Source organism: Procambarus clarkii, chromosome 31 (genome assembly GCF_040958095.1).
Source record: "Procambarus clarkii isolate CNS0578487 chromosome 31, FALCON_Pclarkii_2.0, whole genome shotgun sequence".
Classification (NCBI taxonomy): Eukaryota; Metazoa; Arthropoda; class Malacostraca; order Decapoda; family Cambaridae; genus Procambarus; species Procambarus clarkii.
This window is the reverse complement of record NC_091180.1, coordinates 37,506,898-37,578,986: the sequence shown is the minus strand read 5'-3', so window position 1 is coordinate 37,578,986 and position 72,089 is coordinate 37,506,898.

Here is a 72,089-nt window from a genome sequence, read left to right as displayed (position 1 = left end):
GTGGTGTAGTAGTAGTGGTGTACTAGTTGTGGTGTAGTAGTTGTGGTGTGGTAGAAGTTGTGTACTAATAGTGGTGTACTAGTTGTGGTGTGGTAGAAGTGGTGTACTAGTTGTGGTGTGGTAGAAGTGGTGTACTAGTTGTGGTGTGGTAGTAGTGGTGTACTAGCTGTGGTGTGATAGTATTGGTGTACTAGTTGTGGTGAGGTAGTAGTGGTGTATTAGTTGTGGTGTACTAGTTGTGGTGTGGTAGAAGTGTTGTACTAATTGTGGTGTGCTAGTATTGGTGTACTAGTTGTGTTGTACTAGTTGTGGTGTGGTAGTAGTGGTGTACTAGTTGTGGTGTGGTAGAAGTGGTGTGCTAGTAGTTGTGTGGTAGTAGTGGTGGACTAGTTGAGGTGTGGTAGAAGTGGTGTCCTAGTTGTGGTGTGGTAGTAATTTTGTACTAGTTGTGGTGTACTAGTTGTGGTGTGGTAGAAGTGGTGAACTTATAGTGGTGTGGTAGTAGTGGTGTACTAGTTGTGGTGTAGTAGAAGAGGTGTACTAGTTGTGGTGTGGTAGTAGTGGTGTACTAGTTGTGGTGTACTAGTTGTGGTGTGGTAGTAGTCGTGTACTAGTTGTGGTGTGGTAGTAATGGTGTACTAGTAGTGGTGTGGTAGTAGTGGTGTACTAGTTGTGGCGTACTAGTTGTGGTGTGGTAGTAGTCGTGTACTAGTTGTGGTGTGGTAGTAGTGGTGTACTAGTGGTGGTGTGGTAGAAGTGGTGTACTAGTAGTGGTGCACTAGCAGTGGTGTACTAGTTGTGGTGTGATAGTATTGGTGTACTAGTTGTGGTGTACTAGTTGTTGTGTAATAGATGTGGTGTACTAGTTGTGGTGTGGTAGAAGTGGTGAACTAGTTGTGGTGTTATAGTAGTGGTGTGCTAGTAGTGGTGTGGTAGTAGTGGTGTACTAGTTGTGGTGTGGTAGTAGTGGTGTACTGGTTGTGGTGTTGTAGAAGTGTTGTACTAGTTGTGGTGTGGTAGTAGAGGTGTACTAGTTGTGTTGCACTATTTGTTGAGAGTAAAAGTGGTGTACTAGCTGTAGTGTGGTAGTAGTGGTGTACTAGTTGTGGAACGATAGTATTGGTGTACTTGTTGTGGTGTTGTACTAGTGGTGTATTTGTTATGGTGTACTAGTTGTGATGTGGTAGAAGTGGTGTACTTATAGTGGTGTACTAGTTGTGGTGTGATAGTATTGATGTACTAGTTGTGGTGTGGTAGTAGTAGTGTACTAGTTGTGGTGTGGTAGTAGTGGTGTACTAGTAGTGGTGTACTAGCTGTGATGTGGTAGAAGTGGTGTACTTGTAGTGGTGTACTAGTTGTGGTGTGGTAGTAGTGGTGGACTAGTTGTGGTGTACTAGTTGTGGTGTGGTAGAAGTAGTGTACCAGTAGTGGTGTGGTAGTAGTGGTGTGGTAGTAGTGGTGTATTTGTGCTGGTGTTGTAGTAGTGGTGTACAAGTTGTGGTGTGGTAGTAGTGGTGTACTAGTTGTGGTGTGGTAGTAGTATTGTGGTAGTAGTGGCGTACTGGTTTTAGTGTGGTAGTAGTGGTGTACTAGTGGTGGTGTAGTAGTAGTCGTGTACTAGTTGTGGTGTACTAGTAGTGTTGTACTAGTTGTGGTGTGGTAGTAGTGGTGTACTAGTTGTGGTGTGGTAGTAGTGGTGTACTAGTGGTGGTGTGGTAGTAGTGGTGTTCTAATGGTGGTGTGGTAGTAGTGGTGTCCTAGTTGTGGTGAGGTAATAGTGGTGTACTAGTGGTGGTGTAATAGTAGTAGTGTACTAGTGGTAGTGTGGTAGTATTGGTGTACTAGTAGTGGTGTGGTAGTAGTAGTGTACTATTTGTGATGTGGTAGTAGTGGTGTACTAGTTGTGGTGTACTAGTAGTAATGTACTAGTTGTGGTGTGCTAGTATTGGTGTACTAGTTGTGGTTTATTAGTTGTGGTGTACTAGTTGTGGTGTACTAGTTGTGGTGTTGTAGAAGTGGTGTACTAATAGTGGTGTACTAGTTGTGGTGTGGTAGAAGTGGTGTACTAGTTGTGGTGTGGTAGAAGTGTTGTACTAGTTGTGGAGTGGTAGTAGTGGTGAACTAGTTGTGCTGCACTAATTGTGGTGGGTAGAAGTGGTGTACTATTTGTAGTTTGGTAATATTGGTGTACTAGTTGTGGTGTGGTAGTAGTGGTGTAGTTGTTGTGATGTCCTAGTTGTGGTGTGGTAGTAGTGGTGTACTAGTTGTGGTGTGGTAGTAGTGGTGTACTAGTTGTGGTGTGGTAGTAGTGGTGTACTAGTTGTGGTGTACTAGTTGTAGTGTGGTATATGTGGTGTACTAGTTGTGGTGTGGTAGTTGTGGAGCACTAGTTGTGGTGTAGTAGTTGTGGTGTGGTAGAAGTGGTGTACTAATAGTGGTAGTAGTGGTGTACCAATTGTGATGTGGTAGAAGTGGTGTACTAGTTGTTGTGTGGTAGTTGTGTTGTACTAGTTGTGGTGTGGTAGAAGTGGTGAACTAGTTGTGGTGTGTTAGTAGTAGTGTACTAGTTGTGAAGTGGTAGAAGTGGTGTGCTAGTAGTGGTGTAGTAGTAGTGGTAGTAGTGCTGTGTTAGTAGTAGTGGTGTACTAGTTGTGGTGTGATAGTAGTGGTGTACTAGTTGCGGTGTAGTAGTTGTGGTGTGGTAGAAGTGGTGTACTAATAGTGGTGTGGTAGTAGTGGTGTACTAGTTGTGGTGTGGTAGAAGTGGTGTATTAGTTGAGGTGTGGTAGTAGTGGTGTACTAGTTGTGGTGTGGTAGAAGTGGTGTACTAGTTGTGGTGTGGTAGTAGTGGTGTACTAGTTGTGGTGTGGTAGAAGTGGTGTACTAGTTGTGGTGTACTAGTTCGTGGTGTGGTAGAAGTGGTGTACTTGTTGTGTACTAGTCGTGGTGTGGTAGAAGTGGTGTACTAGTTGTGATGTGGTAGTAGTGGTGTACTAGTTGTGGTGTAGTAGTTGTGGTGTGGTAGAAGTGGTGTACTAATAATGGTGTGGTAGTAGTGGTGTACTAGTTGTGGTGTGATAGTATTAGTGTACTAGTTGTGGTGTACTAGTTGTGGTGTACTAGTTGTAGTGTGGTAGAAGTGGTGTGTTAGTAGTTGTGTGGTAGTAGTGGTGTACTAGTTGTGGTGTGGTATAAGTGGTGTCCTAGTTGTGGTGTGGTAGATATGGTGTACTAGTGGTGGTGTGGTAGTAGTGGTGAACTAGTTGTGTTGCAATAATTGTGGTAGGTAAAAGTGGTGTACTATTTGTAGTTTGGTAGTATTGGTGAACTAGTTGTGGTGTGGTAGTAGTGGTGTAGTATTTGTAATGTACTAGTTGTGGTGTGGTAGTAGTGGTGTACTAGTAGTGGTGTACTAGTTGTGGTGTGATAGTATTGGTGTACTAGTTGTGGTGTGATAGTAGTTGTGTACTATTTGTGGTGTACTAGTTGTGAAGTGGTAGAAGGGGTTTGCTAGTAGTGGTGTGGTAGTAGTGGTGAACTAGTTGTGGTGTAGTAGAAGTGGTGTACTGGTTGTGGTGTTATAGTAGTTGTGGACTAGTTGTAGTGTACTAGTTGTAGTGTGGTAGAGGTGGTGCACTAGTTGTGGTGTGATAGTTGTGGTGTACTAGTTGTGGTGTAGTAGTTGTGGTGTGGTAGAAGTGGTGTGCTAATAGTGTTGTGGTAGTAGTGGTGTACTAATTGTGGTGTTGTAGAAGTGGTGTACTAGTTGTGGTGTGATAGTAGTGGTGTACTAGTTGTGGTGTGGTTGAAGTGGTGAACTAGTTGTGGTGTGATAGTAGTGGTTTACTAGTTTTGGTGTGCTAGTTGTTGTGTGGTAGTTGTGTTGCACTAGTTGTGGTGTGGTAGTAGTGGTGTACTAGTTGTGAAGTGGTAGAAGTGGTGTGGTAGTAGTGGTGTACTAGTTGTGGTATGGTAGTAGTGGTGTACTAGTTGTGGAGAAGTAGTTGTGGTGTGGTAGAAGTGGTGTACTAGTTGTGGTGTGAGAGTAGTAGTTTACTAGTTCTGGTGTGCTAGTTGTTGTGTGGTAGATGGGGTGCACTAGTTGTTGTGTGGTAGTAGTTGTGTACTAGTTGTTAAGTGGTAGAAGTGGTGTGCTAGTAGTGGTGTGGTAGTAGTGTTGTACTAGTTGTGGTGTAGTAGTAGTGGTGTACTAGTTGTGGTGTAGTAGTTGTGGTGTGGTAGAAGTTGTGTACTAATAGTGGTGTACTAGTTGTAGTGTGGTAGAAGTGGTGTACTAGTTGTGGTGTGGTAGAAGTGGTGTACTAGTTGTGGTGTGGTAGTAGTGGTGTACTAGCTGTGGTGTGATAGTATTGGTGTACTAGTTGTGGTGAGGTAGTAGTGGTGTATTAGTTGTGGTGTACTAGTTGTGGTGTGGTAGAAGTGTTGTACTAATTGTGGTGTGCTAGTATTGGTGTACTAGTTGTGTTGTACTAGTTGTGGTGTGGTAGTAGTGGTGTACTAGTTGTGGTGTGGTAGAAGTGGTGTGCTAGTAGTTGTGTGGTAGTAGTGGTGGACTAGTTGAGGTGTGGTAGAAGTGGTGTCCTAGTTGTGGTGTGGTAGTAATTTTGTACTAGTTGTGGTGTACTAGTTGTGGTGTGGTAGAAGTGGTGAACTTATAGTGGTGTGGTAGTAGTGGTGTACTAGTTGTGGTGTAGTAGAAGAGGTGTACTAGTTGTGGTGTGGTAGTAGTGGTGTACTAGTTGTGGTGTACTAGTTGTGGTGTGGTAGTAGTCGTGTACTAGTTGTGGTGTGGTAGTAATGGTGTACTAGTAGTGGTGTGGTAGTAGTGGTGTACTAGTTGTGGCGTACTAGTTGTGGTGTGGTAGTAGTCGTGTACTAGTTGTGGTGTGGTAGTAGTGGTGTACTAGTAGTGGTGTACTAGTTGTGGTGTACTAGTTGTTGTGTGATAGTAGTGGTGTACTAGTTGTGGTGTGATAGTTGTTGTGTAATAGATGTGGTGTACTAGTTGTGGTGTGGTAGAAGTGGTGAACTAGTTGTGGTGTGGTAGTAGTGGTGTGCTAGTAGTGGTGTGGTAGTAGTGGTGTACTAGTTGTGGTGTGGTAGTGGTGGTGTACTGGTTGTGGTGTTGTAGAAGTGTTGTACTAGTTGTGGTGTGGTAGTAGAGGTGTACTAGTTGTGTTGCACTATTTGTGGAGAGTAAAAGTGGTGTACTAGCTGTAGTGTGGTAGTAGTGGTGTACTAGTTGTGGAACGATAGTATTGGTGTACTTGTTGTGGTGTTGTACTAGTGGTGTATTAGTTGTGGTGTACTAGTTGTGATGTGGTAGAAGTGGTGTACTTGTAGTGGTGTACTAGTTGTGGTGTGATAGTATTGATGTACTAGTTGTGGTGTGGTAGTAGTAGTGTACTAGTTGTGGTGTGGTAGTAGTGGTGTACTAGTAGTGGTGTACTAGCTGTGATGTGGTAGAAGTGGTGTACTTGTAGTGGTGTACTAGTTGTGGTGTGGTAGTAGTGGTGGACTAGTTGTGGTGTACTAGTTGTGGTGTGGTAGAAGTAGTGTACTAGTAGTGGTGTGGTAGTAGTGGTGTACTTGTGCTGGTGTTGTAGTAGTGGTGTACAAGTTGTGGTGTGGTAGTAGTGGTGTGGTAGTAGTGGTGTACTAGTTGTGGTGTGGTAGTAGTATTGTGGTAGTAGTGGCGTACTGGTTTTAGTGTGGTAGTAGCGGTGTACTAGTGGTGGTGTAGTAGTAGTCGTGTACTAGTTGTGGTGTACTAGAAGTGGTGTACTAGTTGTGGTGTGGTTGTAGTGGTGTACTAGTTTTGGTGTGGTAGTAGTGGTGTACTAGTGGTGGTGTGGTAGTAGTGGTGTTCTAATGGTGGTGTGGTAGTAGTGGTGTCCTAGTTGTGGTGTGGTAATAGTGGTGTACTAGTGGTGGTGTAATAGTAGTAGTGTACTAGTGGTAGTGTGGTAGTATTGGTGTACTAGTAGTGGTGTGGTAGTAGTAGTGTACTTTTTGTGATGTGGTAGTAGTGGTGTACTAGTTGTGGTGTACTAGTAGTAATGTACTAGTTGTGGTGTGCTAGTATTGGTGTACTAGTTGTGGTTTATTAGTTGTGGTGTACTAGTTGTGGTGTGGTAGTAGTGGTGTACTAGTTGTGGTGTAAAAGTCGTCATGTACTAGCTGTGGTGTGGTAGTATCGGTGTACTAGTTGTGGTGTGGTAGTAGTGGTGTACTAGTTGTGGTGTGGTAGTAGTGGTGTACTAGTTGTGGTGTGGTAGTAGTGGTGTACTAGTTGTGGTGTACTAGTTGTAGTGTGGTATATGTGGTGTACTAGTTGTGGTGTGGTAGTTGTGGAGCACTAGTTGTGGTGTAGTAGTTGTGGTGTGGTAGAAGTGGTGTACTAATAGTGGTGTGGTAGTAGTGGTGTACCAATTGTGATGTGGTAGAAGTGGTGTACTAGTTGTTGTGTGGTAGTTGTGTTGTACTAGTTGTGGTGTGGTAGAAGTGGTGAACTAGTTGTGGTGTGTTAGTAGTAGTGTACTAGTTGTGAAGTGGTAGAAGTGGTGTGTTAGTAGTGGTGTAGTAGTAGTGGTAGTAGTGGTGTGGTAGTAGTGGTGTACTAGTTGTGGGATACAAATGAGGTGGTAGAGGTACTGGGATTAAAAATAGAGAAAATAAATTTAGTTATTATACTAATATACAAACCACCAGATGCAACGGCTGAGGAATTCACAGAACAGATAAGCAAAATAGAGAATAGCCTTGATAATTTGGAGAACCCGATACCTGATATTATCTTCCTAGGTGACTTCAACTTGCCTAGTCTCAGGTGGAAAATATCAAACAATAATATTATACCAGGAAATCTATCAGGACCTAACCAACCACAGATTAGAGAACTACTTAGATTCTGTGACAAATTTTCACTCAATCAGCAGATATCGGAGCCAACGAGAAATGAAAATATTCTAGATCTGGTCTTTACGAACAATGAAGACATTATCAGAGACATTACGATATCAGATACCACATATTCAGATCACAAGCTCATTGAAGTGCAAACGACCATCAATACTCAGAATAGACCTAAAACGTTGATAAACCGAGAGGGGCTATTCAGTAAATTCAATTTTAATAATAAAAGGATAGACTGGGAGATAATAAACAGGGAACTTACAAACATTCCATGGGGAACTGTTCTATGTAATACAAGTCCTACAGAAGGAATAGAAAAACTGACTTCAGAAGCGTATCAAGTCTGTCTGAAACATGTTCCTTTGAGGAAAGCCAGAAAGAGATCTAACGTAGAAAGAGAACGCAGACGACACTATAAACACAGGAAAAAAATAACGGAACTGCTTATGCAGACACGAATTTCCCGTCAAAGAAGGAATAATTTAAAAAGGGAGATTGAAGAAATCGAGCGGAAATTGAAACACTCATATGAAACTGAAGAAAGGCAGTTAGAACAGAAAGCCATTCAGGAAATAAAGAAAAATCCAAAATATTTCTTCTCATATGCGAAATCAAAAGCAAAAACCACTGCCAGTATTGGACCTATTCGTACAAGTGAAGGTTCATACACGGAGGATGACAAAGAAATTAGTGAAATCCTAAAAAAGCAGTATGAGGACATGTTTAGCACTCCAATAAACAACATGAAGGTGGAAGATCCAGACAATTTCTTTATGCGGGATATTCAAACCCCTGTAAATATAACTGATATAAACACGAGCGCACTAAATTTTGAAAAAGAAATTGAAAACATGCCCATGCACTCGGCCCCAGGTCCAGACTCATGGAATTCAATATTTATAAAGAAATGCAAAGTGCCGGTAGCACAGGCACTCAGTATAGTGTGGAGGAAGAGCTTGGACACGGGGGAGATACCAGATGCACTTAAAGTAGCAGACATAGCCCCTCTACACAAGGGAGGGAGCAAAGCATTGGCAAAAAATTATAGACCAGTTGCATTAACATCGCACATCATAAAAGTATTTGAGAGAGTGATTAGGAGTCAGGTCACCAATTTCATGGAGACCAATGACCTTCACAACCCAGGCCAACATGGATTTCGAGCGGGAAGATCGTGCCTCTCACAGCTACTTGAGCACTACGACAAAGTCACTGAGGCATTAGAAGAGAAACAGAATGCTGATGTGATATACACGGACTTCGCAAAGGCTTTCGATAAATGTGACCATGGCGTGATAGCACAGAAAATGAAGTCAATGGGAATAACCGGTAAAGTAGGACGCTGGATACTCAGTTTTCTGTCAAACAGGACTCAGCGAGTAACTGTCAACCATATAAAATCTAGTCCAAGTGCAGTGAAAAGCTCTGTACCTCAGGGTACAGTCCTTGCACCGCTGCTTTTCCTTATTCTCATATCAGATATAGACAAAAATACAAGTCACAGCTTCGTATCATCCTTTGCAGATGACACAAAAATCAGTATGAAAATTACCTCGGCTGAGGACATTGAAAAACTTCAAGCTGATATTAATAAAGTTTTCGACTGGGCATCAGAAAATAACATGATGTTTAACAGTGATAAATTCCAGGTACTCAGGTACGGTAAAAATGAGGACCTTAAACATAATACAGAGTACAAAACACAATCAAATGTACCCATAGTAGGAAAACAGCATGTAAAGGATTTGGGAATAATAATGTCTGATGACCTAACGTTTAAGGAGCATAACCAAGCAAATATTGCGACAGCCAGAAAAATGATCGGATGGATTACGAGAACTTTCAAATCCAGGGATCCCATCACAATGGTTGTACTCTTCAAGTCACTTGTGTTGTCCCGTCTTGAGTACTGTTCAGTACTCACTTCCCCCTTCAGAGCAGGAGAGATTGCTGAAATAGAGGGAATACAGAGAATATATACGGCACGCATAGATGCAATAAAGCACCTAAATTATTGGGATCGTCTCAAAGCCCTCCAAATGTACTCACTAGAAAGAAGACGAGAGAGATATCAAATAATATACACCTGGAAGATACTGGAGAGCCAAGTACCAATCTACACAGTAAAATAACAACGTACTGGAGTAAACGATATGGAAGAAAATGTAGAATAGAACCAGTGAAGAGCAGAGGTGCCATAGGCACAATCAGAGAACACTGTATAAACATCAGAGGTCCGCGGTTGTTCAACGTCCTCCCAGCAAGCATAAGAAATATTGCCGGAACAACCGTGGACATTTTCAAGAGGAAACTAGATTTATTCCTCCAAGGAGTGCCGGACCAACCGGGCTGTGGTGGGCATGTGGGCCTGCGGGCCGCTCCAAGCAAACAGCCTGGTGGACCAAACTCTCACAAGTCAAGCCTGGCCTCGGGCCGGGCTTGGGGAGTAGAAGAACTCCCAGAACCCCATCAACCAGGTATCAACACCACTACTACCACATCACAACTAGTACACATCACAACTAGTACACCACTACTAATGTACACCTTCTACAACTAGTACACCGCAACTAGTACACCACTACTACCACATCACAACTAGTACACCAACACTATCACAACACAACTAGTACACCACTACTACCACACCACAACTAGTACACCACTTCTACCACACCACAACTAGTACACCACTACTACCACATTACAAATAGTACACCACTTCTACCAAACCACAACTAGTACACCACTACTACCACACCACTACTAGCACACAACAACTAGTACACAACTACTACCACACCACAACTATAACACCACTTCTTCCACACTACACCTAGTACACCACTACTACCACACCACTACTAGTACACCACTTCTACCACACCACAACTACTACACCACAACTAGTAAACCACAACTACCACACCACAACTAGTTCACCACCTCTACCACAATACAACTAGTACACCACAACTAGTACACCACTACTGCCACACCACAACTAGTACACCACTTCAACCATACCATAACTACTACACCACTACTACCACACCACTACTAGCAAACCACTTCTACCACTTCACAACTAGTACACCACAACTAGTACACTACTACTATCACACCACAACTAGCACACCACTACTACCACACCACAACTAGTACACCACTTTTACCACACCACAACTAGTACACCACTACTACCACACCACAACTAGAACACCAATTCTACCATACAACAACTAGTACACCACTTCTAACACACTACAACTAGTACACCACAACTAGTACACCATAACTATGACACCACTTCTACCACACCTCAACTAGTACACCACTACTACCACACAACTACTAGCACACCACTTCTACCACAACTAGTACACCACAACTAGTACACCACTACTACCACACCACAACTAATACACCAACACTATCACACCACAACTAGTACACCACTACTACCACACCACAACTAGTACACCACTTCTACCACACCACAACTAGTACACCACTACTACCACATTACAACTAGTACACCACTTCTACCACACCACAACTAGTACACCACTACTACAACACCACTACTAGCACACCACTTCTACTACTTCACAACTATTACACCACAACTAGTACACCAACACTATCACACCACAACTAGTACACCACTACTACCACACCACAACTAGTACACCACTTCTACCACACCACAACTAGTACAACACTTCTACCACACCACAACTAGTACACCACTACTTACATACCACAGCTAGTACACCACTACTACCACACCACAACTGGTACACCACTACTACTACCACACCACAACTAGTACACAAACACTACCACACCACAACTAGTACACAGCTACTACCACACCACAGCTAGTACATGCCGACTTTTACACCACAACTAGTACACCACTACTACCACACCACATCTAGTACACCACAACTAATAAACCAGAACTAGTACACCACTGCTACCACACCACAACTAGTATATTACTACTAGTACACCACAACTAGTACACCACTACTATCACACCACAACTAGGACACCACTACTACCACACCACAACTAGTACACCACTACTAGTACACCACTACTAGTACACCACTACTAGTACACCACTACTACCACACCATCACTAGTACACCACTACTACCACACCACTACCACACTACTACTACCACACTACTACTACCACACTACTACTACCACACCACAACTAGTACACCACTACTACCACACCATTACTACCACACTACTACTACCACACCACAACTAGTACACCACTACTACCACACCATTACTACCACACTACAACTTGTACACCACTTTTACCACACCACAACTAGTACACCACATCTAGTCCACCACTACTACCACACCACAACTAGGACACCACTTCTATCACACCACAACTAGTACACCACTACTATCACACCATAACTAGTACACCACTTCTACCACACCACAAGTAGTACACCACTACTCGTACACCACTACTACCACACAACTACTAGTACACCACTTTTACCACACCACAACTAGTACACCACAACTAGTCCACCACTACTACCACACCACAACTAGGACACCACTTCTACCACACCTCAACTAGTACACCACTACTACCACATAACTACTAGCACACCACTTCTACCACACCTCAACTAGTACACCACTACTACCCCACCACAACTAGTGCACCACTTCTACCTCACCACAATTAGTACACCACTACTACCACACCACTATTAGTACACCACTACTAATGTACACATTCTACAACTAGTACACCACAACTAGTACACCACTACTACCACATCACAACTAGTACACATCACAACTAGTACACCACTACTAATGTACACCTTCTACAACTAGTACACCGCAACTAGTACACCACTACTACCACATCACAACTAGTACACCAACACTATCACACCACAACTAGTACACCACTACTACCACACCACAACTAGTACACCACTTCTACCACACCACAATTAGTACACCCCTACTACCACATTACAACTAGTACACCACTTCTACCAAACCACAACTAGTACCCAACTACTACCACACCACTACTAGCACACCACAACTAGTACACAACTACTACCACACCACAACTATAACACCACTTCTACCACACCACACCTAGTACACCACTACTACCACACAACTACTAACACACCACTTTTACCACACTACAACTAGTACACTACAACTAGTACACCAATACTATCACATCACAACTAGTACACCACTACTACCACACCACTACTAGCACACCACTTCTACTACTTCACAACTATTACACCACAACTAGTACACCAACACTATCACACCACAACTAGTACACCACTACTACCACACCACAACTAGTACACCACTTCTACCACACCACAACTAGTACAACACTTCTACCACACCACAACTAGTACACCACTACTTACATACCACAGCTAGTACACCACTACTACCACACCACAACTGGTACACCACTACTACCACACTACTACTACCACACCACAACTAGTACACAAACACTACCAACCACAACTAGTACACAGCTACTACCACACCACAGCTAGTACATGCCGACTTTTACACCACAACTAGTACACCACTACTACCACACCACAACTAGTACACCACAACTAATAAACCAAAACTAGTACACCACTGCTACCACACCACAACTAGTATATTACTACTAGTACACCACAACTAGTACCCCACTACTATCACACCACAACTAGGACACCACTACTACCACACCACAACTAGTACACCACTACTAGTACACCACTACTAGTACACCACTACTAGTACACCACTACTACCACACCATCACTAGTACACCACTACTACCACACCAAAACCAGTACACCACTACTACCACACTACTACTACCACACTACTACTACCACACCAAAACTAGTACACCACTACTACCACACCATTACTACCACACTACAACTTGTACACCACAACTACAACACCAGCACAAGTACACCACTACTACCACACCACTACTAGTACACCACTTTTACCACACCACAACTAGTACACCACATCTAGTCCACCACTACTACCACACCACAACTAGGACACCACTTCTATCACACCACAACTAGTACACCACTACTATCACACCATAACTAGTACACCACTTCTACCACACCACAAGTAGTACACCACTACTCGTACACCACTACTACTAGTACACCACTTTTACCACACCACAACTAGTACACCACAACTAGTCCACCACTACTACCACACCACAACTAGGACACCACTTCTACCACACCTCAACTAGTACACCACTACTACCACATAACTACTAGCACACCACTTCTACCACACCTCAACTAGTACACCACTACTACCCCACCACAACTAGTGCACCACTTCTACCTCACCACAATTAGTACACCACTACTACCACACCACTATTAGTACACCACTACTAATGTACACATTCTACAACTAGTACACCACAACTAGTACACCACTACTACCACATCACAACTAGTACACATCACAACTAGTACACCACTACTAATGTACACCTTCTACAACTAGTACACCGCAACTAGTACACCACTACTACCACATCACAACTAGTACACCAACACTATCACACCACAACTAGTACACCACTACTACCACACCACAACTAGTACACCACTTCTACCACACCACAATTAGTACACCCCTACTACCACATTACAACTAGTACACCACTTCTATCAAACCACAACTAGTACCCAACTACTACCACACCACTACTAGCACACTACAACTAGTACACAACTACTACCACACCACAACTATAACACCACTTCTACCACACCACACCTAGTACACCACTACGACCACACAACTACTAACACACCACTTTTACCACACTTCAACTAGTACACTACACACTAGTACACCAATACTATCACACCACAACTAGTACACCACTACTACCACACTACAACTAGTACACCACTTCTACAACACCACAACTAGTACACCAATACTATCAAAACACAACTAGTATACCACTACTACCACACCACAACTAGTACACCACTTCTACCACACTACAACTATTACACCACTACTACCTCACCACAACTAGTACACCACTTCTACCACACCACTATCAGTACACCACTTTTATCACACCACAGCTACTACACCACAACTAGTACACCACTACTACTACACCACAACTAGTACAACACTACTACCACACTATTTCTAGCACACCACTTCTACCACTTCACAACTAGTACACCACTACTACCACACCACAACTAGTGCACCACATCTACCACACAACAACTAGCACACCAGAACTAGTAAACCACTACTATCACACCACAACTAGTACACCACTTCTACCACACCACAACTACTACACCACAATTAGTACACCACTACTACCACACCACAAATAGTACACTACTACTACCACACCACTACTAGCACACCACTTCTACCACTTCACAACTAGTACACCACTACTACACACCACAACTAGTGCACCACATCTACCACACAACAACTAGCACACCAGAACTAGTAAACCACTACTATCACACCACAACTAGTACACCACCTCTACCACACTACAACTAGTACACTACAACTAGTACACCACTACTACTACACCACAACTAGTACACCACTTCTACCACTTCACAACTAGTACACCACAACTAGTACACTACTACTATCACACCACAACTAGTACACCAATACTATCACACCACAACTAGTACACCACAACTAGTAGACCACTACTACCACACCACAACTAGTACATCATAACTACTACACCACTACTACCACACCACAACTAGTACACCAATACTACCAAACTACGAATAGTACACCACTTCTACCAACCACAATTAGTGCAACACAACTAGTTCACCACTACTACCACACCACCACTAGTACACTACTACTACCACACCACAACTAGGACACCACTTCTACCACACCACAACTAGTACACCACTTCTACCACACCACAACAAGTACACCACAAGTTTTACACCACTTCTACCACACCACAACTAGTACACCACTTCTACCACACCACAACTAGTACACCACTACTACCACACCACAACTAGTGCACCACATCTACCACACAACAACTAGCACACCAGAACTAGTAAACCACTACTATCACACCACAACTAGTACACCACTTCTACCACACCACAAGTACTACACCACAATTAGTACACCACTACTACCACACCACAAATAGTACACTACTACTACCACACCACTACTAGCACACCACTTCTACCACTTCACAACTAGTACACCACTACTACACACCACAACTAGTGCACCACATCTACCACACAACAACTAGCACACCAGAACTAGTAAACCACTACTATCACACCACAACTAGTACACCACCTCTACCACACTACAACTAGTACACTACAACTAGTACACCACTACTACTACACCACAACTAGTACACCACTTCTACCACTTCACAACTAGTACACCACAACTAGTACACTACTACTATCACACCACAACTAGTACACCAATACTATCACACCACAACTAGTACACCACAACTAGTAGACCACTACTACCACACCACAACTAGTACATCATAACTACTACACCACTACTACCACACCACAACTAGTACACCAATACTACCAAACTACGAATAGTACACCACTTCTACCAACCACAATTAGTGCAACACAACTAGTTCACCACTACTACCACACCACCACTAGTACACTACTACTACCACACCACAACTAGGACACCACTTCTACCACACCACAACTAGTACACCACTTCTACCACACCACAACAAGTACACCACAAGTTTTACACCACTTCTACCACACCACAACTAGTACACCACTTCTACCACACCACAACTAGTACACCACACCTAGTACACCACAACTAGTACACCACTACTACCACAACACAACTAGTACACCACAACTAATACACCACTTCTACCACACCACAACTAGTACACCACTACTACCACACAACTACTAGCACACCACTTCTACCACACGACAACTAGTACACCACAACTAGTACACCACTACTACCACACCACAACTAGTACAACAATACTATCACACCACAACTAGTACACCACTACTACCACACCACAACTAGTACACCACTTCTACCTCACGGCAACTACTACACCACAACTAGTACACCACTACTACCACACCACAACTAGTACAACACTACTACCACACCACTACTAGCACACTACTTCTACCACTTCACAACTAGAACACCACTACTACCACACCACAACTAGTGCACCACATCCACCACACAACAACTAGCACACCAAAACTAGTAAAGCACTACTATCACTCCACAACTAGTTCATCACTTCTACCACACCACAATTAGTACACCACAACTACCACACCACAACTATTACAACTCTACTAGTACACCACTACTAGTACACCACTACTGCCACACCACCACTAGTACACCACTACTACCACACCACAACTACTACACCACAACAACCACAGCACAACTAGTACACCACCTCTACCACACTACAACTAGTACACCACAACTAGTACACCACTACTACCACACCACTATTAGTACACCACTTCTACCACACCACAACTAGTACACTACTACTACCACACCTCTACTAGCAAACCACTTCTACCACTTCACAACTAGTACACTACTACTATCACACCACAACTAATACACCAATACTATCACACAACAAATAGTACACCACTACTACCACACCACAACTAGAACATCACAACTACTACACCACTACTACCACACCACAACTAGTACACCAATACTACCTAACTACAAATAGTACACCACTTCTACCCACCACAATTATTGCAACACAATTAGTTCACCACTACTACCACACCAAAACTAGTACAACACTTCTACCACACCACATCTAGTACACCACTACTAACACACCACAACTAGTACACCACTACTACCACACCACAACTGGTACACCACTAATACCACAATACAACGTCCACACCACAACTAGTACACCACTTCTACTACACCACAACTAGTACACCGCTATTACCACACCACAGCTAGTACATGACGACTTTTACACCACAACTAGTACACCACTACTACCACACCACAACAAGTACACTACAACTAATAAACCACAACTAGTACACCACTACTACAACACCACAACTAGTACATTACTACTAGAACACCACAACTAGTACATCACTACTACCACATCACAAATAGTACACTACTACTACCACACCGCTACTAGTACACCACTAATACCACACCGCCACTAGTACACTACTACTACCACACCACCACCTAGTACACACTACTACCACACCACAACTAGAACACCACTACTACCACACCACCATTAGAACACCACTACTACCACACCACCACTAGTACACCACTACTACCACACCACCACTAGTACACCACTACTACCACACCAAAACCAGTACACCACTACTACCACAATACTACTACCACACCACAACTAGTACACCACTACTACCACACTACTACTACCACAGCACAACTTGTACACCACTACTACAACACCAGCACAAGTACAGCACTACTACCACACCACTACTAGTACACAACTTCTACCACACCACAACTAGTACACCACAACTAGTCCACCACTACTACCACACCACAACTAGTACACCACTACTAGTACAACACTTCTACCACACCACAACTATAACACCACTTCTACCACACCACACCTAGTACACCACTACTACCACACAACTACTAACACACCACTTTTACCACACTACAACTAGTACACTACAACTAGTACACCAATACTATCACACCACAACTAGTACACCACTACTACCACACGACAACTAGTACACCACTTCTACAACACCACAACTAGTACACCAATACTAGCACACCACAACTAGTACACCACTTCTACCAAACCACAACTAGTACACTACTACTACCGCACCACTATTATTACACCTCTTCTACCACACCACAACTACTACACCACAACTAGTACACCCCAACTACCACACCACAACTAGTACACCACTTCTACCACACCACAACTAGTACACCAATACTATCAAAACACAACTAGTATACCACTACTACCACACCACAACTAGTACACCATTTCTACCACACCACAACTAGTACACCACTACAACCACACCACAACTAGTACACCACTTCTACCACACCACAACTAGTACACCACTACTACTTCACCACAACTAGTACACCACTTCTACCACACCACTATTAGCACACCACTTCTATCACACCACAGCTACTACACCACAACTAGTACACCACAACTACTACACCACAACTAGTACAACACTACTACCACACCACTTCTAGCACACCACTTCTACCACTTCACAACTAGTACACCACTACTACCACACCACAACTAGTGCAGCACCACATCTACCACACAACAACTAGCACACCAGAACTAGTAAACCACTACTATCACACCACAACTAGTACACCACTTCTACTACACCACAACTACTACACCACAATTAGTACACCACTACTACCACACCACAAATAGTACACCACTACTACCACACCACTACTAGCACACCACTTCTACCACTTCACAACTAGTACACCACTACTACCACACCACAACTAGTGCACCACATCTACCACACAACAACCAGCACACCAGAACTAGTAAACCACTACTATCACACCACAACTAGTACACCACCTCTACCACACTACAACTAGTACACTACAACTAGTACACTACAACTAGTACACCACTACTACCACACCACAACTAGTACACAACTTCTACCTCTTCACAACTAGTACACCACAACTAGTACACTACTACTATCACACCACAACTAGTACACCAATACTATCACACCACAACTAGTACACCACTACTAGTAGACCACTACTACTAAACCACAACTAGTACATCATAACTACTACACCAGTACTACCACACCACAACTAGTACACCAATACTACCAAACTACGAATAGTACACCACTTCTACCAACCACAATTAGTGCAACACAACTAGTTCACCACTACTACCACACCACCACTAGTACACTACTACTACCACACCACAACTAGGAAACCACTTCTACCACACCACAACTAATACACCACTTCTACCACACCACAACTAGTACACCACAAGTTTTACACCACTTCTACCACACCACAACTAGTACACCACTTCTACCACACCACAACTAGTACACCACAACTAGTACACCACAACTAGTACACCACAACTAGTACACCAGTACTACCAAACTACAACTAGTACACCACAACTAATACACCACTTCTACCACACCACAACTAGTACACCACTACTACCACACAACTAGTAGCACACCACTTCTACCACACGACAACTAGTACACCACAACTAGTACACCACTACTACCACACCATTACTACCACACTACAACTTGTACACCACAACTACAACACCAGCACAAGTACACCACTACTACCACACCACTACTAGTACACCACTTTTACCACACCACAACTAATACACCACTACTATCACACCATAACTAGTACACCACTTCTACCACACCACAAGAAGTACACCACTACTCGTACACCACTACTACCACACTACTACTAGTACACCACTTTTACCACACCACAACTAGTACACCACAACTAGTCCACCACTACTACCACACCACAACTAGGACACCACTTCTACCACACCTCAACTAGTACACTACTACTACCACATAACTACTAGCACACCACTTCTACTACACCTCAACTAGTACACCACTACTACCCCACCACAACTAGTGCACCACTTCTACCTCACCACAATTAGTACACCACTACTACCACACCACTATTAGTACACCACTACTAATGTACACATTCTACAACTAGTACACCACAACTAGTGCACCACTACTACCACATCACAAATAGTACACATCACAACTAGTACACCACTACTAATGTACACCTTCTACAACTAGTACACCGCAACTAGTACACCACTACTACCACATCACAACTAGTACACCAACACTATCACACCACAACTAGTACACCACTACTACCACACCACAACTAGTACACCACTTCTACCACACCACAATTAGTACACCCCTACTACCACATTACAACTAGTACACCACTTCTACCAAACCACAACTAGTACCCAACTACTACCACACCACTACTAGCACACCACAACTAGTACACAACTAGTACCACACCACAACTATAACACCACTTCTACCACACCACACCTAGTACACCACTACTACCACACAACTACTAACACACCACTTTTACCACACTACAACTAGTACACTACAACTAGTACACCAATACTATCACACCACAACTAGTACACCACTACTACCACACTACAACTAGTACACCACTTCTACAACACCACAACTAGTACACCAATACTATCAAAACACAACTACTACACCAGTACTACCACACCACAACTAGTACACCAATACTACCAAACTACGAATAGTACACCACTTCTACCCACCACAATTAGTGCAACACAACTAGTTCACCACTACTACCACACCACCACTAGTACACTACTACTACCACACCACAACTAGGAAACCACTTCTACCACACCACAACTAATACACCACTTCTACCACACCACAACTAGTACACCACAAGTTTTACACCACTTCTACCACACCACAACTAGTACACCACTTCTACCACACCACAACTAGTACACCACAACTAGTACACCACAACTAGTACACCACAACTAGTACACCAGTACTACCAAACTACAACTAGTACACCACAACTAATACACCACTTCTACCACACCACAACTAGTACACCACTACTACCACACAACTAGTAGCACACCACTTCTACCACACGACAACTAGTACACCACAACTAGTACACCACTACTACCACACCATTACTACCACACTACAACTTGTACACCACAACTACAACACCAGCACAAGTACACCACTACTACCACACCACTACTAGTACACCACTTTTACCACACCACAACTAATACACCACTACTATCACACCATAACTAGTACACCACTTCTACCACACCACAAGAAGTACACCACTACTCGTACACCACTACTACCACACTACTACTAGTACACCACTTTTACCACACCACAACTAGTACACCACAACTAGTCCACCACTACTACCACACCACAACTAGGACACCACTTCTACCACACCTCAACTAGTACACTACTACTACCACATAACTACTAGCACACCACTTCTACTACACCTCAACTAGTACACCACTACTACCCCACCACAACTAGTGCACCACTTCTACCTCACCACAATTAGTACACCACTACTACCACACCACTATTAGTACACCACTACTAATGTACACATTCTACAACTAGTACACCACAACTAGTGCACCACTACTACCACATCACAAATAGTACACATCACAACTAGTACACCACTACTAATGTACACCTTCTACAACTAGTACACCGCAACTAGTACACCACTACTACCACATCACAACTAGTACACCAACACTATCACACCACAACTAGTACACCACTACTACCACACCACAACTAGTACACCACTTCTACCACACCACAATTAGTACACCCCTACTACCACATTACAACTAGTACACCACTTCTACCAAACCACAACTAGTACCCAACTACTACCACACCACTACTAGCACACCACAACTAGTACACAACTAGTACCACACCACAACTATAACACCACTTCTACCACACCACACCTAGTACACCACTACTACCACACAACTACTAACACACCACTTTTACCACACTACAACTAGTACACTACTACTAGTACACCAATACTATCACACCACAACTAGTACACCACTACTACCACACTACAACTAGTACACCACTTCTACAACACCACAACTAGTACACCAATACTATCAAAACACAACTAGTATACCACTACTACCACACCACAACTAGTACACCACTTCTACCACACCACTATCAGTACACCACTTTTATCACACCACAGCTACTACACCACAACTAGTAAACCACTACTACTACACCACAACTAGTACAACACTACTACCACACTACTTCTAGCACACCACTTCTACCACTTCACAACTAGTACACCACTACTACCACACCACAACTAGTGCACCACATCTACCACACAACAACTAGCACACCAGAACTAGTAAACCACTACTATCACACCACAACTAGTACACCACTTCTACCACACCACAACTACTACACCACAATTAGTACACCACTACTACCACACCACAAATAGTACACCACTACTACCACACCACTACTAGCACACCACTTCTACCACTTCACAACTAGTACACCACTACTACACACCACAACTAGTGCACCACATCTACCACACAACAACTAGCACACCAGAACTAGTAAACCACTACTATCACACCACAACTAGTACACCACCTCTACCACACTACAACTAGTACACTACAACTAGTACACCACTACTACTACACCACAACTAGTACACCACTTCTACCACTTCACAACTACTACACCACAACTAGTACACTACTACTATCACACCACAACTAGTACACCAATACTATCACACCACAACTAGTACACCACAACTAGTAGACCACTACTACCACACCACAACTAGTACATCATAACTACTACACCACTACTACCACACCACAACTAGTACACCAATACTACCAAACTACGAATAGTACACCACTTCTACCAACCACAATTAGTGCAACACAACTAGTTCACCACTACTACCACACCACCACTAGTACACTACTACTACCACACCACAACTAGGACACCACTTCTACCACACCACAACTAGTACACCACTTCTACCACACCACAACTAGTACACCACAAGTTTTACACCACTTCTACCACACCACAACTAGTACACCACTTCTACCACACCACAACTAGTACACCACAACTAGTACACCACAACTAGTACACCACAACTAGTACACCACTACTACCACAACACAACTAGTACACCACAACTAATACACCACTTCTACCACACCACAACTAGTACACCACTACTACCACACAACTACTAGCACACCACTTCTACCACACGACAACTAGTACACCACAACTAGTACACCACTACTACCACACCACAACTAGTACAACAATACTATCACACCACAACTATTACACCACTACTACCACACCACAACTAGTACACCACTTCTACCTCACCGCAACTACTACACCACAACTAGTACACCACTACTACTACACCACAACTAGTACAACACTACTACAACACCACTACTAGCACACTACTTCTACCACTTCACAACTAGAACACCACTACTACCACACCACAACTAGTGCACCACATCCACCACACAACAACTAGCACACCAAAACTAGTAAAGCACTACTATCACTCCACAACTAGTTCATCACTTCTACCACACCACAATTAGTACACCACAACTACCACACCACAACTAGTACAACTCTACTAGTACACCACTACTAGTACACCACTACTACCACACCACCACTAGTACACCACTACTACCACACCACAACTACTACACCACAACAACCACAGCACAACTAGTACACCACCTCTACCACACTACAACTAGTACACCACAACTAGTACACCACTACTACCACACCACTATTAGTACACCACTTCTACCACACCACAACTACTACACCACAACAACCACACCACAACTAGTACACCACCTCTACCACACTACAACTAGTTCACCACAACTAGTACACCACTACTACCACACCATAACTAGTACACCACTTCTACCACACCACAACTAGTACACCACTACTACCACACCTCTACTAGCAAACCACTTCTACCACTTCACAACTAGTACACTACTACTATCACACCACAACTAATACACCAATACTATCACACCACAAATAGTACACCACTACTACCACACCACAACTACAACATCACAACTACTACACCACTACTACCACACCACAACTAGTACACCAATACTACCTAACTACAAATAGTACACCACTTCTACCCACCACAATTATTGCAACACAATTAGTTCACCACTACTACCACACCAAAACTAGTTCAACACTTCTACCACACCACATCTAGTACACCACTACTAACACACCACAACTAGTACACCACTACTACCACACCACAACTGGTACACCACTAATACCACAATACAACGTCCACACCACAACTAGTACACCACTTCTACTACACCACAACTAGTACACCGCTACTACCACACCACAGCTAGTACATGACGACTTTTACACCACAACTAGTACACCACTACTACCACACCACAACAAGTACACTACAACTAATAAACCACAACTAGTACACCACTACTACAACACCACAACTAGTACATTACTACTAGAACACCACAACTAGTACATCACTACTACCACATCACAAATAGTACACTACTACTACCACACCGCTACTAGTACACCACTAATACCACACCGCCACTAGTACACTACTACTACCACACCACCACTAGTACACACTACTACCACACCACAACTAGAACACCACTACTACCACACCACCATTAGAACACCACTACTACCACACCACCACTAGTACACCACTACTACCACACCACAACTAGTACACCACAGTAGTAGGGTGGAAGCCACACAGGCCCCTTTTTTTCAGGCCAGAGGACCCCTGTGCGGTGTAAGACGCACAGGCCCCTTTTTTTCAGGCCAGAGGACCCCTGTGCGGTGTAAGACGCACAGGCCCTTTTTTTTTTAGGTGAATTTGGGGAGTCACAGATTTGGAATTAAGGATTTCTTAAGAGTGAGTAATTTCCGAGATTTTAGAAGTATGGAATTCTTATGATGAAAATAATTTCCGAGACTTAGAAGTTTGTTAAGGGCTTATGGGAGAAATTCAAGTAACGTATGTAGCGCTTTAGGGTTTCCAGGAGAACTCTACGGACATATTTTACATGTTTTCAACTTACAAATATCGTCTATGTAAACCATAGTTTTCATATAAATTTAGAAAATCACCTGTGTAAGTCAGGGTTTTCAGGTATCATACCTCACACCCCCTCCCTCCCCCCCTTACCTCGCAATCTCTCGCGTCACCTTTATTTACCTTAGGCCCTGCCAGCCAGACGCTTCTTGTAGGTCGCCTCTTATCATATCTTATCTTATCTTCTCCATAATATCTGGGCCGTTCCTCTCTCTCTCTCTCCTCCTATTTCCTTATAGCTATTTTCAGAGTTTCAAATAATCATAGAAGTTTATTTTTATGTTTATGACCGAATTTGTAAAAGGACCATTTTCAGAGAATATTGTCTTAGATGTTTTGTTAAGGAAAACAGACAACTTATCCATAACATTTAGTTTTATATCCATTTACGGCTATTTCACCTGTAAAGACCAAAATTAGTCAGAGACAGTTTTAAGCTCATATTTCATCAGAGTCCAATTATCAACAGAAATTCGCCAGAGTCTACTTTGAGAGCAAAATTAGTCAGAGACAGTTTTAAGCTCATATTTCATCAGAGTCCAATTATCAACAGAAATTCGCCAGAGTCTACTTTGAGAGCAAAATTAGTCAGAGCCCAGTTTTAAGCTCATATTTCATCAGAGTCCAATTATCAACAGAAATTCGCCAGAGTCTACTTTGAGAGCAAAATTAGTCAGAGACAGTTTTAAGCTCATATTTCATCAGAGTCCAATTATCAACAGAAATTCGCCAGAGTCTACTTTGAGAGCAAATTAGTCAGAGACAGTTTTAAGCTCAAATTTCATCAGAGTCCAGTTTATACCGAAAATTCGCCAGAGTCTACTTTGTGCCAAAATATTCAGAGTCCAGTTCATGATCGAAATTAATCAGAGTCCAATTAAAGACCCAAATTTGACAGAGACCACATTTTCGCTACTAGCAGTCCAATCCCCGTGAAATTTTAAACAGTCATATTTCAGACGTAGTAAATAAGATCAAGTCAGTTACTGAGCTCCAGCTCTCGTCCCCACCTTAGTTCTCTTTCGTATCTTTGTAAAATAACCCATCAATTTCCCTGAACTTTTTACCATCTGTATTTCAGACATAGCAAATATGAAGTAAACAAATATAAAACTCTAGCTCTTGTCCTCTGTCCAAGTTCACTCATGTAAATTCATTACTCTCAGTCCAAATCCCCCTGAGATTTAAACACCCAACTACATTTTCAGACATAGTAAATAAAAAACCAGTTCAGTTATCAAGTTTCAACTCTTGTGCCCCAGCTTAGTTCATTTTGTACAAGTTTTTTATTTTCCAACTAAATCACCCTGAGATTTAAAATCACCTTATTTTCTAACGTAGTAAAATTAATCTGGACATTAGCCAAGTTCCATTTCCTCAGCCTTAGATCATCAGACATAAATATATTCAATCAAGTCCATCTCCAGCCTAACTCTTATCCGAGTACACACATAACCCCAACCTGTGTAATTATCTTTCACCCCCTCCCACCTTCCTCCATCTCATCTCATCTCACCTTACCCTTTCCCTCCATTACCTTCTCATCCCCAACTTATCCAAACCTTCAATAATCTTACTGTATTTGCATATTTTCTCTATATTCACTGTGTTCTTCGTATTCTCATCCGTGTTCACTCCATGCTCTTCAAATGTTCACAGTCCCATTCAGTTCATATTTTCACAAGTATCTCCATTTTTTCTGTAATCTTTCTCTTAGTCTCATTACTTTCTCTACAAATTCTAGTCATATTTTCTATGTTTTCATGTACATCATATGTTCTCTTTACAACTTTTATACTCATTATTCATGCTAACTTCCATATTTTTGTGTTCTTCGTCAATATTCATGTTCCTCTACAAGTTCATGTTCCTCACAAGATCACTTCGTTTTTCACCTTCACTTACATGTTTTCTACATTCTTTGTCATATTCTCCATGTTTTTCACAAGTCCATTGTTCATTCTTTGTATTCCCTATTCTCCTTATCATGTTTTCATGTTCTCTGTAAGTTCATATTCCCAGCATGTTCACTGTATTCATCAACTTTTCTTACATATGTTCTTTGCCATGTTCCCCATATGTTCTCTGGGTTTTTCCCCTTACATTTTATTTAACGTTCCTTAACTAAAAATCTTTCGCCAACCAACTAAAAAACATAGTTACTTTCCTCATTTCTCAACTAACCTATTATCCAATCAACCAAAAATTGTCAAAGGAATCTTTCCAACACTGTTCATAACTAAACTTATTCCCTAGTCATCAGAAAATAACCGTGTTCTTCATGTTTCATTGTCATTTCATAACTAAAAAAATCTTTCGCCAATCAACTAAAAAACATAGTCACTTTCGTCATTTCTCAACTAAACTTATTATCCAGTCAACTAAAAATAGTCAGAAATAGCCTCGTTCAACACTGTTCTTAACTAAAACAACCTTTCTCTTAGCTGAAAATTGTCAAAGGAAACTTCTTTCAGCACTTTCTTAACAGCCGCTATGTTTCATCAAGTAAGAAAAAATTGTCAAAGGAAACTTTCCAAAACTGTTCATAACTAGCTTTTATCCATCGTCAATCAACTAAATAATAACTTTCATCATTTCTTAACTAAACTTATTCCCCAGTCATCAGAAAATAGCCGTGTTCTTCATGTTTCATTGTCATTTCATAACTAAAATTATCCATCAATCAACAGAAAAAGCCATGTTCATCATGTTTTGTCTTTTTGCTTAACTAAAATTATGATTTGTCAAGTAAGAAAAAATAACCAAAGATATCTTTCATCGCTGTTCTTAACTGACATTATACTTTGGGAGCACAAAAATAGTCTCCCTCGTCATGTTTTGTCTTTTTCCTTAACTAAAGTATTCATCAGTCAACTAAAAAATAGTTACTTCATCATGTTTCCTTGTCATTTCTTAACTGAAATATCACTTCTCTCATTTAAAATAGTCATGTGTAGCCTCTTTCCAACACTGTTCTTAACTAAAGTAACCTTTCACTTCGCTAAAATAGTCATATTCATCATTGTTTCTAACTAAATTATATGTCGTTAAGTAAGAAATATAGTCAAAGACACTCTTCGAGACATCAAGGACTTACTCAAAGACATCAAAGTTGCACTCAAAGACATCCTTTGAGACATCAAAGACATCCTTTAAGACTTCAATGGGACTCTTCGAGATATCAAAAGACACTCTCAAACACTCAAAAATTTACTTGCATCCTCAAAGTTATTCTCAGAGGCATAAAAGTTTTCTCAGAGCTATCAAACTTGTTCTCAAAGTCATCAAAGTTATTCACAGAGTCATCAAAGTTAATCTAAGACATCATTTTTCATCAAAGATATTCTCTCTAAACCATCAATGTTCTTCTCTAAGACATAAAGTTATTCTCAGAGTCACCTTCGTTCTTCAGAGAAACTTTCAAAACATCTTTGTTCATCAAACTTGTTTTCAAAGTCATCAAAAGTTAATCTAAGACATCTTCTTTCATCAAAGTTATTTTCAGAGACATCTAAAGTTATTCTCAGAGTCATCAAATGTAATCTCTAACTCACTTTTGTTCATCAAAGTTAATCTCAGAGTTAACAAAGGTAATCTCTAACTCACTCTCGTACATCAAAGTTGTTTCAAAGACATCAAAGTTAATCTCAGAGTTATCCAAAGATATTCTCATGTCCACAAAAGTTATTCTGAGCTATCAAAGTTAATCTCAAACATCTCCGTTCATAAAAGTTATTCTCTAAGAGCTATCAAAAGTTATTCTCAGTCATCAAAGTTATTCCAAGAGACGTCAAAGTTAATCCAAGACATCATCTTTCATCAAAGATATTCTCTCTAAGCCATCAATGTTCTTCTCTAAGACATAAAAGTTATTCTCTATGTCATCAAAAAGTTATTCTCTGAGCTAACAAAATACTACTCATGTTCTCAAAGACATTCTCCAATTCATCAATGTTGTTTCAAAGACATCAAAGTTAATCTCAGAGTTATCCAAAGACATTCTCAAACTCATCTAAAGTTATTCTCTAAGACATCAAAGTTATTCTAAGAGTTATCAAAAGTTATTCTCAGTCATGTTATGTTATTCTCTAACTCACTTCCATTCATCAAAGACATTCTCTAAGCCCTCAAAGTTATTCTCTAAGACAACAAAGTCATTCCCAGAGTCATCAAAAAATTATTCTTCGAAACATAAAATTTGCTCTGTAAGATATCTTCGTTCATCAAACTTATTCTCAGAGATATCTAAAGTTATTCTCAGAACAATCAAAAGTTATTCTAAGACAACAAAAGTTATTCTCAGAGCTACCCAAAGCTATTCTCAGAGTCACCTTCGTTCGTCAGAGAAACTTTCAAAACATCTTTGTTCATCAAACTTGTTTTCAAAGTCATCAAAAGTTAATCTAAGACATCTTCTTTCATCAAAGTTATTTTCAGAGACATCTAAAGTTATTCTCAGAGTCATCAAAGCGATCTCTAATTCATCTTCGTTCTCCAAAAAGTTGTTCTCTAAGACACCTTCATTCATAAAAGAAACTCTCCTTCTTCCATCATGTTATTCTTTAAGACATCTTCAGTCATAAAATTTCTCTCCAAAATGTAACTAGTTCAGCTTTTCATACCAAACCTGCACTTGTTAAAATATATTTCCTTAGTTGCTTTACCCTAAAACTGTTCTCTGAACTACACTGTTCAAACCTACGTAACCTATCCTCTCCACCCAATGTTACTTAGTTAACGTAACGTTCCTAAACCTAACTTTACCTATCTTACCTTACCTTACCTATCTTACCTGACTTTACCTATCTTACCTAACTTAACCTGCATAACCTAACTTTACCTATGTTACCTTACCTTACCTATCTTACCTAACCTAACCTAACTTTACCTATGTTACCTTACCTTACCTACCTACCTTTCCTAACTTAACCTGCTTAACCTATCTTACCTATCTTACCTAACTTTACCTATGTTACCTTACCTTACCTACCTTTCCTAACTTAACCTGCTTAACCTATCTTACCTAACTTTACCTATCTTACCTATCTTACCTAACTTTACCTATGTTACCTTATCTTACCTACCTTTCCTAACTTAACCTGCTTAACCTATCTTACCTATCTTACCTAACTTTACCTATCTTACCTAACTTAACTTTCATAACCTAACTTTACCTATCCTAACATAACTTACCTTACCTTCCCTATCTTACCTAACTTTACCTATCCTAACATAACTTACCTTACCTATCATACCTAACTTAACCTAACTTTACCCATCCTAACTTAACTTACCTAACTTATTCTGCTTAACCTAACTTACCTACATTACCTAACTTAACCTGCTTAACCTAACTTATTTAACTTATCTTACCTATCCTAACCTATCTTGCTTTACCTAACTTAATCTTACATTCCCAAACTGATGTATCCTAACTTATCTAGTCAAACCAGACATGATCTAACTTACATAAGTATTCCTTCTTGTCTTTTGTGTTTCGTCAATCATTGTCTCATATTCATTTACTCATTTCTTTAGTTAATTTCTCAAATGGTCACTTATGCATTTCAAGTGTTATTTGTTTAAGATTGGGTGTTTAACCATTTCAAAGGATTTTTGTTATATATGGGAATTTACTCGTTTCAAGGGCTAATTTCTCAAATGGTCATTTTTGCAGATCAAGGGTTATTTGTTAAAGTTCATCAAGTTGCTCATAAGTTGTATTTATTATGTTTGTTATCATTTATTCTTATTCCCCAACCCCTTAACCTAACCTCTTGTAATCGTAGTGTATTTGGTAGGTTCTATCATATGTTCTTATTCCCCAACCCCTTAACCTAACCTTTCAGATGTAGTTTGTTGAATATATTATCCTTTTCCTAACCTTTCAGATGTAGTTTGTTGAATATATTATCCTTTTCCTAACCTTTCAGATGTAGTTTTGTTTCTCCTTTTTGTATATTTTTACCACTTTTACCACACCACAACTAGTACACCACATCTAGTCCACCACTACTACCACACCACAACTAGGACACCACTTCTATCACACCACAACTAGTACACCACTACTATCACACCATAACTAGTACACCACTTCTACCACACCACAAGAAGTACACCACTACTCGTACACCACTACTACCACACTACTACTAGTACACCACTTTTACCACACCACAACTAGTACACCACAACTAGTCCACCACTACTACCACACCACAACTAGGACACCACTTCTACCACACCTCAACTAGTACACCACTACTACCACATAACTACTAGCACACCACTTCTACCACACCTCAACTAGTACACCACTACTACCCCACCACAACTAGTGCACCACTTCTACCTCACCACAATTAGTACACCACTACTACCACACCACTATTAGTACACCACTACTAATGTACACATTCTACAACTAGTACACCACAACTAGTGCACCACTACTACCACATCACAACTAGTACACATCACAACTAGTACACCACTACTAATGTACACCTTCTACAACTAGTACACCGCAACTAGTACACCACTACTACCACATCACAACTAGTACACCAACACTATCACACCACAACTAGTACACCACTACTACCACACCACAACTAGTACACCACTTCTACCACACCACAATTAGTACACCCCTACTACCACATTACAACTAGTACACCACTTCTACCAAACCACAACTAGTACCCAACTACTACCACACCACTACTAGCACACCACAACTAGTACACAACTAGTACCACACCACAACTATAACACCACTTCTACCACACCACACCTAGTACACCACTACTACCACACAACTACTAACACACCACTTTTACCACACTACAACTAGTACACTACAACTAGTACACCAATACTATCACACCACAACTAGTACACCACTACTACCACACTACAACTAGTACACCACTTCTACAACACCACAACTAGTACACCAATACTATCAAAACACAACTAGTATACCTCTACTACCACACCACAACTAGTACACCACTTCTACCACACTACAACTATTACACCACTACTACCTCACCACAACTAGTACACCACTTCTACCACACCACTATCAGTACACCACTTTTATCACACCACAGCTACTACACCACAACTAGTACACCACTACTACTACACCACAACTAGTACAACACTACTACCACACTACTTCTAGCACACCACTTCTACCACTTCACAACTAGTACACCACTACTACCACACCACAACTAGTGCACCACATCTACCACACAACAACTAGCACACCAGAACTAGTAAACCACTACTATTACACCACAACTAGTACACCACTTCTACCACACCACAACTACTACACCACAATTAGTACACCACTACTACCACACCACAAATAGTACACCACTACTACCACACCACTACTAGCACACCACTTCTACCACTTCACAACTAGTACACCACTACTACACACCACAACTAGTGCACCACATCTACCACACAACAACTAGCACACCAGAACTAGTAAACCACTACTATCACACCACAACTAGTACACCACCTCTACCACACTACAACTAGTACACTACAACTAGTACACCACTACTACTACACCACAACTAGTACACCACTTCTACCACTTCACAACTACTACACCACAACTAGTACACTACTACTATCACACCACAACTAGTACACCAATACTATCACACCACAACTAGTACACCACAACTAGTAGACCACTACTACCACACCACAACTAGTACATCATAACTACTACACCACTACTACCACACCACAACTAGTACACCAATACTACCAAACTACGAATAGTACACCACTTCTACCAACCACAATTAGTGCAACACAACTAGTTCACCACTACTACCACACCACCACTAGTACACTACTACTACCACACCACAACTAGGACACCACTTCTACCACACCACAACTAGTACACCACTTCTACCACACCACAACTAGTACACCACAAGATTTACACCACTTCTACCACACCACAACTAGTACACCACTTCTACCACACCACAACTAGTACACCACAACTAGTACACCACAACTAGTACACCACAACTAGTACACCACAACTAGTACACCACTACTACCACAACACAACTAGTACACCACAACTAATACACCACTTCTACCACACCACAACTAGTACACCACTACTACCACACAACTACTAGCACACCACTTCTACCACACGACAACTAGTACACCACAACTAGTACACCACTACTATCACACCACAACTAGTACAACAATACTATCACACCACAACTATTACACCACTACTACCACACCACAACTAGTACACCACTTCTACCTCACCGCAACTACTACACCACAACTAGTACACCACTACTACCACACCACAAATAGTACAACACTACTACCACACCACTACTAGCACACTACTTCTACCACTTCACAACTAGAACACCACTAATACCACACCACAACTAGTGCACCACATCCACCACACAACAACTAGCACACCAAAACTAGTAAAGCACTACTATCACTCCACAACTAGTTCATCACTTCTACCACACCACAATTAGTACACCACAACTACCACACCACAACTAGTACAACTCTACTAGTACACCACTACTAGTACACCACTACTACTACACCACCACTAGTACACCACTACTACCACACCACAACTTCTACACCACAACAACCACAGCACAACTAGTACACCACCTCTACCACACTACAACTAGTACACCACAACTAGTACACCACTACTACCACACCACTATTAGTACACCACTTCTACCACACCACAACTACTACACCACAACAACCACACCACAACTAGTACACCACCTCTACCACACTACAACTAGTTCACCACAACTAGTACACCACTACTACCACACCATAACTAGTACACCACTTCTACCACACCACAACTAGTACACCACTACTACCACACCTCTACTAGCAAACCACTTCTACCACTTCACAACTAGTACACTACTACTATCACACCACAACTAATACACAAATACTATCACACCACAAATAGTACACCACTACTACCACACCACAACTAGAACATCACAACTACTACACCACTACTACCACACCACAACTAGTACACCAATACTACCTAACTACAAATAGTACACCACTTCTACCCACCACAATTATTGCAACACAATTAGTTCACCACTACTACCACACCAAAACTAGTTCAACACTTCTACCACACCACATCTAGTACACCACTACTAACACACCACAACTAGTACACCACTACTACCACACCACAACTGGTACACCACTAATACCACAATACAACGTCCACACCACAACTATACACAACTTCTACTGCACCACAACTAGTACACCGCTACTACCACACCACAGCTAGTACATGACGACTTTTACACCACAACTAGTACACCACTACTACCACACCACAACAAGTACACTACAACTAATAAACCACAACTAGTACACCACTACTACAACACCACAACTAGTACATTACTACTAGAACACCACAACTAGTACATCACTACTACCACATCACAAATAGTACACTACTACTACCACACCGCTACTAGTACACCACTAATACCACACCGCCACTAGTACACTACTACTACCACACCACCACTAGTACACACTACTACCACACCACAACTAGAACACCACTACTACCACACCACCATTAGAACACCACTACTACCACACCACCACTAGTACACCACTACTACTACACCACAACTAGTACACCACTACTACCACACCACAACTAGTACACCACTACTAGTACACCACAACTAGTACACAACTACTACCACACCACCACTAGTACACCACTACTACCACACCAAAACCAGTACACCACTACTACCACAATACTACTACCACACCACATCTAGTACACCACTACTACCACACTACTACTACCACAGCACAACTTGTACACCACTACTACAACACCAGCACAAGTACAGCACTACTACCACACCAGCACAAGTACAGCACTACTACCACACCACTACTAGTACACAACTTCTACCACACCACAACTAGTACACCACAACTAGTCCACCACTACTACCACACCACAACTAGTACACCACTACTAGTACAACACTTCTTCCACACCACAACTCTAACACCACTTCTACCACACCACACCTAGTACACCACTACTACCACGCAACTACTAACACACCACTTTTACCACACTACAACTAGTACACTACAACTAGTACACCAATACTATCACACCACAACTAGTACACCACTTCTACAACACCACAACTAGTACACCAATTCTAGCACACCACAACTAGTACACCACTTCTACCAAACCACAACTAGTACACTACTACTACCGCACCACTATTAGTACACCACTTCTACCACACCACAACTACTACACCACAACTAGTACACCCCAACTACCACACCAAAACTAGTACACCACTTCTACCACACCACAACTAGTACACCAATACTATCAAAACACAACTAGTATACCACTACTACCACACCACAACTAGTACACCATTTCTACCACACCACAACTAGTACACCACTACAACCACACCACAACTAGTACACCACTTCTACCACACCACAACTAGTACACCACTACTACCTCACCACAACTAGTACACCACTTCTACCACACCACTATTAGCACACCACTTCTATCACACCACAGCTACTACACTACAACTAGTACACCACTACTACTACACCACAACTAGTACAACACTACTACCACACCACTTCTAGCACACCACTTCTACCACTTCACAACTAGTACACCACTACTACCACACCACAACTAGTGCAGCACCACATCTACCACACAACAACTAGCACACCAGAACTAGTAAACCACTACTATCACACCACAACTAGTACACCACTTCTACTACACCACAACTACTACACCACAATTAGTACACCACTACTACCACACCACAAATAGTACACCACTACTACCACACCACTACTAGCACACCACTTCTACCACTTCACAACTAGTACACCACTACTACCACACCACAACTAGTGCACCACAACTACCACACAACAACTAGCACACCAGAACTAGTAAACCACTACTATCACACCACAACTAGTACACCACCTCTACCACACTACAACTAGTACACTACAACTAGTACACTACAACTAGTACACTACAACTAGTACACTACAACTAGTACACCACTACTACCACACCACAACTAGTACACAACTTCTACCACTTCACAACTAGTACACCACAACTAGTACACTACTACTATCACACCACAACTAGTACACCAATACTATCACACCACAACTAGTACACCACTACTAGTAAACCACTACTACTAAACCACAACTAGTACATCGTAACTACTACACCAGTACTACCACACCACAACTAGTACACCAATACTACCAAACTACGAATAGTACACCACTTCTACCCACCACAATTAGTGCAACACAACTAGTTCACCACTACTACCACACCACCACTAGTACACTACTACTACCACACCACAACTAGGAAACCACTTCTACCACACCACAATTAATACACCACTTCTACCACACCACAACTAGTACACCACAAGTTTTACAACACTTCTACCACACCACAACTAGTACACCACTTCTACCACACCACAACTAGTACACCACAACTAGTACACCACAACTAGTACACCACAACTAGTACACCAGTACTACCACACTACAACTAGTACACCACAACTAATACACCACTTCTACCACACCACAACTAGTACACCACTACTACCACACAACTAGTAGCACACCACTTCTACCACACGACAACTAGTACACCACAACTAGTACACCACTACTACCACACTACAACTACTACAACAATACTATCACACCACAACTAGTACACCACTACTACCACACCACAACTAGTACACCACTTCTACCACACCGCAACTACTACACCACAACTAGTACACCACTTCTACCACACCACAACTAGTACAACACTACTACCACACCACTACTAGCACACTACTTCTACCACTTCGCAACTAGTACACCACTACTACCACACCACAACTAGTACACCACCTCTACCACACTACAACTAGTACACCACAACTAGTACACCACTACTACCACACCACTATTAGTACACCACTTCTACCACACCACAACTACTACACCACAACAACCACACCACAACTAGTACACCACCTCTACCACACTACAACTAGTACACCACAACTAGTACACCACTACTACCACATCATAACTAGTACACCACTTCTACCACACCACAACTAGTACACCACTACTACCACACCACAACTAATACACCAATACTATCACACCACAAATAGTACACCACTACTACCACACCACAACTAGAACATCACAACTACTACAAAACTACTACCACACCACAACTAGTACACCAATACTACCTAACTACAAATAGTACACAACTTGTACCCACCACAATTATTGCAACACAATTAGTTCACCACTACTACCACACCAAAACTAGTACAACACTTCTACCACACCACATCTAGTACACCACTACTAACACACCACAACTAGTAAACCACTACTACCACACCACAACTGGTACACCACTAATACCACAATACTACTTCCACACCACAACTAGTACACCACTTCTACTACACCACAACTAGTACACCGCTACTACCACACCACAGCTAGTACATGACGACTTTTTCACCACAACTAGTACACCACTACTACCACACCACAACAAGTACACTACAACTTATAAACCACAACTAGTACACCACTACTACAACACCACAACTAGTACATTACTACTAGCACACCACAACTAGTACATCACTACTACCACATCACAAATAGTACACTACTACTACCACACCGCTACTAGTACACCACTAATACCACACCGCCACTAGTACACTACTACTACCACATCACCACTAGTACACACTACTACCACACCACAACTAGGACACCACTACTACCACACCACCATTAGAACACCACTACTACCACACCACCACTAGTACACCACTACTACCACACCACAACTAGTACACCACTTCTACCACACCACAACTAGTACACCACTACTAGTACACCACTACTAGTACACCACTACTACCACACCACCACTAGTACACTACTACTACCACACCAAAACCAGTACACCACTACTACCACAATACTACTACCACACCACAACTAGTACACAACTACTACCACACCACTACTACCACACCACAACTTGTACACCACAACTACAACACCAGCACAAGTACAGCACTACTACCACACCAGCACAAGTACAGCACTATTACCACACCACTACTAGTACACAACTTCTACCACACCACAACTATTACACCACAACTAGTCCACCACTACTACCACACCACAACTAGTACACCACTACTAGTACAACATTTCTACCACACCACAACTAGTACACCACTACTAGTACACCACTACTCCCACACCACCACTAGGACACTACTACTACCACACCACAACTAGTACACCAATACTATCAAACCACAACTAGTACACCACTACTAGTACGCCACTTCTACCACTTTACAACTAGTACACCACAACTAGTCCACCACTACTACCACACCACAACTAGTACACAACTACTAGTACACCACTTCTACCACACCACAACTAGTACACCACTACTAGTACCCCATTACTCCCACACCACCACTAGTACACTACTACTACCACACCACAACTAGTACACCAATACTATCACACCACAACTAGTACACCACTACTAGTACACCACAACTAGTATACCACTAGTAGTACACCACTTCTACCACTCCACAACTAGTACACAACAACGAGTACACCTCTACTACCACACCACAACTAGTACACCAATACTATCATTCCACAACTAGTACACCACTACTACCAAACTATAACTAGTGCACCACTTCTACCCACCACAAATAGTGCAACACAACTAGTACACCACTACTACCACACCACAACTAGTACAACACTTCTACCACACCACAACCAGTACACCACTACTACCACACCACAACTAGTACACCACTACTACCACACCACTACTAGCACACCACCTCTACCACACCAGAACTAGTTCACCATTTCTACCACACCACCACTAGTACACCACTACTGCCACACCACAACTAGTACACTACTACTATCACACCACCCTTAGAACACCTCTACTGCCACACCACCATTAGTACACCACTACTACCACACCACAACTAGTACACCACTACTAACACACCTCAACTAGTTCACCACAACTAGTACACCACAACTAGTACCCCAATACTACCACACCACAACTAGTACACCACTACTACCACACCACAACTAGTACATCACTACTAGCACACCACAACAAGTACACCACTACTACCACACCACATCTAGTACACCACTACTACCACACCACAACTGGTACACCACCTCTACCACACTACTACTACTACTACTACCACACCACAACTAGTACACCACTATTACCACACCACAACTAGTACACAACTACTACCACACCACAACTAGTACACCATAACTAGTACATTACTACTACCACACCACAACTAGTACATTACTACTAGTACACCGCAACTAGTACACCACTACTACCACACCACAAATAGTACACTACTACACCACATCACTACTAGTACACCACTACTACCACACCACCACTAGTACACTACTACTACCACACAGCAACTAGTACACCACTACTACGACACCACAACTAGTACACCACTACTACCACACCACAACTAGTACACCTCTACTAGTACACCACTATTACCACACCACCACTAGTTCACCACTACTACCACACCACAAATAGTGCATCACTACTAGTACACCACTACTTGTACACAACTACTACCACACTACTTCTAATACACCACTACTACCACACCACAACTAGTACACCTCTTCTACCACATCAGCACAAGTACACCACTACTACCACACCACTATTAGTACACCACTACTTCCACACCACTACTAGTACACCATTATTACCACACTAGCACTAGTACACCACTACTACCTACCCACCACTAGTACACCACAACTAGTACACCACTAATACCACACCATCACTAGTACACCACTACTACCACACCACAACTAGTACACCACTACTACCACACCACTTCTAGTACACCACTACTACCACACCACAACTAGTACAGCACTACTACCACACCACAATTAGTACACCACTACTACCACACCACAACAGATACACCACCTCTACCACATTACTACTACCACACGACAACTAGTACACCACTACAACCACACCACAGCTAGTACACCGCTACTTTTACATTACAACTAGTACACAACTACTACCACACCACAAATAGTTCACTACTACACCACACCACTACTAGTACACCACTACAACCACAGCACAACTAGTACACCACTACTACCACACCACCATTAGAACACCACTACTACCACACTATTACTAGTACACCACTACTACGACACCACAACTAGTACACCACTACTACCACACCACAACTAGTACACCTCTACTAGTACACCACTACTACCACACCACCACTAGTACACCACTACTACCACACCACAACTAGTACACCACTACTACCACACCACAACTACCACATTACAACTAGTACACCACTACTACCACACCACAACTAGTACACCACTACTACCAAACTACAACCAGTACACCACTACTACCTCACCACAAATAATGCATCACTACTAATACACCACTACCTGTACACAACTACTACCACACTACTACTAGTACACCACTACTACCACACCACATCTAGTTCACCTCTTCTACAACATCAGCACAAGCACACCACTACTACCACTCCACTACTAGTACACCACTACTACCACACCACAACTAGTACGCCATTACTACCACACCAGCACTAGTACACCACTACTACCAACCCACCACTAGTACACCACAACTAGTGCAGCACCACATCTACCACACAACAACTAGCACACCACAACTAGTAAACCACTACTATCACACCACAACTAGTAAACCACTTCTACTACACCACAACTACTACACCACAATTAGTACACCACTACTACCACACCACAAATAGTACACCACTACTACCACACCACTACTAGCACACCACTTCTACCACTTCACAACTAGTACACCACTACTACCACACCACAACTAGTGCACCACATCTACCACACAACAACTAGCACACAAGAACTAGTAAACCACTACTCTCACACCACAACTAGTACACCACCTCTACCACACTACAACTAGTACACTACAACTAGTACACTACAACTAGTACACCACTACTACCACACCACAACAAGTACAGAACTTCTACCACTTCACAACTAGTACACCACAACTAGTACACTACTACTATCTCACCACAACTAGTACACCAATACTATCACACCACAACTAGTACACCACTACTAGTAGACCACTACTACTAAACCACAACTAGTACATCATAACTACTACACCAGTACTACCACACCACAACTAGTACACCAATACTACCAAACTACGAATAGTACACCACTTCTACCCACCACAATTAGTGCAACACAACTAGTTCACCACTACTACCACACCACCACTGGTACACTACTACTACCACACCACAACTAGGAAACCACTTCTACCACACCACAACTAATACACCACTTCTACCACACCACAACTAGTACACCACAAGTTTTACAACACTTCTACCACACCACAACTAGTACACCACTTCTACCACACCACAACTAGTACACCACAACTAGTACACCACAACTAGTACACCACAACTAGTACACCACAACTAGTACACCAGTACTACCACACTACAACTAGTACACCACAACTAATACACCACTTCTACCACACCACAACTAGTACACCACTACTACCACACAACTAGTAGCACACCACTTCTACCACACGACAACTAGTACACCACAACTAGTACACCACTACTACCACACCACAACTAGTACAACAATACTATCACACCACAACTAGTACACCACTACTACCACACCACAACTAGTACACCACTTCTACCACACCGCAACTACTACACCACAACTAGTACACCACTTCTACCACACCGCAACTACTACACCACAACTAGTACACCACTTCTACCACACCACAACTAGTACAACACTACTACCACACCACTACTAGCACACTACTTCTACCACTTCGCAACTAGTACACCACTACTACCACACCACAACTAGTACACCACCTCTACCACACTACAACTAGTACACCACAACTAGTACACCACTACTACCACACCACTATTAGTACACCACTTCTACCACACCACAACTACTACACCACAACAACCACACCACAACTAGTACACCACCTCTACCACACTACAACTAGTACACCACAACTAGTACACCACTACTACCACATCATAACTAGTACACCACTTCTACCACACCACAACTAGTACACCACTACTACCACACCACAACTAATACACCAATACTATCACACCACAAATAGTACACCACTACTACCACCACCACAACTAGAACATCACAACTACTACAAAACTACTACCACACCACAACTAGTACACCAATACTACCTAACTACAAATAGTACACCACTTGTACCCACCACAATTATTGCAACACAATTAGTTCACCACTACTACCACACCAAAACTAGTACAACACTTCTACCACACCACATCTAGTACACCACTACTAACACACCACAACTAGTAAACCACTACTACCACACCACAACTGGTACACCACTAATACCACAATACTACTTCCACACCACAACTAGTACACCACTTCTACTACACCACAACTAGTACACCGCTACTACCACACCACAGCTAGTACATGACGACTTTTTCACCACAACTAGTACACCACTACTACCACACCACAACAAGTACACTACAACTAATAAACCACAACTAGTACACCACTACTACAACACCACAACTAGTACATTACTACTAGCACACCACAACTAGTACATCACTACTACCACATCACAAATAGTACACTACTACTACCACACCGCTACTAGTACACCACTAATACCACACCGCCACTAGTACACTACTACTACCACATCACCACTAGTACACACTACTACCACACCACAACTAGGACACCACTACTACCACACCACCATTAGAACACCACTACTACCACACCACCACTAGTACACCACTACTACCACACCACAACTAGTACACCACTACTACCACACCACAACTAGTACACCACTACTAGTACACCACTACTAGTACACCACTACTACCACACCACCACTAGTACACTACTACTACCAAACCAAAACCAGTACACCACTACTACCACAATACTACTACCACACCACAACTAGTACACCACTACTACCACACCACTACTACCACACCACAACTTGTACACCACAACTACAACACCAGCACAAGTACAGCACTACTACCACACCAGCACAAGTACAGCACTACTACCATACCACTACTAGTACACAACTTCTACCACACCACAACTATTACACCACAACTAGTCCACCACTACTACCACACCACAACTAGTACACCACTACTAGTACAACATTTCTACCACACCACAACTAGTACACCACTACTAGTACACCACTACTCCCACACCACCACTAGGACACTATTACTACCACACCACAACTAGTACACCAATACTATCACACCACAACTAGTACACCACTACTAGTACGCCACTTCTACCACTCCACAACTAGTACACCACAACTAGTCCACCACTACTACCACACCACAACTAGTACACCACTACTAGTACACCACTTCTACCACACCACAACTAGTACACCACTACTAGTACCCCATTACTCCCACACCACCACTAGTACACTACTACTACCACACCACAACTAGTACACCAATACTATCACACCACAACTAGTACACCACTACTAGTACACCACAACTAGTATACCACTACTAGTACACCACTTCTACCACTCCACAACTAGTACACAACAACGAGTACACCTCTACTACCACACCACAACTAGTACACCAATACTATCATTCCACAACTAGTACACCACTACTACCAAACTATAACTAGTGCACCACTTCTACCCACCACAAATAGTGCAACACAACTAGTACACCACTACTACCACACCACAACTAGTACAACACTTCTACCACACCACAACCAGTACACCACTACTACCACACCACAACTAGTACACCACTACTACAACACCACTACTAGCACACCACCTCTACCACACCAGAACTAGTTCACCACTTCTACCACACCACCACTAGTACACCACTACTGCCACACCACAACTAGTACACCACTACTATCACACCACCCTTAGAACACCTCTACTGCCACACCACCATTAGTACACCACTACTACCACACCACAACTAGTACACCACTACTAACACACCTCAACTAGTTCACCACAACTAGTACACCACAACTAGTACCCCAATACTACCACACCACAACTAGTACACCACTACTACCACACCACAACTAGTACATCACTACTAGCACACCACAACAAGTACACCACTACTACCACACCACATCTAGTACACCACTACTACCACACCACAACTGGTACACCACCTCTACCACACTACTACTACTACTACTACCACACCACAACTAGTACACCACTATTACCACACCACAACTAGTACACAACTACTACCACACCTCAACTAGTACACCATAACTAGTACATTACTACTACCACACCACAACTAGTACATTACTACTAGTACACCGCAACTAGTACACCACTACTACCACACCACAAATAGTACACTACTACACCACATCACTACTAGTACACCACTACTACCACACCACCACTAGTACACTACTACTACCACACAGCAACTAGTACACCACTACAACCACAACACAACTAGTACACCACTACTACCACACCACCATTAGAACACCATTACTACGTCACCACAACTAGTACACCACTACTACGACACCACAACTAGTACACCACTACTACCACACCACAACTAGTACACCTCTACTAGTACACCACTATTACCACACCACCACTAGTTCACCACTACTACCACACCACAAATAGTGCATCACTACTAGTACACCACTACTTGTACACAACTACTACCACACTACTTCTAATACACCACTACTACCTCACCACAACTAGTACACCTCTTCTACCACATCAGCACAAGTACACCACTACTACCACACCACTATTAGTACACCACTACTTCCACACCACTACTAGTACACCATTATTACCACACTAGCACTAGTACACCACTACTACCTACCCACCACTAGTACACCACAACTAGTACACCACTAATACCACACACACCATCACTAGTACACCACTACTACCACACCACAACTAGTACACCACTACTACCACACCACTTCTAGTACACCACTACTACCACACCACAACTAGTACAGCACTACTACCACACCACAATTAGTACACCACTACTACCACACCACAACAGGTACACCACCTCTACCACATTACTACTACCACACGACAACTAGTACACCACTACAACCACAGCACAGCTAGTACACCGCTACTTTTACATTACAACTAGTACACAACTACTACCACACCACAAATAGTTCACTACTACACCACACCACTACTAGTACACCACTACAACCACAGCACAACTAGTACACCACTACTACCACACCACCATTAGAACACCACTACTACCACACTACCACTAGTACACCACTACTACCACACCACAACTAGTACACCTCTACTAGTACACCACTACTACCACACCACCACTAGTACACCACTACTACCACACCACAACTAGTACACCACTACTACCACACCACGACTACCACATTACAACTAGTACACCACTACTACCACACCACAACTAGTTCACCACTACTACCAAACTACAACCAGTACACCACTACTACCTCACCACAAATAATGCATCACTACTAGTACACCACTACCTGTACACAACTACTACCACACTACTACTAGTACACCACTACTACCACACCACATCTAGTTCACCTCTTCTACAACATCAGCACAAGCACACCACTACTACCACTCCACTACTAGTACACCACTACTACCACACCACAACTAGTACGCCATTACTACCACACCAGCACTAGTACACCACTACTACCAACCCACCACTAGTACACCACAACTAGTGCACCACTAGTACACCGCTACTACCACACCACAACTGTCGTGACGCTGAACCCCGGTTCATTCCGAACACAGCGATTACACAACACATAACACCTTGCCTCAGCAACCGTTACTACCACCGTGTACTCCTACACACACCAGACCCTTGAGGCGTACCACTAGGTTTGTACTGGAACACAATGAGTGAACATATGGAAGGTATTTAAAGGCCGTCGGGTTTTGTCATTTAATTACAAAGAATAGATTCTGACAAATAATAACATATTAACATACTCTATTAGGTCAATACACTTCCAATACCCATAGACCACTTGACCTCCGCGGTCACCACCCACTCTCGTAACTTCCGCCTAAGTCCCTAATACGGAATGATTACTACAACGCTCCACAATCGGTTAGTCTTCCATTCAATACTCACATACTGCAGACTTAACTTGGTCACTAAGATCACATCAGGTTCTCGCATAGCTGTCTGCTACACTTCGCTGCTGCCACAAACGGGGATCCAGAGGACTTCTCAGTTCAACTCCCACAATCAGACTGACTTTAGCCAACCATGGCCTTTTCACCACGCCTCTCATGGAAGGTATAATCCGATTAACCTTATCCCTAGAGCGGTAACCTTGATCCTAGAAGCCTGACGAAGAATAATTCCTCTTTCCAGGAATTATTAATTTGGCTAAACAGCTTCGGTCTTAATCCATTGACCTTTCTTAGATATGTTATCCATAGTCTGTCTACTTAACATGTACTTCCAATCATCATTCGTTAAGTGTTGTAGTAATGATCCTCTAGCTAATAATTCCTACTAACTTGTGGATTACAACACAACTAGTACACCACTACTACCACACCACTTCTAGTACACCACTACTACCACACCACAACTAGTACAGCACTACTACCACACCACAATTAGTACACCACTACTACCACACCACAACTAGTACACCACTACTACCACACAACAACTGGTACACCACTACTACCACACCACCACTAAAACAATACTACTAACACACCACCACTAGTACACCACTACTGCCACACCACAACTAGTACACCACTACTACCACACCACCATTAGAACACCACTACTACCACACTACCACTAGTAGACCTCTACTACCACACCACAACTAGTACACCATTACTACCACACCACTACTAGTACACCACTACTACCACACCACAACTAGTACACCACTATTACCACATCACAACTAGTACACCACTACTACTACCACACCACCACTAGTACACCACAACTAGTACACCACTACTACCACACCACAACTAGTACACTACTACTACCACACAACAACTAGTACACCACTATTACCACACCACAACTATTACACCATTACTACCGCACCACAACTAGCAACACTATAACCACCACCACCACACAACACCTCCACCACTAACACCACCACACAACACACCATCACCACCAACACCACCACACAACACCAACACCAGCAACACCACCACCATCACCACTAGCAACACCACCACCAGGAACACCACCACCTCCAACACCACCACCAGCAACACCACCAGTAGCAACACCACCACCAGCAACACCACCAGTAGCAACACCACCACCAGCAACACCACCAGTAGCAACACCACCACCAGCAACACCACCACCAGCAACACCACCAGGAACACCACCACCAACAACACCACCAGCAGCAACACCACCAGCAGCAACACCACCAGGAACACCACCACCAGCAACACCACCAGCAGCAACACCACCAACAGCAACACCACCAACAGCAACACCACAACCAGCAACATCACCAGCAACTCCACTACCAACACCACCAGCAGCAACACCACCAGCAGCAAGAACACCACCAGCAACACCACCAGCAGCAACACCACCAGCTGCGAGAACACCACCAGCAACACCACCAGCAGCAACACCACCAGCAGCGAGAACACCACCAGCAACACCACCAGCAGCAACACCACCAACAGCAACACCACCAACAACTCCATTACCAACACCACCACCAGCAACAACACCACCAACAACACCACTCTACTACACCATGCGGGATCACCAGGCTACTACACCAGTCTACTACACCATGCCACTACACCAAGCTACTTCGCCAGATTTCTACACCATGCCACTACACCACACCACTACACCACGCCACTACACCAGGCTACTACACCATGCTACTACACCACGCTACTACACTAGGTTGCTACACCACGCATCTACACCAGGCTACTACACCATGCTACTACACCAGGCTATAACACCAGGTTGCTACACCATGCTACTACACCAGGCTACTACACCACGCCACTACACCATGCTACTACACCATGCTAATACACCATGCTACTACACCAGGCTACTACACAACGCCACTACACCAGGCTACTACACAACGCCACTACACTAGGCTACTACACCACGCCACTACACCAGGTCACTACACCAGGCTACTACACCACGCCACTACACCACATAGCTACACCACATAGCTACACCACGCCACTACACCACAGCACTACACCACACCACTACACCACACCACTTCCCCACACTACTACACTACACCACCCCACTACACCATGCCACTACACCACACCACTACACCACTCCACTTCACCAGGATACTACACTACGCCACTACATCACACCACTACACCAGGCTACTACACCACCCCACTACACCACACCACTTCACCAGGCTACTACACCACTCCACTACACCACGCTACTTCACCAAGCTACTACACCAGGCTACTACACCAGGCTACTACTCCACACCACTACACCCCTCCACTAACACCACGCCACTACACCATGCCACAACACCACACCAGTACACCAGGCTACTTCACCAGGCTACTACACCACGCTACTACACCACACCACATCACCACACCACTACACCATGCCACTACACCAGGCTACTACACCACACCACTACAAAAGGCCACTACACCAGGCTACTACACCACGCCACTATACCAGGCTACTACACCAGGCTACTAAACCACACCACTACACCAGGCTACTACACCACCCCACAACACCAGGCTACTTCACCACGGAACTACACCAGGCTATTACACCATGCCACTACACTACACCACCCCACTATACCACACCACTACACCACGCCACTACACCACGCTACTGCACAATGCTACTACACCAGACTACTACACCAGATTTCTACACCAGACTACTACACCAGGCTACTACACCACGTCACTACACCAGGCTACTACACCACACCACTACACCTGGCAACTACACCATGCCACTATACCACTCCACTACACCAGGCTACTACACACCACTACACCAGATTACTACACCCGCCACTCCCCCACGCCCCTACACCATGCCAGTACACTAGGCTACTACACCACACCACTACACCAGGCCTCTACACCACGCCACTACACGCTACTACATCAGGCCACTACACTACGCTTCTACAAATAATAAATGAATAAAAATGATGAACCCACCTTTATTATGATGCTTTATTTTACAAAATGTAGAAATATATTTTTATATTTTTACATTTCCTATTTTATTCATATTTGACCATTTTAACTTGAAACACTTTATAAAAGGTGTCACAAAGTTTCAAATTAGGTACAGAAGGGGTCACAAAGTTTCAAATTACGTACACAAGGGGTCACAAAGTTTCAAATTGGGGTACAAAAGGGGTCACAAAGTTTCAAATTACGTACACAAGGGGTCACAAAGTTTCAAATTAGGGTACAAAAGGGGTCACAAAGCTTCAAATTAGGGTTAGGTACGTAGGTTTTGGTTAAAAGTTTTGGAAACCTATTTAATTCCACACAAAATAACGTTTAATTCGTGAAAACAAACGTTTCCAATCCTTTCAAACACTTTCCAGGAACGTTATGGAAACTTTAAATTGTTTGCTGAGATGAGTACAGGGAGCGTCAGGAAACGGTGGCAGCTGTGTTCAGAATGGCGTCTTGAGAGAAAGACACCAGCAAGTTCCGCGTCCTCATCGAAATAGCCAATGAGAGGAAGGCACACAGCGGCCTATCCCTCTCAACCAATCAGCGATGGTGTGGCATGGCCCCTAGGGCAATTTCAAGATGGCCGACCAACATGGCGGCTCAAAATGTTTACTAAAATGGCTGCTGTTGTCATGACGACGAGTCGAGTGGCTGGCGCGGGCGCCCCACAGCTCACCCACGCATGCGGCCTTACTTGTTTCCCGCGCAAATCTTGTCTCGCTCCAAGCTATACAATAGAATGATGCTATCAGCATACCACTGTCCACAGACGTGCTACCTTACCTTGAGGTGCTTCCGGGGCTTAGCGTCCCCGCGGCCCGGTCGTCGACCAGGCCTCCTGGTTGCCGGACTGATCAACCAGGCTGTTCGACGCGGCTGCTCGCAGCCTGACGTATGTGTCACAGCCTGGTTGATCAGGTATCCTTTGGAGGTGCTTATCTAGTTCTCTCTTGAACACTGTGTGGGGTCGCCAGTTATGCCCCTTATGTGTAGTGGAAGCGTGTTGAACAGTCTCGGACCTCTGATGTTGATAGAGTTCTCTCTCAGAGTACCAGTTGCACCTCTGTTTTTCAACGGGGGTATTCTGCACATCCTGCCATGTCTTCTGATCTCATGTGATGTTATTTCTGTGTGCAGGTTTGGGACCAGCCCCTCTAATATTTTTCACGTGTAAATTATTATGTACCTCTCCCGCCTGCGCTCAAGGGAGTACAGTTTTAGGCTCTTTAGTCGGTCCCAATAGTTTAGATGTTTTACTGAGTGGATTCTAGCAGTAAAGGATCTCTGCACGCTCTCCAGGTCAGCAATTTCTCCAGCTTTGAAAGGTGCTGTCATTGTGCAGCAGTACTCTACTCTAGAGAGCACAAGCGTTTTGAAAAGTATCATCATCGGTATAGCATCTCTAGTGTGAAAAGTTCTTGTTATCCAACCTGTCATTTTTCTTGCAGTTGTGACGGCTACTTTATTGTGTTCTTTAAAGGTAAGGTCTTCCGACATGAGTACACCCAGATCCTTTACATTGCCTTTTCGTTCTATGTTATGATTTGCCTGAGTTTTGTACGTGGTTTCCGTTTTTATATTTTCATTTTTTCCATAGCGCATGAGCTGGAACTTATCTTCGTTAAACACCATATTATTTTCTGTAGCCCATAGAAAGACCTGATCTACATCTGACTGGAGGTTCGCCGTGTCCTCTATGTTGCCTACTCTCATGAAGATCCTAGTGTCATCTGCAAAGGATGATACAGTGCTATAGGTTGTGTTCTTGTCTATGTCCGAAATGAGGATGAGAAAAAGTACTGGAGCAAGCACAGTACCCTGGGGGACTGAGCTCTTCACGGTTGATGGGCTGGATTTTATTTTGTTGACTATTACACATTGGGTTCTGTTGGTTAGGAAATTGTAGATCCATCTGCATATTTTTCCGGTAATTCCTTTTGAACGCATTTTATGTGCAATAACACCATGGTCACATTTATCAAAAGCTTTTGCGAAATCTGTGTAAATTACATCCGCGTTATGTTTGTCTTCCATAGCATCTAATGCCATATCATAGTGGTCCAGCAACTGCGACAAGCAAGAGCGCCCTGTTCTGAAACCATGTTGTCCGGGGTTATGGAGTTGCTGTGATTCCATGTATTTTGTGATTTTACTTCTTAGCACTCTCTCAAAAATTTTTATGATGTGCGATGTTAGTGCTATCGGTCTGTAATTTTTTGCCTCTGCCTTATTTCCTCCTTTATGAAGTGGTGCTATCTCTGCTGTTTTTAGTATATCAGGAATAACGCCAGTATCTAGGCTTTGTCTCCACAGAATGTGGAGGGCCTGCGATAGTGTTTTTTTACAGTTCTTTATGAATATGGAGTGCCAAGAATCCGGGCCTGGTGCAGAGTGCATAGGCATACTGTTTATTGCTTCTTCAAAATCCAGTGGGGATAGGGTGACGTCTGATATATGATTTGATGTTGGTATCGTATCCATGAAAAACTCATTTGGGTTATCAATCTTTAGTGTGTTTAATGGCTCTCTGAAAACAGAGTCGTACTGCGTCCTCAGTAACTCGCTCATTTCTTTGTTGTCATCGGTGAAAGTTCCATCTCCCTTTCGCAGGGGCCCGATACTAGATGTGGTTTTTGATCTTGATTTTGCATAGGGGAAAAAATATTTCGGATTTCTTTCTATTTCACTGATGGCCTTTTGCTCTCTTTGCCTCTCCTGGGTTTTGTATGATTCTTGTAGCTTCCGTTCAATTGTTTCTATTTCTCTACCTAACCTTCTTCGCCGTTCTTGAGATAGGGTGCAACTTTCAAGTTGTTCCGCGATTCGTTTTCTTCACCTATATAGGGAACGACGTTCCCGTTCCAATCTGCATCTCTTCCTCTTTTTTCTTAGAGGTATGCGGTTTGAACATATTTCTAGTGCTACTGAGCTTATTTTTTTCCAAGCACTGGTTCAGGTTTGCATTTTCTAGCTGTTCTTCCCAGTTTACTTCTGTGAAGTCCTGGTTTATTTGCTCCCAGTTTATCTGTTTATTATTGAAGTTGAATTTGCTGAAATCTCCTCCACCGGGAATCTGGACTGGTTTTGGAGGTCTACTCCCCATGGTTGTCATAACTTCAATTAAGTTGTGATCTGAGTAACAGGTATTTGTAATCATTATGTTCCTGATCAATTCATCATTATTAGTGAAAATGAGGTCCAGCGTGTTCTCCTTCCTAGTTGGTTCTACTATTTGCTGGTTTAAGGCAAACCTGTCGCACATCCGTAGCAGGTCATTTGCATGTGCCTGTTCATTTAGGCTTCTTCCTGGTATTCTTTCTGATATTACTGTAAAAGCCAGGTGCTTCCATTTCAGGTGCCGTAGGTTGAAGTCCCCAAGCAGGATGATGTTCGGAGCTGGATTTGTGTGGTTTTCCAAGCAGTGTTCTATTTTCATTAGTTGGTCTTTAAACTGCTGAGGGTTTGCCTCCGGTGACTTATATACAAGGACAATAACTACATTTAAAATCTCTATTTTGATTATCAGCACTTCCACCATATGCTACCCCGGCCAGGGTAACATTTCTGGAATGCTGATGACTGGGGCTCTCATATGAGCCCAAACCTTAGATGTTTTGGTTGCTGGTTACCAAACTTAAGTCTTTGCACTTAACAAGTTTACTGGCCTCCAAAAGCATAAAAGCACCATTATAAGTGAGCTGGTGAACCATCCCCTCACAGATAAAATGTGATTTCTACTTGCCCTTGGACTGCACCTGCCGGATAGCTACGGAACATTAAAATGTAATTAATATATGAGGCATATAACAAAGAGAAGATTTTATATGGGTGGAAAAGGGCTTACCCGTTCTGGGTGACTTGCCTGCATCATAACCGATCAACAAAATATATATAAATAATGGCCACTATTATACTTAAGTTAATGGTTGATCGGAGAATCTGTGGTTCCTTTGTCCCTTGTTAATTTGACTCTGTAGGGCACTTGCATTTGTCGCGAAGCTTGTGAGAAGTCTATGAGAATATGTATGTGTTGACTGGCTTGGCGAGCTGTCTCCTCTGTGTTTGCTTGCATCTCTTGTGATAAACACTTAACACTTTAATACACCCGGGTCGTAAATTCTGGCTTCTCCTATCGGTTCTGGACGTGTCCACGAGCACGGTTCTGAATTCGTCATTATTGACTTAGGGAAGTACACCTTGGGTTTGTTTGTGTTTTAGTTGAATCCAGTCCTAGAGAATACTTTTTTTCCTATTTAGTTCCCCGTCTGGTGTTTTAAAGATACGTGTTATCTATAAATAAATATTCAGGTGACGCATCAAATGTTCAATTTTCTCTTCGCCACAAAACCCATTTTCTTTTAATGATTCTCGGAGGAAAATTAACGGTTTGTAAGGTTAGAAATTTCCTAACATGACAGCATTTGCTTAGGGTGTTAGGGATTAGTATTTATTGTCTGAATATCCGACAGATATTGCTATGACACATACGATGAACTGTTTCTGCTCCTCGTCCTTATTCAGTTTTGGATTACATTATATCTGTGCTCAGTTCCGTTTCTATTAGGGGTCTATATATTATCCCTGCAAACACAAACAGTATCTGTTCCTATTTTCCGCTTGTTACAATTTGTAATAAAGTTGTTACATCTTGGTATAACGTTTTAATGACGTATTAAAACGTTGTTACAATTTACTATATTGTTGTTACAACTTGTTAGGTGTTAAAACTTGTTAGAACGTTGTATCAACGTCGTAGTTTAGTCGTGTGTTTTGTGTGTATCCATCACTAACTTTACAACTTTTGTTTGACTTTTATGATTATGGAATTTCATGAGCTGTGATCCCTTTGAGTTCAACGTCCCATAAAGTCGAGAGGAACATATTCATATACTGTTGTATTATTATAAAATGTAAGAGCTTAAAAGATTAAAGAGTAATGATGTGAAATGTCCTTAAACAGAAAAAAATTATCTTGACTATTATTTTCGGCTTTCTGATGTACAATAAATCTAGTAACATGGCACAAGTCTGATGCCAAAATATCAGTACATAACGAAATGGTTTACAGTACACAGTTGGATGAGGAACCAACAATATTTATGTGAACAGGTGTTTTATACACTGCAGGTGTGAAACAAAATTTGCACTTAAACATAAAACGTGAGTACAAATATGTGTGATATTCAATTGGTTTTACCATACTGAGTTGTATGAACATCGAATGCCATTTAAATTGATTAGGTCGAGCATAATGACCGCAAAAAGGATAACTATGGATCTAAAGAACGTTATCTCAAATAAGAAAGCTAAATATAAGTGAATTAAAAATGAGTGAAATATATCTAGAACAACACTTTATGAACCTAGTTACAATTATTTTAAAAAGGTATTAAAAATGAAAATAAATAAAGAATTGCATAAAGCCGGGCAGGCTATAATAAACCTAAAGAATCCTTCTACATATACTAAACAAAGACTAGGGATAAGATAGGTCCTTTGGTTCTGTATTTACTACAGAAGAACGTATTTGGCTTACACCAGAGGAAATCTAAGTAGGCAGTGTTGAAGACAAGCAGAACTGCTTAGACGATACCAGAGAGGAAGTTATTAATCAGTACAGTAAAATAAACCCAAACAAACCCCAAGGTTTAGACGAAGACCTTGCCAGGGTCCTAAAAGAATGTAACACGAGCTAAGCAATACTCTAACTTTTACATATAATAAATAAAGCTAAGGAACGTACTGGAATCATTGAGAGAAGTAAAGGATGTGTCAGTCTATAAGAATGGGAAGATCTCTTGCTAGATCTAAGAAGATAAGATCTCTTGCGTTCAACTGGCTTAACGTCTATTTTGGAAGATATGATGGCCAAACCACACACCAGAAGATGAAGAGACGACGACGTTTCGGTCCGTCCTCTTTCATTATCAAGTTGATTGTGATGGGAGCGAGGTTGTTCTTTTAGATAGATATTCAGAACAAAATGTTCCAAGTAGCACGGGCTATGGTGAACCCAGTTACACATTACACATCTGAATAAGGCTCGTGTTCCCGTCACAGTTAATCATACTCTTATTTGTCTATCAAACTTTCAATGTATCCCAGGTATCATTAAGTAAAACAACTTTCGGTAAAATGGGAACACAAGTTTACTCTGTTGTAGGGACACAGTTAATATAATACATCACACGAGATGATGAGAGTATACACCTTAATCACTTATGAATTAATTATGGACGGATGACTACTGACACATTGTTAAAGGAAAAAGTCTTAGCATTTAATAACATGTATTACCAAACTCAAATCAACACCTAAAACCTAAACAATAACACTCCTACTTATCTTTTCACCAGAACGAGCCTATCACCAGTCATAAGCATGGAAGTTTGAAAAAACAATACTTATTCCTGATTGACTTAGCCCAACCACTTGGGCTGGACGGTAGAGCGACGGTCTCACTTCATGCAGGTTGGCGTTCATCCCCGACTGTCCAAAGGGTTGGGCGCCATTCCTTTCCCACCGTCCCGTCCCAAATCTTTGTCCTGACCCATTCCCAGTGCTAAATAGTCGTATTGGCTTAGCTCTTTCCCCTGATAATTCCCTCTCTGATCGACTTATTGTTAGATAACGTTGTCGATTGTCAGGCAGCAGCGAGGAGTGTGACTGAGTACATTATGCTGCAGTTTGTTGTACTGAGTGTTGAGTACAACACCCAACTGTTGTACTGAGTGTTGAGTACAACACCCAACTGTTGTACTGAGTGTTGAGTACAACACCCAACTGTTGTACTGAGTGTTGAGTACAACACCCAACTGTTGTACTGAGTGTTGAGTACAACACCCAACTGTTGTACTCAACAATTGGGTGGTTGAGTGTTGTCTTTTAGACCAAAGAGATAACTTATCATTCCATCAAGATCAAACATTAAGATATAGAATAAAGATGCTTATTAGTACATATGTCTAGCAGATACCAGGAGTCATGGCCGTGGAATAATGGATGTAACTAAGCTAACAAGTTGACCAAAGCATATCTCAAGGTTATCTTGAGATATCTTGAGATGATTTCGGGCTTACCATCCCCGCGGCTCAGTCTTCGACCAGACCTCCTTTTTGTTACGCATCCCTAGGATGAAGTCCGTAGCAGCTATCTAACTCTCAGGTATCTATTTACTGCTAGGTGAACAGGCGCATCAGGATGAAAGAAACTGCCCATTTGTTCCCGCCTCCACCAGGGATCGAACCCAGAACCTTAGGACTACGAATGCCGAGCGTTGTCCACTCAGCCGGCAGGCCCCTAGATGGTGAGAGAGAGAGAGAGAGAGACTGTGTTATGATGTGTTGTTGCATGATCAAGATTCAGCTAAGTCGTCATGGACGTTAGAAGCCTAGAAGAGTTTCAGCCACCATCCCCACCACCTTGAGGCATTTCCACCAGTGTTGTCAGTATGTTCGCCACAATATTAGTTGACAAGGGAGTACAACTTCAGCCGCACATTGTTCATCTTTGTGTTGATGTAGGATATTTTTTTACAGAGATGAGTACAGGAACAAACGACTTCTGACTCCTATTAGCTGGCTGATAGCTTTCCCTTCTCATTATGAGTTAGTTATCCATGGAACATGACCCGCCAATTGGTTAAAACCCAAATACTAAATTTATGCTGGGTGAACAGAGGCAAACAGTTAAGGACAGATGCCCAGACAATCCTCTCTGGCCAGAAGTCGAACCTAGACACACTGATCCCGTGTTGTGGGGAGAGTGATACCATTGTGCCACAGTTCATCAACTGTGTGCTACCTGGCAACAGGAGAAGCTACCTGTAACCGCGTGTGAAACGCTGACGAGAGCAGAGGCTCACCAAAACATGTGTTAGCCACCAACGATTCATTGTTACCAAACACCTGTTCACCGCCCACCTGCATTATGTCATCGAGGGAGTGTTGTACTGAACTCCGTGTCGTCCCAAGAAGACAGCCGTGTGCCGCTGTAATAGCACACCTCCATGATTGAGCACCTGAGTAGTGAACGAGGGCCGGCTACTGTAAGTACAGTGTTCTGTTTTATTGATAGATTACTTTTCTTACCTGCTCTTCTGAGTAATGCCACTGGCTTTTCGTCTACCCAGCATGTGGACAGGTGATGGCAGAGGTCAAAGAGTGACCTCTGTCTGACTGACTGATTACAAACGGTCACATTTAGCTAACTACAGAAAATTTTGTGAGAATTGTGCATGACTATTACTTGTCCGATTGACGAGAAATTGAGATTTATAGCACATGTAATTACCCTAGCGTCAGTAAGATCAATTGTTTCAGTTGAGTAATGGCATGGATTGAAGAAGCCAAGTTAATGAATGGTTGTCCTTACTGTTAAGTATGGCTGTTCCTGCTGGAACCAATCATCGGTTAGTTTAGACATTTCAATTGCATGTATTATCGAGTAGATTTATTAATTAAACTGTATCAAATGGTATCGTGTGGTTTGGTGAAGCCGCTCCAAAGATAAAACATCATTTTCGCTTCTTAAGCCTTAACATTATACCAGTCACTAGTCTGTTGTTATTAATGTGATGAGGGGCCCTTAGTGAGTCAATTACTGTTTCAATAGCACCATTAGATCTCTCTACCAAAGTCATCAATACCTTGTGGACACCATAGGAGGAGAAGCACCACTGAGAAGTCCAACTGGTGTAGAGTGTCCAGGGAGTGGACCCAATGCTCTGGTAGTTGAGATTTTGATTAGAAGAAACAAGATATCTGTCATAATTTGTTTGATGACGTAGCTTGCAACAGTAGTCAAGATGAAGCAATATAGTCACACTGTCTGCAATACTAGGGACAAACTTTGCCATACATATTTCAATGATCACGTTCGAGTTTAAGGTGACAGAAATTTAGTAGTGTAACTAACTATGCGCAAGTTATAATTTAATAATATTATTTATTTTGTTTTCCTAACTCTTCAAGATATAAATCCAAATTACTATTTTTTTCTTATTTGGTTTATTGATATCTTGTTGACTTGATAATAGATCTTTGATTATCATCATGTTTAAGGTCGCTTTACAAATTATTTTACCATTATCAATAGCTAAGTCGATACTCGGAACCACCCACATGTTCTAAAGTAAACAATTTATATTTATCTGCGATGAAATGAATTTAATATTTTTTTTGTTCAAATCAGTTTAAGTATTTCTGCAGCTCAGAAGAATCGTCATTTGAATTTACTGTTTTCATTTTCAGTCACATTCATAATAGTGACTCAAAATGGGTCACTCCAATAGTGACCCAGTACACAGACCTGAGACACACAACTAATATCCCAGTACACATACCTGAGACACACCACTAGTGACCCAGTACACAGACCTGAGACACATCACTAGTGACCCAGTACACAGACCTGAGACACACCACTAGTGACCCAGTACACAGACCTGAGACACATCACTAGTGACCCAGTACACAGACCTGAGACACACCACTAGTGACCCAGTACACATACCTGAGACACACCACTAGTGACCCAGTACACAGACCTGAGACAAACCACTAGTGACCCAGAACACAGACCTGAGACACATCACAAGTGACCCAGTACACAGACCTGAGACACATCACTAGTGACCCAGTACACAGACCTGAGACACATCACTAGTGACCCAGTACACAGACCTGAGACACACCACTAGTGACCCAGTACACATACCTGAGACACACCACTAGTGACCCAGTACACAGACCTGAGACAAACCACTAGTGACCCAGTACACAGACCTGAGACACACAACTAATATCCCATTACACAGACCTGAGACACACCACTAGTGACCCGGTACACAGACCTGAGACACATCACTAGTGACCCAGTACACAGACCTGAGATACACCACAAGTGACCCAGTACACAGACCTGAGATACACCACTAGTGACCCAGTACACAGACCTAAGACAAACCACTAGTGACCCAGTACACAGACCTGAGACACACCACAAGTGACACAGTACACAGACCTGAGACACATCACTAGTGACCCAGTACACATACCTGAGACACACCACTAGTGACCCAGTACACAGACCTGAGACACCACTAGTGACCCAGTACACAGACCTGAGACACATTACTAGTGACCCAGCACACAGACCTGAGACTCACCACTAGTGACCAGTACACAGACCTGAGACACACCATTAGTGACCCAGTACACAGACCTGAGACACATAACTAATATCCCAGTACACAGACCTGAGACACACCACTAGTGACCCAGTACACAGACCTGAGACACATCACTAGTGACCCAGTACACAGACCTGAGATACACCACTAGTGACCCAGTACACATCCGGTACCTGTGTAAAAAGTCAGACATCTGCAGGAGCTGAAGGAGGCATTCGAGCGGAATTCTGTGTTGCGTTTCACTTACGAGATGGAGAAGGATGGGAAGCTGCCCTTTCCAGATGTAACAGTCATGGAAAGGAGCAGAGGTTTCCACACTGCAGTCTACACTATGGAAACAAACATAGGAATGTGCCTCAATGCCAACAGTGACTGGCGAGACAGGTACAAGAGGAGTTTTCTTAACGCTTATGTCGACCGTGCTCTCAGCCACAGCTCAGAATGGAAGCAAGTCGATGAAGAACACTGTAGGGTAAGGCAGGTCCTAGTCAACAACGGCTTCTCCAATGGTTTCGTTGAAGACATCATAAGAAGGAAGGTGAAACGCCATGCAACCTCTGAAGAGACAACTAACACAACACCTGTACCCCCCTATTAGACTATTTTACAGGAACTTCTTTTCCACAGCTCATAAAACAGAGGAAAGGGTCATGAAAGATATTGTTAATAGGAATGTTATCCCTACAGACAAAGATCAGATGATACAATTGACGATTTACTATAAAACAAAAAAACGGCCAGCCTACTCATGAGAAACTCTCCAGACACAAAGCAGACCGCTTTAAAAGAGACCAACGTCTCGTCTATGCCTTCAAATGCCCACTTGGGGACTGTAAGCCTCAAAGAGCTCGGTATATAGGCAAGACAACAACATCTCTTTCCAGGCGATTAACAATGCATAAGCAACAGGGCTCCATTAAGGAACATATAATCTCTTCCCACAACCAGACCATCACCAGAGAAGTCTTAACAAACAACACAGAAATCATCGATAGATACAGCGATAGCAGGTGGCTTGACATCTGCGAAGCACTGCACATCAAGAAGTCAACACCAGCAATCAACAGCCAATTAATGCACAACTATATTCTACCCACGTCAAGACTCCGCACCAATATAGAAGCATCAAGAAATATGGGCTAATACGCCCTTGCAGTTACTTCCATCCTATACCCATTGCACCGTGTTCTGTCTTGTGTTGTAAGTTTGCTCTGTCTTGTATTGAAAGGTTTGTTCACCTCATTCAAAACTGTTGTAACATATCACCTCACCCAAATGCGAGTATATAAGACGAAAGCTGTTTAAATGATTTAAAACACAGACGGGAGAGACATCTCCCGCCAACACATCATAAGGAGCAGTGTGGTCACAATGCGACCCAAACGTCTTAAGGTCAGAGCGACTCCACTTGACGGTCATGCTATCGGGAGAAGCAATACTTTAAAGGTCCTGAAGGACGTTTCTGGCCTCGAACGCGCTGACATTAGTCAGGAAGGTGAAGATATCGTGCTCTTCTTTTCATGTGAAGAAGAGCTAGAAAAACTCCTCACTAACGATGCCATTCTTCGCAAAGAGCACCTCCTACATCTTCACTGTCCACGTCAGTTCCTGGCCGGAAGAACTGTTTTTACCAGCAGGACCAGCCAGTGGATCGCTGAGCGACCTCAACATCATATCATGGACAATATCGAGGACGAAAATCCAAACCTGTCGGTATTCAACCTAGAGTTCTGCAACACCGACAAAACATCAATGAAGATTACGTTCACCAACATAGCTCCGGCCACCCAGGCTGCCACTCAAGGATTCTACTGCTTCGGCCTAAAAATACCACCACACCAAATAAAAAAGGAACGATACCATGAGATCTAGCAGTGCTTTAAGTGCTACGAGCTCTCCCACCCGACCAACAAGTGTCAGCACCCTGTCCAGAAGTGCAGCCTGTGCGCACTGGACCATATGCAAGGCAGTAGTCCATCGCTGCTTGCTCTGTGATGGCAATCACCCTAATTAATCTAAAAAGCCATCTAGAGAGAGAGAGAGTCAGTACTCCGATGTACACATGAAAATAGTGAAAATAACAGTCTGCCATTCTTGGATGTACTAATAACAAAAACAGGAACCTCTTTAAGCACCAACGTATATACTAAGCCCACCAACATACGATTATGCCTGAACGGTAGAAGTGAGTGCCCCCAAAGATACAAAGGCAGTGTTCTCATTGCCTATATTCATCGAGCGCTTACCCACTGCTCCGAATGGAGCAACGTGAGTAGAGAGTTTGAAAGAGTAACTCAGGTATTGGTGAACAACGGATATAGCAACGCGAAAATAAACGCTGCTATAAGAAGACACTTGGACCGATGGTATAATCCTGAACCTAGAACAGAAACCACAATACCTCCAATAAAATTATATTACAAATCAACCATGCACAGTGAACATATAAAAGAGGAAAGAATAATGAAAGAAATAATCCGTATAGGAGTAAAAAGCATTTCTCCTAACCAAAACATTGACCTGATTATATTCTACAAAACCAAGAAGACTTCCGAACTCCTTATCAAAAACAGCCCGAAGCCGACGGAGAACCCTCTACAGCAGTCAAGCGTTGTATACATGTACACTTGCCCCCACGAAGGATGTAACCTTCAATCTAAGTACATAGGATTGACGTCGACCAAGCTGATGAGGCGTTTGACATGTCATCTTCAATCCGGTGCCCCCAGGAATCACAAGAGACAAGCCCATGACATCACCCTAACAAGAGAAGTGTTGAACAAAAATACCTGTATAATAGACAAAACCCAAGATGCAAGAAGATTACAAATTCTTGAAGCAATTCACATAAGAATAGAACAACCTACCATGAACACCCAAATCACGGAACTATTTACTCTACCCACCATGAGAGTAAGGACAAGAACAGAACATAACGATGCCAACACAGAAGACACTGTTCAACATAACAGGCCAATTACACCTGATTAATCTTTGTATGTAGATAGGAGCTGCCTCGTATGGGCCAATAGGCCTTTCGCAGTTACCTCTATTCTTATGTTCTTATGTGCTTCATCCCCCATTTATCCCTTATGTATCCCCAATGTATTTACATTTATTGTCTTATCACCTGACCCAGTACGGGTATAAATCAACCAGTTCTGTAAGTTCTTTTCACTTGAGGAAGAACCATGGAGGTTCGAAACGTTGTGCAAATTGTATAAATAAGTGTAATACATTCTATAGTAATTCACTTTTTTCTTCACCTTGAAATTACGAAAATGAATTTTGGAGAACTCCTCTTTCAGCTAAGCCCTGATGCTAAGAAAATAGTTAGAGGGATAGAAGCCCTAAATCAGAAGATTGTAAATACAGAATATGCGGTCATATTCAATGAGACATATATATATATATATATATATATATATATATATATATATATATATATATATATATATATATATATATATATATATATATATATATATATATATATATATATATATATATATATATATATATATATATATATATATATATATATATATATATATATATGTCGTACCTAGTAGCCAGAACGCACTTCTCAGCCTACTATGCAAGGACCAATTTACCTAATAAGCCAAGTTTTTATGAATTAATTGTTTTTCGACTACCTAACCTACCTAACCTAACCTAACCTAACTTTTTCGGTTACCTAACCTAACCTAACCTGTAAAGATAGGTTAGGTTAGGTTAGGAAGGGTTGGTTAGGCTCGGTCACATATCTACGTTAATTTTAACTCCAATAAAAAAAAATGGACCTCATACATAATGAAATGGGTAGCTTTATCATTTCATAAGAAAAAAAATTGAGAAAATATATTAATTCAGGAAAACTTGGCTTACTAGGCAAATCGGGTCTTGCATAGTAGGCCGAAAAGTGCATTCTGGCTACTAGGTACGACATATATATATATATATATATATATATATATATATATATATATATATATATATATATATATTTATATATATATATATATATATATATATATATATATATATATATATATATATATATATATATATATATATATGTCTCATTGAATATGACCGCATATATATATATATATATATATATATATATATATATATATATATATATATATATATATTAATCTTACTTTTATTATTAATCTTACTTTTTCGGTCATATTTAATAATATATGTCTACAGGAAAGACTGCTACCAAAATATATATATATATATATATATATATATATATATATATATATATATATATGTCGTACCTAGTAGCCAGAACGCGCTTCTCAGCGTACTATGCAAGGCCTGATTTGCCTAATAAGCCAAGTTTTCATGAATTAACGTTTTTTCGACTACCTAACCTTCCTAACCTAACCTAACCTAACTTTTTCGGCTACCAAACCCAACCTAACCTATAAAGATAGGTTAGGTTAGGTTAGGTATGGTTGGATAGGTTCGGTCACATATCTACGTTAATTTTAACTCAAATAAAAAAAAATTGACCACATACATAATGAAATGGGTAGCTTTATCATTTCATAAGAAAAAAAATAGAGAAAATATATTAATTCAGGAAAACTTGGCTTATTAGGCAAATTGGGCCTTGCATAGTAGGCTGAGAAGTGCGTTCTGGCTACTAGGTACGACATATATATATATATATATATATATATATATATATATATATATATATATATATATATATGAAAACTCACACCCCATATAATTCATTCGCATATAGTCCTGGGGACCATTCAGGCTTGTTCGCATATATATATATATGTCGTACCTAGTAGCCAGAACTCACTTCTCAGCCTACTATTCAAGGCCCGATTTGCCTAATAAGCCAAGTTTTCCGGAATTAATATATTTACTATAATTTTTTTCTTATGAAATGATAAAGCAACCCTTTTCTCTATGTATGAGGTCATTTTTTTTTTATTGGAGTTAAAATTAACGTAGATATATGACCGAACCTAACCAACCCTACCTAACCTAACCTAACCTATATTTATAGGTAAGGTTAGGTTAGGTAGCCAAAAAAAGCTACGTTAGGTTAGGTTAGGTAGGTTAGGTAGACGAAAAAACATTAATTCATGAAAACTTGGCTTATTAGGCAAATTGGGCCTTGAATAGTAGGCTGAGAAGTGCGTTCTGGCTATTAGGTACGACATATATATATATATATATATATATATATATATATATATATATGCGGAAGATATATATATATATATATATATATATATATATATATATATATATATATATATATATATATATATATATATGTATATATGTATATATATATATATATATATATATATATATATATATGTATATATATATATATGTATATATATGTATATATATATATATATATATATATATATATATATATATATATATATGTCGTACCTAGTAGCCAGAACGCACTTCTCAGCCTACTATGCAAGGCCCGATTTGCCTAATAAGCCAAGTTTTCATGAATTATTTGTTTTTCGCCTACCTAACCTACCTAACCTAACCTAACCTAACTTTTTCGGCTACCTAACCAAACCTAACCTATGAAGATAGGTTAGGTTAGGTTAGGTAGGGTTGGTTAGGTTCGGTCATATATCTACGTTAATTTTAACTCCAATAAAAAAAAATTTACCTCATACATAATGAAATGGGTAGCTTTATCATTTCATAAGAAAAAAATTAGAAAAAATATATTAATTCAGGAAAACTTTGCTTATTAGGCAAATCGGGCCTTGAATAGTAGGCCAAAAAGTGAGTTCTGGCTACTAGGTACGACATATATATATATATATATATATATATATATATATATATATATATACAAAGTAAGTAAGAAAAAGTAAGATTAATAATTCTAACACGAATTTTCTCGATCTTTCTTACGTTTCTTTTCACTGTTGATGGTAATTCAAAGATCAATTCTCCAAAATTCATTTTTATTTCTAGTCTGACGCGACACTTGAGCGCGTTTCGTAAAACTTATTACATTTTCAAAGACTTTAGTTTACAAACACACAACTGAAACTGAATAGAGCTGATTGATTGATTGATAAAGATTAAGCCACCCAAGAGGTGGCACGGGCATGAATAGCCCGTAAGTGGTACAATTTTTTTTTTCTCAGTGTTCTGAGGTTGCATTTAACCATCAAGCTGTTATCGTGGGGGAGGATACTGCTTCACAGTCTTTATGAGGGTGTCCAGCTGCTAGACACCTTTGTTGACCAGGAGACTGGCTGTGTTGATGGCTTCAGGGTGGCCACTGTATGATTCAGGAACTCTTAAAGCTCTTCTAAGGTCATTGGTTGCTTCACATTCCAGAAGATAGTGAAGTAATGGCTTTTCTGTGACAGTTTGGCAGAAGATGCACTCTCTCTGTCGGGGTTCACCAATCTCCCAGTTGCATCTGTAACCTAGACGTAGTCTATATAGCCTAACTGCTATTTCCCTGTGGATTCCTTTTGGGATATTTAACCTTTCTAATTTGGTTGCCTGAAGATAACATGTTGCAGATGGCGAACCTTCAGCTATTCTCTGGTGCAGGTAGGCTTTGTTGAGATGTGAGAGTTTTTTGGTGATGATGTTTTTTATGTTCTCTAGGCTGGGTTGAATTGTTTTATGTATCACTGGATGACGAGTTGCCAATTTAGCAATTTCATCAGCTTTGAATAGAGCTTACACATCTTCGATTTTATATCTACATTTGGGTGAGGTGGATGAGGTGAAAACAAACTTTCAACAATGGGCATTGAATGGGTATTGGGTAGAACCCATCTCCTATCTAAACACAAAGATTAATCCAGTGTAATTGGCCTGTTATGTTGGACATTGTCTTCTGTGTTGGCATCGATATGTTCTTGTGTTACTTAAGGACAAGACAAGAACATATCGATGCCAACACAGAAGACAATGTCCAACATAACAGGCCAATTACACTGGATTAATCTTTGTGTTTAGATAGGAGATGCCTCGTATGGGCCAATAAGCCTTCTGCAGCCCCTATGTTTATCCCTTATGTATCCCCCCGTGTTTTCACCTTCATTTTATTATCACCTGACCTAATGCGGGTATAAAATCAACTAGTATTGTAAGATCTGTTCACTTGAGAATGAACCATGGAGGTTCGAAACGTCGTGCAAATTATACAAATAAGTGTAATACACTCTATAGTAAATCACTTCTTTTCTTCACCTTAAAAGTACGAAAATGAGTTTTGGAGAACTCCTATTTCAATTAAGCCCTGATGCTAAGAAAATAGTAGAAGAATAGTAGAATAGTAATAGTAGAATAGTAGAAAATAGAGGGATAGAAGCCCTAAACCAGAAAATAATAAATACAGAATATGCATATATATATATATGCATATATATATATATGCATATATATTATTAAATATGACCGAAAAAGTAAGATTAATAATTTTAACACGAATTTTCTCAATCTTTCGTACAATATGCTTCACTGTTGGAGGTAAATCAAAAATCACTTCTCCAAAATTCATTTTTATTTCTAGTCTGACGCGACACGGGCGCGTTTCGTAAAACTTATTACATTTTCAAAGACTTCACAAATACACAACTGATTAGAACTTGCGTTTCCCTGATTTTATATCTACATTTGAGTGAGGTGGGAAGGGTGATGTGGCATTACATTTGAGTGAGGTGGGAAGGATGATGTGGCATTAACACAAGACAGAACACTAGAGGATATTAATAGGGTATTAAAAGTATCAACACAAGACAGAACAGAAACAATGGGTATTGAATAGAAGTGTTTGTAGAAAGCCTATTGGTCCATATTTCTTGATGCTTCTATATTGGAGCGGAGTCTTGAGGTGGGTAGAATATAGTTGTGCAATAATTGGCTGTTGATTGCTGGTGTTGACTTCTTGATGTGTAGTGCCTCGCAAACGTCAAGCCGCCTGCTATCGCTGTATCTATCGATGATTTCTGTGTTGTTTACTAGGATTTCTCTGGCGATGGTTTGGTTATGGGAAGAGATTATATGTTCCTTAATGGAGCCCTGTTGTTTATGCATCGTTAAACGCCTAGAAAGAGATGTTGTTGTCTTGCCTATATACTGGGTTTTTTGGAGCTTACAGTCCCCAAGTGGGCATTTGAAGGCATAGACGACGTGAGTCTCTTTTAAAGCGTTCTGTTTCGTGTCTGGAGAGTTTCTCATGAGTAGGCTGGCCGTTTTTCTGGTTTTATAGTAAATCGTCAGTTGTATCCTCTGATTTTTGTCTGTAGGGATAACGTTTCTATTAACAATATCTTTCAGGACCCTTTCCTCTGTTTTATGAGCTGTGGAAAAGAAGTTCCTGTAAAATAGTCTAATAGGGGGTATAGGTGTTGTGTTAGTTGTCTCTTCGGAGGTTGCATGGCTTTTCACTTTCCTTCTTATGATGTCTTCGATGAAACCATTGGAGAAGCCGTTATTGACTAGAACCTGCCTTACCCTACAGAGTTCTTCGTCGACTTGCTTCCATTCTGAGCTGTGGCTGAGAGCACGGTCGACGTATGCGTTAACAACACTCCTCTTGTACCTGTCAGGGCAGTCGCTGTTGGCATTTAGGCACATTCCTACGTTTGTTTCCTTTGTGTAGACTGCAGTGTGGAAACCTCCGCCCTTTTCCATGACTGTTACATCTAGAAAAGGCAGCTTCCCATCCTTTTCCGTCTCGTAAGTGAAACGCAGCACGGAACTCTGCTCAAATGCCTCCTTCAGCTCCTGCAGATGTCTGACATCAGGTACCTGTGTAAAAATGTCGTCAACATACCTGCAGTATATGGCCGGTTTCAAGTTCATGTCGACTAAGACTTTTTGCTCGATGGTACCCATGTAGAAGTTTGCAAACAGGACACCTAGGGGAGAACCCATGGCGACCCCATCCACTTGCTTATACATGTGCCCATCCGGGCACAAGAAGGGTGCCTCTTTAGTATATATATATATATGCATATATATATATGCATATATATATATATGCACATATATATATTTAATATATATACATATATATATATTTAATATATATATATATATATATATATATATATATATATATATATATATATATATATATATATATATATATATATATATATATATATATATATATATATATATATATATATATATATATATATATATATATATATATATATATATATTAAAAACGGAAGGGGGTGGTAGGAGAAAAGCACACAGAAACTGTATTGGAGGGGATCTAAACATTCTCTCTAATGCGTTATGCGTGGTTTCCTCCGAGGCTATGGGTCCCCCTTCTTCCACCTAGAGGTGGTACTCCCTTCTATATTTTATATATATATATCTATATATATATATATATATATATATATATATATATATATATATATATATATATATATATATATATAAATATATATTTATATTTATATATATATATATATATATATATATATATATATATATATATATATATATATATATATATATATATATATATATATATATATATATATATATATATATATATATATATATATATATATATATATATATATATATATATATATATATATAACAAAACTCACACCCCAGACGTGACTCGAACCCATACTCCCAGGAGCAACGCAACTGGTATGTAAAAGACGCCTTAATCCACTTGACCATCACGACCGGACATATTGAGGTGATAGCCGAGGCTATTTGAGCCACCCCACCGCCGGCACTCGGATAGTAATCTTGGGCATAGCATTTCACCAAATCACCTCATTCTTTGGGGCACACGTGAGGAACACAAATGCGAACAAGCCTGAATGGTCCCCAGGACAATATGCAACTGAAAACTCACACCCCAGAAGTGACTCGAACCAATACTCCCGGGAGCAACGCAACTGGTATGTACAAGACGCCTTAATCCACTTGACCATCACGACCGGACATAATGAGGTGATAGCCGAGGCTATTTGAACCACCCCACCGCCGGAACTCGGATGGTAATCTTGGTTAGAAGCATTTTACCAAATCACCTCATTCTTTGGGGCACAAGTGAGGAACACAAATGCGAACAAGCCTGAATGGTCCCAGGACAATATGCAACTGAAAACTCACACCCCAGAAGTGACTCGAACCCATACTACCAGGAGCAACGCAACTGGTATGTACAAGACGCCTTAATCCACTTGACCATCACGACCGGACATAATGAGGTGATAGCCGAGGCAATTTGAACCACCCCACCGCCGGCACTCAGATAGTAATCTTGGGCATAGCATTTTACCAAATCACCTCATTCTTTGGGGCACACATGAGGAACACAAATGCGAACAAGCCTGAATGGTCCCCAGGACAATATGCAACTGAAAACTCACACCCCAGAAGTGACTCGAACTCATACTCCCAGGAGCAACGCAACTGGTATGTACAAGACGCCTTAATCCACTTGACCATCATGACCGGACATAATGAGGTGATAGCTGAGGCTATTTAAACCACCCCACCGCCGGCACTCGGATAGTAATCTTGGGCATAGCATTTTACCAAATCACTTCATTCTTTGGGGCACACGTGAGGAACACAAATGCGAACAAGCCGGAATGGTCCCCAGGACAATATGCAACTGAAAACTCACACCCCAGAAGTGACTCGAACCCATACTCCCAGGAGCAACGCAACTGGTATGTACAAGACGCCTTAATCCACTTGACCATCACGACCGGACATAATGAGGTGATAGCCGAGGCTATTTGAACCACCCCACCGCCGGCACTCGGATAGTAATCTTGGGCATAGCATTTTACCAAATCACCTCATTCTTTGGGGCACACGTGAGGAACACAAATGCGAACAAGCCTGAATGGTCCCCAGGACAATATGCAACTGAAAACTCACACCCCAGAAGTGACTCGAACCCATACTCCCAGGAGCAACGCAACTGGTATGTACAAGACGCCTTAATCCACTTGACCATCACGACCGGACATAATGAGGTGATAGCCAAGGCTATTTGAACCACCCCACCGCCGGCACTCGGATAGTAATCTTGGGCATGGCATTTTACCAAATCACCTCATTGTTTGGGGCACACGTGAGGAACACAAATGCGAACAAGCCTGAATGGTCCCCAGGACAATATGCAACTGAAAACTCACACCCCAGAAGTGACTCGAACCCATACTCCCAGGAGCAACGCAACTGGTATGTACAAGACGCCTTAATCCACTTGACCATCACGACCGGACATAATGAGGTGATAGCCGAGGCTATTTGAACCACCCCACAGCCGGCACTCGGATAGTAATCTTGGGCATAGCATTTTACCAAATCACCTCATTCTTTGGGGCACACGTGAGGAACACAAATGCGAACAAGCCTGAATGGTCCCCAGGACAATATGCAACTGAAAACTCACACCCCAGAAGTGACTCGAACCCATACTCCCAGAAGCAACGCAACTGGTATGTACAAGACGCCTTAATCCACTTGACCATCACGACCGGACAAAATGAGGTGATAGCCGAGGCTATTTGAACCACCCCACCGCCGGCACTCGGATAGTAATCTTGGGCATAGCATTTTACCAAATCACCTCATTCTTTGGGGCACACGTGAGGAACACAAATGCGAACAAGCCTGAATGGTCCCCAGGACAATATGCAACTGAAAACTCACACCCCAGAAGTGACTCGAACCCATACTCCCAGAAGCAACGCAACTGGTATGTACAAGACGCCTTAATCCACTTGACCATCACGACCGGACATAATGAGGTGATAGCCGAGGCTATTTGAACCACCCCACCGCCGGCACTCGGATAGTAATCTTGGGCATAGCATTTTACCAAATCACCTGGTAAAATGGGTTCGAGTCACTTCTGGGGTGTGAGTTTTCAGTTGC